We start from the raw sequence: 72,089 nt of genomic DNA, 5'->3' as shown, positions 1-72,089 counted from the left end.
AAAACTACTGTGGCTTTTCCTTACTTTTGGCCGCTGGTGGGTTGAGCTCCACCGGAGGCCCGACTCTCTTCTTCATGGCCTTTTTTCATTTTTGGCCAACGGCGAGTTGAGCTCCGCCAGCGGCCTCACATCCTCTCCTGCTGCTGCCGCCCCCCAGACGTGCCGCCCCATGCAAATGCATGGTGTGCACACCTAGTCGCACAGGGCCTGACTAAACCAGACAAGTGTTTCTTCAACTAATGTGTACTTTTCCTACCATTGTTTACAACTCTTCTTAGCACTCAAGTTATTAAGGGCCAAATGTACTAATGGAGTATTTCAATTCTGAGTCTACAAGGAAAATAATGAATGCGTATGGCCCTTAAGTATATGTAATTTTCTATGTCAAGCACGTCACTGATTCTATAATTTAAAAAATTCCTATTCATTATCTTATGTACTATATATAAAAATTTAGCTCCTAGTACACCACTCAGTAACAGTCTGAGAAGCAAAATGACATGCTTTCGTTCACATTTCACAAAGTTACTCATCTTATAGCGAGCAATTTAATGTTGGTAGTCTATAATCACGTTTCACTAAAATCTTGATACCAACTTTATGAGACTGTATACAACAGTATACCAGAGCATCATCAGATTTCATGACCTGATATTTTCAAGGGATTAAAGCCTTGATAAATAGTTGCATAGTTGCTACATAAACAATAAAAATTTTAAAAGCTGGGCATGTGCCAAAATCGGGAGATATGCTCGCATATAGGACACCCGATTTAAATAGCCGCCCACATGCACACAGAAGTCCGTGCACACACAAGTCCCGATGTGTGAATATCTCGCATCGGAAAAAAAGGGATGGAATGTGGACATGGCATGGGCAGGGCGTGGGCGTTCCAGGGCAGTGCCAAGAGATGTGCGTGTGTGCCTGGGCACACGTCTAGGTATATTTGTACACAAATGCATTTCTGCTATGGGGGAGGTGTAAGTCTTAATAAAACTATTCCTAGGCATCTATGAACCCAGATTGAGGGGTCTGGGTTAACTGATGGGAGCGCAGGCTAAAGAACAAGGGTGGTTTGGAGATTTGGCAAACTGGTGGATGAACTTGTGAAACTGGTCATGGCACCTGTTATAAAATTCCCTCATTTGCATGGTTCAAACCTGACATTTCATGGCTGTGCTCACAAATTTGTAAAATTAGGAGCACATATTCGTGCGCCAGGACTACTTTATAACTTGTGCGCATATGTGCGCACAGGATCTAAAATAGCTGTGTATCTGGCTGTGCACCCATACACGCACGTATATGTGTGCCCGCCCACCCATTTGAAAGTTACCCTCAACGGATGAAGCATTAAAGAGTTTAATCTTATTCTCTACTTTGGCTTAGTAACTCATTACATATGAAAGTACTCGAGTCTCTAAATTAATGAATCCATTATCTATAGCAACTATATTTATGAATGTTTCTGAAGCTGCAGGATTTGAAGGTCAAATCCTTTCTTTGTGCTTGGGCTGAAGGCAAGCTCTGGTTTCTTCCACTGACCAGGCATCCTGCAGTGGATCATAACATTAAGGAGACAATCTATCTAAACCATAATTAGCCCCAAGCTTGTTCTATATAAATTGTAAACAATAGATCAAGTTGACTAATTGTAATGATCCTAAATGCCAGACACTGTACCTTAGGGACTGGCGCGCCTTGTCACCATGTTAGTACTGAATGGTGCATCTGAGTGATGGCAATCACGTCAGGAGTCGACCAAGGGATGCAGTATTGTAATCTAAGCACTTGAACCCCACTCTGCACATGCTCATTTGTCACTGTCTATCCTCCAAAGGCAGAAATCAGGTAGCTCAGCTTCCCCACTCTCTTCTGTGCAACAGAGAGTGATGCAACTGCAGAATTTCTCACATTCTTCCACACAAGATACAAAAGGACAGCAGGATGTATAATGACTGAGAAGCTAGAGAATGAGTCAAACCCTTTGCAGTAAAAATAGCTGGAAAAAAAAAAGGTTTTCAGCTTGATTACAAGCAGTTTGATTGGTTAGACTGTGAGCCAATAATTATATGCAGTCTCAGATTCAGTTGTCTGCATATTCATACCCATGGCTACTATTTTTAAAAAGCAACCTTTTCTTCTCACAAAAAGTACATTTTATCAAATAATAGCAATAGTGCTTCTGCATCAGGTTCTTTATTACCAATAAATACCATGTTCCATCATGGATTATTGTTTAGTTGACTATTGAACCCTGTCATTCCATTTCAGCTACACAAGCAATGTCACAGCATGGTAAGTTTCCTAATAATTAGTAAACTGAAATGATTAAGACAAAATAGTTTTATGTGTTATGTTTTTGTAAGGATGTGAACCCTGGGCTGAGATGAGAGATGTCTCCATCCACAGGGAGGAGCCTTGTAGGCCTCACCGTCAGCAGGCATAGTGTCAGTGGTGTAGGACACAGTTGTATGATAGAGACGTTATTATGAAAGAAGGAAAGCAGAGCCCGCAGAGCGGGAAATGCAATTAGTACAGTTCTGAGCAGTGGGGTATACCCAGAGAGATACCACAGACGTGAAGATCCGGTAGTGGATCCAGTAGCTACTGTACAGTAGATGATGAATAGCTGGTCTGAGGTGCAGGAACCGAAAGTGGATCCGGTAGCTGGTGCGCCAATACCCTGCAGCACAGGGTATGCTGGTACAACTTCTACTGAAGAGACACGGTAGTGGCCCGAGGCACGGGCACCACAGGGAACCTTCAATAAAGCTGGTATCGTAAAAGTCTGTAGAAGTACTCACAAGAGGTAGTTCCAGGAGAGTGTACCGAGAAGCGGGACAGGTAGTAGTCCAAGGCAGGAAGGTCCTCCGAGGAGCGGATAGCCAGGAACGCGGAAGAGCCCCCGAGGAGCGGGTACTCAGAGCTTCACATGCCAAGACTAATGTCAGAAACAGGAAGTCCAAGAATGGAGCGGATTCAGCAACGAGGGAACTCTTTGCTAACTTGTTGAAGGCAAGGGCTGGTCAGCTTAAGAACAGCAGTGAGTTGACGTTATTGGGAGGGGACGCCCCCGAGGTTCCCGCCATGATGTGTACAAATGAGGCCCTTGCGCGTGCGCACCTAGGTGATTCCGGATAGAAGATGGCGGTCGGCAGCACCCACGCTGTCCCGGGAATGCCGGGGAGGTCGGTGGTAGTTAGCAGAGGCCACCATTCTTCCCAGAATTGATGGTGCAGGGAAAAAAAGAGGTGAGCATGAGTGATCGCAGCTGTCTGCAACCGAAAGGCATAACATTATGCTTGAGAGAATAAGGAAAACCGTGGATACCTTTACTTCTCTGGTGTCAAACTCTACTGCCTGATTCACTAAACTTTTTCTCTCATTCTGTGTCTATGGGAAAATACCTTGATGAATCAGGCCTTTAGTTTATAATGTTTATTTTTATTAAGATTAACTTCTTAATTTCATACAGGGTTGGAAAAACCTCATGCACTAAACCTGTATTTGTTTCCTTAGTAACTACAAGGATGTTACGAGGGGCGCTGGGAGAGCGGTCCCCATTAGAGAGAGTGTGCCCTTGGACCCCTGTCACGACCCCGCGCCAAGGGTAGGTGCGCATGGGTTGCGAGAGACAACCCGACCCCCAGCCGGACCTGCATGCCTCTGGAATCAACTTGTAGGGTGTTGGTGATGAACAGTCCTTCGACCGTTCCCGGCCCTTTCGGACCTGCGCTGGGATGGCAAGAGGCAGCAGGCCGGACTCAGGGTGTGGGCAGACGAAGGTTCTGAAACAGATGACGAAGACTCGGGAACCATAGATTGTAGACGTAGACTCTAAAGCAAGGTACTATAGACGTAGACTCTAAAGCAACATACTGTAGACGTAGACTCTAAAGTAAGGTACTGTAGACGTAGACTCGGAAGCTGGGGAGGTACAGACATTGGCACTGTCCCTCAGGGCGCCCTACACAGCCAGTACCACTGGTCTGGTCACGGACCACCCCGTCCCACCACCGAGGGAGCGGAACCAGCGCAGGAAAGGTAGAATGCTGCACAAAGCAGTCCAGGGTAATGTACTGCACACTGACAGTCTGAAGCAATACTGCACACTGGCAGTCTGAAGCAGGAGGCTGCACACCGGTAGTCTGAAGCAAGTTACTGCGCACCGGCAGTCTGAAGCAAGTTAAAACATCAAGGTCAGGAACAAACACCAAGGAACATCATGAAACATTAGGATGTGCAAGACACAGACACCAAGTTGAAGCAAACACGGAGGCCTGACGGAGCGCTGGAAGAAGAGACATCCAGAGAGGTGTAACTCCAAAGCAAGGCAAAGCATGAGTGCTGGAGCAAAGCTTTAATAGCCCAGGAGCAGGCAACTCCCTGGGAGGAGTCCGGATGGGCCATCCCTCGCTGGCTCTTTAAGAGTGGAGAGGAGCCGCAGGCCCACCCCTTAGGAGAAGGACATGGCCAACACCAGAGCATCCAGGCTGCAGTGGAGCAGGCCCCGAACAATACCGAAGGCCCCCCAGGCAGCAGAACAGGATCTGGACAACTGTTCACACGAGGCCCTGGCTTCAGAACGGCCTCCAGAAAAAGGTAAGATGCCTCCTGTGGCACAGCTACAGGAGGAATCGTAACAAAGGAAACATCACAGAAAATAAAATTATATAATTAATGGTTGAAAATACTGAAAAGTATTATACCTGTATTCATATATAGTGCTGTTATGCACTGTCCAAATCCAAAGCACAATTGGTAAAAAGAAACTATTAAAGTTGGGCAGATCTTTATATTTGCTATTTGTTCTTATTTATATCGCTATTTGTTTTTTTGAAGACTTGTTCTACTTATAGTGTTATTTGTTATCTGACGACTTGTTTCAATGTAATGCCATAGCCACGATTGTTCAGTTACAATGGAAACCGATATGATTTGATATTTTTTTCAAGAATGTCGGTATATAAAAAAAAAATTCTAAATAAATAAATCTTCAAACTTCACACCAACAATGAAAAGACTCTATATATTGCATAAAAAATGTCATAATTAAATTATTTGTGAAATGCCATAAAACCCACTCCAAAAGGGTAACCAGGTTAGTGAGAAGTCCCAAATGTCAACACATAGACTGATTGCTCTCTTCTTTAAAGTGTTTAATACCTGGCTATAATCATGATATACCAATCTATTCTGCAGTAGCCAATCAAAAGTTTAATCTTGGCTCACTGCTTGACTACATCATGGTTGGCTCTGCTGTCTGACACTTTCAATTAAAGTTTAACCAGACAGAATGAATACAGTTTTTTTATCTTCAATAACAGTTATATAAAAATTGTTTTATAAAAGTGTTCTAACTTTTAACTAGTTGGTAAAAAAAAAAAATCACAGTTTACTAATTCCAATGAATTATTATTTGATTGCTTTTCAGACTTCAGATTAAGATGCATCATTTCAACATGGAATTATATCAGAAACGAATTACTAGCAACATCAGCAGAATAGTAGTACTGCTATTACAATCAGTCATTTCTATACCACTACAAAATGTACACAGTGCTGTACAGCCATATAGAAAAGTTGAGTTGACACAACTTAAAGCAGAATTAGAATGTTTCTTGCTATGAGACCTGAAGCCCAGGCCTTGGGAGCAAATTTCCAACTTCGCTACCCATGCAGATGTGTCTTGAAATTTTCAAATAATACTTATATATTTTTCAACCCCGAGCATTTGAGGGAGTTCCTAGTTAGCAAAAGACAACCTCCCACAAATGAAGGTCTATTGTAATATGTAGTGCAGTTTATCGTCAAGTTACTTATTTCTTAGTTGGCTTAAGTATCCTTCTTTTTAATGTTTAAGTAAATACGCCCCCCCCCCCCCCTACATATTTCTGTTGTTAATTTCTGAGATATGATATGGATCCAGGATCATGTCAAGTGAATTCTGGAATTATGCAAAAAATGTTTGTGATGTTGCCTGAGAACTTCTTTTTTCTTACTAATATCTCATGGAATGTATTTCATACAAAGTGTATTCTTTGTTAAATTTCAGTAAACTGATAAATAAAATAATAAAATAAATAAATAAATAAATAAATAAAGCAGAATTAGAAACAATTAAAAGAGCCAAAAAGGAGTTAGCTACCCTTAGAAGAGGCTCTCCCAATATACAGCATTCAGAAAATCTGCCCCCACTCCCACAGAGGATTTGAAACCCAGGTAGTTATAAGTGAGCTTTTGTATATTGAAAAAATGTGAGTCTAAAATTTCACTTAACTTTTATAATGAACTCTTGCGAGTATTCCTGGAAGGTATCAGTAGATATTGCCAAAAACTAAGGCCAAGAAAAGTTATTCCCATTCAACTCACCAGGGTACCATATAAGCTCAACTGGCAACAATTATATAATCATCTACCTTTCCAGTGAAGTGCCCTTAAACCTAAAAGTCCATATATCCAAATTAGTGATTTCTAGTTTTCAAAGTCCATTTAAAATTACACAAAATTCTGTCTTGCTGTCCAAAAAATGAATTATAAATGTCATAGACCACTACAAGTAACAAGTGTAGTTATCTTATAAGCTCACTTGATGGAGCCCTCCATTGCTCAATGGCTCAACAGCTGGAACTTCCACACTTGCCACGCCAAAGATGGTCCCACGTAATGTTGAAAGAAACTGGAGTCATCTAATCAGGATATATCCACAAACTCAAGAAATGTAAATATTAGAACTGTAGACCCATAGATCAAGGGGGAAGTTGGCGCAACCTGCAGGGAGGAGCCTTGCAGGTCCCCATCATCGGTAAGCAGAATGGACATGAGCGGAGGCCCAGCTAGACCTTCACCACTACTAGCCCTCGTTCCCCTTAGGTTGAGCCCTTGGGTGCTGAGGCAGCTGGACTTAGGTGTGGGCCTCCAGTTAGATGAAGATCCGTCAAGATGCAGGTATGATAGGCCAGTACAGGAAAAGCACACAGAGTCAGGTTCACGTAGAGGTCTAGGCAGGCAGCGATCAGACAGAATCAAGAAGCAAGCCAAGGTTAAGCCAAAGGGTTAATCCAAGAAGAAGTCAGGAGCCAGTCCAAGGTCAAGAGTCAGGAGTCCAATTCAAGAAGCAAGAAAAGATGAGGGCGGAGAAGACAAAACACTAAAGACAGACGAAGGGGAACTTGATGGGAAGACAGGAACACTCTCAGGAAGAAGAATCAGGAACAGGTACGCAGGCAATCTACTAGTCTAGGTGAGGCAAACTATTGCCAATGCACTGGAAGAAGGTGAGGAGTGGCCTTATATAGGCCTCTGCCTATGATGTCAATGGGGAGCGCCAAGTGGGGGAGATGGCCGTGCATGCGCGCACCTAAGGAGGCAGACGAAGAGGCTGGGAGGAAGACGGCCCCGGTCCTGAAGCCCCGACAGCGTTCTGCCATACCGAGGAAAGGCAAGAACGGGGCAGTGCAGCTCCTTGCCGTGCTCAGAAGTGGCCGCCACATCAGGCCCTTGGGAGCGAGGAGAGCGCGGTGTCGGGAAACCACGTAGATGAGCCCAACTGGAAAGTAGGGGAGGTGGGAACACAGGGTTGACTCGCAGTCTGCCGAGCATAACAGTAAAGCAGTTCTACCCACAAAAGGGTAAGACTTATACCAAAAAAGAGTGAGGGCACTAAGACAACTAATAATAATTGGGTAGTGTTTGAAAGGTAAAGGTACGTGTGCTTCCCGGCGCACACACATGGACGTGCCGATTATATATTTTATAATCTGCGCGCGCAAGAGGGAATACAGTTCTGCAAATTTTGAATGGTGACCATCCTGGCCTTTCACAGTTCCCTACTGCCTTCCCTAACCTCCCTTCCCCTCTCCTCCCCAACTCCTAATTCCTACCTTTTTTCATTTTTTTTCCCCCAGCTTTCTTCAGGGCCCGACCTGAAGTAAGTTGCGCACGCCAGCAGCCAGCCGGCGCACAAAGCTCCAGGAGAGCGATTAATGCCAATGTCCCCTGCCCCACTCAGAACACGCCCCCGGGCCCGCCCCTTGGAGGAAGGCTGGCACTTATGCATGTACCAGCCTTTATGCGCGGGGCCGAGCCTTTTTGAAAATAGGCCTGGCCATGCACATAAAGGATGGATTTTACAGGAGTGGGTGATTTAAAATCCGACCAAATATCTGCAGTAGTGACTCATCATATAACTTGATCAATCTTAGTCAAAGAATGATACAGACTACTGGACAAAAATCATGAGTAACCATATAGACCACTTCTTGCAATGGTTCAAATAATTTACCAATGATTCAAATCATTTACCAATAACTTATAATGAATGTTAGTAAATGTGCTTTCTTTACTTTTTTAGTCTTTTTCTTATACACATATAAACAAACATGCAGAAAAATACTTAGCTCTGAAATGGCTTGACTAGCATCTCTGATTCAAGAAAAGCTGTCAACTGCTGCCACAATGTCTCAATGGTGGATAAGCTGTCAAATCCCACTGAAACTCTGACCTGACACTGTCAGTGTTTTGGCATGTGCTGTCTAAGTTGGGCATCTCATATGCTACAATAGAAAAATAATAAAAGAAGTCATATATCAAAAAAATATTTTCCTTATACAAAACATATTTTTCTTACCGTGAAGTACAGGACTGAGCATCTCATAATCATTTTAAAAAGTTGTGTGCAAGTCCTCCATTTATACATAGTACGGGCTCCGCTGTGTATCAATGTGGATCATTCAAATAGCTCTACTATGAGCATCACAATTCTAATGAAAAAAACTGTCTCAAATCAATGCACAAAAATCCATAACAAAAATATCCACAAAAATCTAAATAAAATACTGTCCATTTTATTTCTTTAATCTACTAGGGGACCACAGTCCCCAATCTGTAAATACAACATTGCTCAAATCTTAGCAGTTTCAAGTTATGATCTCCGTCACAAATGTTTATTCCCAGTTTATCCAATACTGTAAACCTCAAATCCTCAAATCATGTTTCTTAGATAGCCAACATGCTACAAGAAGTGTCTCAATCTGTTCACAACAAATACAACTCAAATGTTCCATAATACAAATGCTTAACTTCTGTTTCATCTTGCCTGTATATAACAGCACACAAGGGCACCAAATCAAATAAATTACTCCAGAAACACTGCATGAAGTAAGATGTATTAATTTAATATATTGATATCCATTAAGTGCCACTTCACTTCCACTAAAGGCTAGCTGACACATCGAGCAGTGTCCACATGGGAAGTATCCTTTAGATGTGTCATTCTTCTCTGTAGCAATCACTGGTAGAAAGTATGTATATCGGACCAGATAAATTCTAAGACAAATTTTTAAGATCCTTTGTTTCCATTTTGTCATCGCATATAAGAGATTCTGTTGATGTCATTACTATTCTTAAATCAATGCCTGGTGTTGTGGTCCCGGTCGCAGTGCGCGGTCCCGGTCGCAGTTGCGACCGGGTCCTTACCTCAGGGCCAAGAGCGAGGAGAGCGCGGTTCGCAGCGGCGCCAAGGCTGCGCGGGGGTGCCGACAGCAACCCGACCGTCTCCACAAGGGAGACACCGCCGAGCTCTCTGAGGAGGCTCCACCCCTCCTGGGCACGCGTGCGCGTGGGGAAGCCCGTTTTAAAGGGCTTTTCCCGCCGGACCGAGGACCGCCCCTAAAGTGACGTCATACGCCGGCTTGTATATAAGCCGGCGACTGCCTCTCCCAAATCGCCTTGCACCAAGTACCTGACTTGCTGCAGTGCCTGCTTCTGTTCCTGCTGGACCGTGTTCCTGTTTGATCCTGGGCTCTTTCCTCAATTGCTGGCTGCCGCCTCGGATCCCTGCTCCTATCTTGGACTTCGACCTCTGTTCCAGGTTTGGGTTCCCGGCTCCTGCTCCGGATTCCGTGTTCCGGACCTCGCTTGTCCTCTTGGTGCCTGACATCCACCTTGTTCCTGGCTTCCGTGCTTGCTTCCTGCCTCGACCCCGGACCGGTATCTCTCATTGCCTCTTCCATTCTCCTAAGTCCCAGTGGCCGGGACCTCACGAGCTCCTCTTGGGGGGTCCGCTGGCTTCCAGGGTGAAGTCGCCTCCAGTCTTCCCAATGATCTCTTAAGTCCCAGCAGCCGGGACCTCACAAGCTCCTCTCGGGGGGTCGGCTGGCTTCCAGGGTGAAGTCGCCTCCAGTCTTCCCAATGATCTCTTAAGTCCCAGCAGCCGGGACCTCACAAGCTCCTCTCGGGGGGTCCGCTGGCTTCCAGGGTGAAGTCGCCTCCAGTCTTCCCAAGGATCTCCTTAGTCCCAGCGGCCGGGACCTCACGAGCTCCTCTCGGGGGGTCCGCTGGCTTCCAGGGCAAAGTCACCAGTCGCGAGGCGTCTGCCACCGCCTCCCGGCCTTCTGCCTCAGTGGAGTTCTCATCCTTACCAACCTTCTACTCCGTCAGGCCGGCCCAAGGGTTCACTACTTCCGCCCCAACAGCAACAGTTTGCAAGGCCATGGACCCGGCGGACGTGGCAGGCCTTCAGGCCATCACAGGTATGGCTCAGCGATTGGTGCAGCAACAGCATTGTTTAGACGTTTTGACCGCCACTGTGGAACGTTTGGCCAATCGCCTGGACGCAGCTCCACCGGAGCCCCAGCACCTTCTGCCACCCTCACAGGTGGTGAACGTCTCTGCTCCCACCCAGCTGCCAGCGCCTTCTCGCTATTTGGGAGATGCCAAGTACTGTAGGGGTTTTCTGAATCAATGCTACATTCGGTTCTCGCTATTGCCTAACCAATTCCCTACGGATTCTGTAAAAGTGCCGTATATTTTGTCTCTATTAGATGGGAATGCATTATCCTGGGCCTCTCCCATGTGGGAGCGAAATGACCCGCTTCTTGACAATTTGTCCCAGTTTGTGACTTGCTTCAAACAAGCCTTTGATGAGTCGGCACGGCTGGCTACTGCTACAGCAGAACTTTTACAATTGAAACAGGGCTCGCGCTCTTTGGCTGATTACGCCATAGAGTTCCGCACCCTCGCCCTCGAGGTTGGCTGGTGGGAAGACAGCCTGCGTGCCCTGTTCCTGGAGGGATTAGCGGCACGAATAAAGGACGAGCTAGCCGCCCGTGATATCCCGGATGACTTGAATGCTATAATCGACTTGGCCGGTAAAATTGACCGTCGTTTGCAACAACAGGCAAAAGAAGGACGCCCTCTCCGACGAGCAGTGTCTCTGGCACCCACCTTCTCAAGGCCATTGACGTCAGGGCCTAGTCAAGGATCTGCCCGACCAGAGGCATCCGTGGAGGAACCTATGCAACTAGGACGCGCTCCTTTGTCCTCTGAGGAACGTCGACGCCAGCGCTCTTTGGGTCTTTGCCTCTACTGCGGGGCCAAAGGTCACTTCTTGGCCCAGTGCAAAGAGCGTCCGGAAAACTCCAGAACCTAGGAGGTCCAGAGAAGCCCCTTCTAGGTTGCCTTACTTCTGCTCCTCAATGTACAGTACCTATCACCCTGGAATACCCAGGCGGAGTTTTCGACACGCTCGCCTTTATTGACACTGGGGCGGGTGGGAACTTCATTGTAAAAGACTTAGTACAACAATTACAAATACCGGTGGTCCCGCGACCTACTCCTTTACGGATCACTTCCATTTGAGGACTCCTCCTCCACCGTGCCTCTCACACTCCATACTGGAGCCCTGCACTCTGAAACTATATCCTTCTTGGTGTTGGAAAAGGCCATTCACCCCGTGGTTCTGGGCTTACCGTGGCTACGGCAACATTCACCAGTAATTCATTGGGGCACTCTTCAAATTGCGGAGTGGAGTGCCTTCTGTTTCAGCAATTGCCTGCAGGTTCCCCAAGCCCCCTGCATTCCTCTTCTGCTGACGGAGTTAGCCCCGCCCGCGGCGTATGCGGACTTCGCTGATGTTTTTTCAAAGAAAAACGCAGAGCTCTTGCCACAGCACTGTCCCTATGATTGCGCCATAGACTTGGTCCCTGGATCCACACCTCCTCGGGGAAGGGTGTACCCCCTTTCCCTACCCGAGACTCGAGCCATGTCAGAGTATATCGCCGAGAATCTTGCCAAAGGGTTCATCCGACCATCAAAATCGCCAGCTGGGGCCGGCTTCTTTTTTGTAGGGAAGAAAGACGATTCCCTGAGACCCTGCATCGACTATAGAGGTCTCAACGCAATTACCAAGCGAGACCGCTACCCTCTGCCATTAATCCCCGAACTCCTGGATCGTTTGCAAGGGGCCAAAATCTTCTCTAAGCTGGACCTATGGGGTGCGTACAACCTGGTTCGTATCCGCCCTGGTGATGAGTGGAAAACAGCATTCAACACCAGGGAAGGACAGTACAAATATCTTGTCATGCCGTTCGGGTTATGTAACGCTCCAGCAGTTTTCCAATACTTGATGAACGAAGTGCTTCGAGACCTCCTGAATTCCTCGGTTATCGTGTACTTAGACGACGTACTAATCTATTCCCGAGATTTGGACTCCCATCGACAACATGTGAGACAAGTTCTTCAAATCCTCAGGGACAACCATTTGTATGCCAAGTTAGAAAAGTGCATGTTTGAGCAAGAGGCCCTTCCTTTCCTCGGATACATAGTGTCCTCGACAGGGTTCCAGATGAATCCCGGGAAAGTAGCGACTATCAAGAACTGGCCGCACCCTAAAGGGTTGAAAGCCTTGCAGCGCTTTCTCGGCTTCGCAAATGTTTATCGACACTTTATCCCGCACTTCTCCTCCAAAGTAGCGCCTCTCACCGCCCTTACCAGAAAAGGAGCTGACGCTGTGGATTGGCCACAAGCAGCCTGCCAAGCCTTTGAGAGGCTTAAGGAGGAATTTGTACAGGACATTTGCCTACGACACCCAGACCCACTCCGCCCATTCAACGTGGAAGTGGATGCATCCAACGTCGCCTTAGGAGCGGTACTCTACCTCGGGGAAACTACTACCATGCTCTTACTTCTCCAAAAAGTTTTCCCCCGCGGAATGCAATTACAACATTGGAGATAAGGAACTTCTGGCGATCAAGCTTGCATTTGAAGAGTGGAGACAATGGATGGAGGGGTCCACACACCCTATTACCGTATTTACTGATCACAAGAACCTGGAGTTCCTAGCTCAAGCACAACACTTAAACCCTAGGCAAGCGCGCTGGTTGTTGTTTTTCAGCAGGTTCGACTTTGTGCTTCGTTACAGACCCGCTTGCAAGAATGTGCGGGCGGATGCACTATCCCGAACCTCAGAACAAGAGGAGGAGGGGGACAATCTGCAGTACATCCTGGATCCCACGAAAATAATGCTATCTAGCACCTCGGTAAGCGCTGTAGGCAGAACGGTGGTTCCATGACGCACTCGAAGAAGGGTGTTAAGCTGGGCCCATGAATTTCTGACAGGAGGCCATGCTGGTCGCGAAAGAACCTTGGATCTACTGAACCGCTTTTACTGGTGGCCTACTATGAGACAAGACGTCAGTATGTACGTTAGCTCTTGTCCTGTATGTGCTCGTCAAAAGCCACGAGGAGGGAAACCTTGGGGGTTGTTACAGCCCTTGCCAATACCTACTGAGCCCTGGACACATATTGCTACCGATTTTGTGGTAGATTTACCCAGCTCTGAAGGCAACACCGTCATTTGTGTTGCGGTCCCGGTCGCTAGGCTAGCGACCGGGTCCTTACCTTTCTGCTGCCTCTCCCGGTCTCGCCGCGTTCCGTTGCTCCTGGGGCCTGCAGGGCCGCATGGCAGCGTCTCTCTCCACGTGGAGACGCTGCCGAGGGACGACTCAGACTCCTCCCACTGCCAGGCAACGCGCGCGCGCGAGCAGGGGGCTCTTAAAGGTCCAGCACCCGGAAGTGCTGAACCGCCCCGTTCCTGACGTCAGACGCTGGCCGGCTATTTAAACCAGCGTCTGACTTCCTTGCTTTGCCTTTGCAACGAGGTCACTCTACTGTGTGCTTAGTTGCTTCCCAGCGTTGCTTTCAGCCTTGGTTCCTGCTTGTTCCAGCCGTGCCTTGCTTCCAGCCCTGGTTCCTGCTTGTTCCAGCCGTGCCTTGCTTCCAGCTCCGGTTCCAGCTTGTTCCAGCCGTGCCTTGCTTCCAGCCCTGGTTCCTGCTTGTTCCAGCCGTGCCTTGCTTCCAGCTCCGGTTCCAGCTTGTCCCAGCCGTGCCTTGCTTCCAGGTCAGGTTCTGTTTGGTCCTGCTGTGCCTTGGCTCCAGCTCTGGGCTCTACTTGCTGTCTACATATCCTGACTCCAGCTCCGGTTCCTGATTCTCCTTGTCTTCAGCCAGCCACGAACCTTGGTCTTCTTCACGATTCTCCTTTGTCTTCAGCCAGCCACGAACCTTGGTCTTCTTCACGATTCTCCTTTGTCTTCAGCCAGCCACGAACCTTGGTCTTCTTCACGATTCTCCTTTGTCTTCTGCCAGCCTCGAACCTTGGTCTTCTTCACGATTCTCCTTTGTCTTCAGCCAGCCACAGACCTTGGACTCATTCACGATTCTCCTAAGTCCCAGCGACTCAGACCCCTACGGGCTCCTCCTGGGGGGGTCTTGGGTTTCCAGGGTGAAGACGCCATCAGTCCGCTCCAGCTGAGTGCCGCCTCCCGGCTTATTAACTCCTGTGGACGCTGTCCACCTCAGCCGGCCCAAGGGTCCACTATTGACTTTACTCATAACATAACAGTTTGCAAAGGCCATGGACTCGGCGGACTCCGCTCCTATGCAGGCCATCCCTGGCATGGCCCAAAGAATCCAGCAGCAACAGCAATGTCTGGAAGTCTTGGCTGCTACGGTGGATCGCCTAGCCAGTCGCTTGGACGCCAATCCTCCTCCGGTGGCACAACCCCCGCCTCCACCGGCGGTTCTAGCTCCCGTGCAGACTCAGCTTCCAGCGCCTACTCGATACTCCGGGGATGCCAGATCGTGCAGGGCGTTTTTGAATCAGTGTTTCATCCGCTTCACTTTGCTACCAGGGCAGTTCCCGTCTGATGCCGTCAAGGTAGCATATATTTTGTCTCTGCTCGATGGGAGAGCTATGCTATGGGCCTCTCCCATGTGGGAGAAACAGGACGCCATGCTGCACAATTTACAGGATTTCGTGACTCACTTCAAACAGACTTTTGACGAGCCAGCTCGTGCTACCACCGCTACCACTGAAATTCTACAGCTACGACAAGGATCCCGTTCTCTGGCGGAGTACGCTATTGAATTTCGTACTCTGGCGATGGAACTCGGCTGGCAGGATGACTGTTTGCGGGGTATTTTCTTGGAAGGCCTTGCAGGCCGTATCAAGGACGAGCTGATGGCTCGCGACCTGCCCTTCACTCTGAACGGGGTGATAGACTTGGCCGGGAGGATTGACCGGCGATTGCAGCAACGAGCTAAGGAGGGTCGAGTTCCTCGTCGGCCTGTCTCTTTGGCACCCTCCTTCTCCAGGTCTCTGACTTTATCTCACAAGACATCATCAGCCTCCCACAGCCCCTCTGAGGAACCTATGCAGCTTGGTCGGGCGCCCCTAACCGAGGAGGAGAAGACACGTCGCCGCACTCAAGGCCTGTGCTTATACTGCGGCACTAAGGGTCATTTCCTGGGTCAGTGTCCTGCGAGACCGGGAAAAGCTCAAGTCTAGGGAGAGATGAGGAGGTTCCCCTAGGCTATGTTAATGCTACTCCTCAATGTACAGTTCCTATAACGTTGCAGTATCCAGGTGGCTCCTTTCAGACTCTAGCTTTCATTGATTCCGGAGCCGGAGGGAACTTTATCTGGAGAGAACTGGTACACCAATTAGGACTACCTACTAAGCGCCGGATACCTCCATTACGGGTTACCTCTATCCAGGGAACCCCTCTACCTGGATCCATTTCTGAAACTACGATGCCTCTCACTTTACGGACGGGAGTGCTTCACACTGAGACAATCTCCTTTTTGCTACTTGATAAATCGGTGCACCCTGTGGTCCTGGGACTCCCTTGGTTGCAACAACATGCTCCGGTGATCCATTGGGACTCTCTCCAAATTGCGCAATGGAGTCCTTCCTGTTTCCAGAATTGCCTGGATCCCGTTCCTAGACCGGAGATATTACTCTCTCACTCTGCCCTGGACCTTCCTTTGCCGTACCAGAATTACGCTGACGTGTTCTCCAAACAAAAGGCTGAACTGCTTCCATGCCATCGGCCCTTCGACTGTGCCATTGATTTACTACCTGGTTCCACTCCTCCGCGGGGTAGGGTATACCCTCTTTCTCTGCCAGAAACCCATGCAATGTCAGACTACATTACGGAGAATCTTGCCAAAGGGTTCATTCATCCTTCGCACTCCCCTGCAGGAGCAGGATTCTTTTTTGTGTCCAAAAAAGATGGCTCCCTCCGGCCGTGCATAGACTATCGAGGTCTGAACTCCATCACTAAGAAAGATCGCTATCCCTTGCCTCTGATCCCAGAACTGCTCGATAGACTTCAGGGGGCCAAGATCTTTACAAAATTGGATTTACGTGGAGCATACAATTTGGTTCGTATTCGTCCCGGTGACGAGTGGAAGACAGCGTTCAACACGCGAGATGGACATTACGAATACTTAGTAATGCCTTTCGGCTTATGTAATGCCCCTGCTGTCTTCCAGAATCTGATGAATGAGGTACTCCGGGAGATGCTTCATTCCTTCGTCATAGTGTACCTTGATGACGTCCTGATCTATTCCCAAGATCTTTCTTCCCATCGCCAACACGTCAAACAAGTCTTACAGGCTCTAAGGGACAATCATCTATACGCTAAATTTGAAAAATGTCAGTTTGAGCGCGAGTCGCTTCCGTTCTTGGGATATATTGTTTCCTCGTCCGGTTTCCAGATGGACCCAGAGAAGGTGGCGGCCATTGTCAATTGGCCTCGCCCGTCTGGCCTGAAGGCGCTACAGCGATTCCTTGGATTCGCCAATTTTTACAGGCATTTTATACCACATTACTCCCAGAAGGTAGCTCCTCTCACGGCGCTTACTCGCAAAGGGGTTAACGCTCACGATTGGTCCACTACCGCCTCGGCTGCCTTTGAAGACTTAAAACAAGCATTCCTAGCCGCTTCCTGCCTACGACACCCAGATCCACAACGACCCTTCATCTTGGAGGTCGATGCCTCGAATCTGGCTGTTGGAGCGGTGCTCAGTCAACACGATACTTTGGGTAAATTGATGCCATGTTCTTACTTCTCTAAAAAGTTTTCGCCTGCTGAATGTAACTATGGCATCGGAGACAAGGAACTCCTAGCCATTAAGTTAGCCTTCGAGGAGTGGAGGCAATGGCTGGAGGGGGCTAATCATCCGGTGACAGTGTACACTGACCACAAAAATTTATTGTACTTGGCCCGAGCTCAACGACTAAACTCGCGGCAAGCAAGATGGTCACTCTTCTTCAGTCGTTTCAATTTCATCCTCAAGTTTCGACCAGCGGAGAAGAACGTTCGAGCCGATGCTCTATCTCGTACCTGTCAGCCGGAGGAAGAGGACGACTCTCCACGAACCATCCTGGATCCTGCCTGTGTTCAACTAACTACTACTTCCATTTGTTCCTCAAGTAAGACTACGGTTCCTAAAAGGCTTCGGAGGGAAGTCCTGTCTTGGGGCCACGACTCCTTGACCGGGGGGCACGCTGGTAGACTAAGAACTTTGGATCTTATAAATCGTTTCTATTGGTGGCCAGGTCTTCGATGTGATGTTTCCCTTTACGTGAGTTCTTGCCCCACTTGCGCTCTGCAGAAACCGCTTAATGGCCCCCCGAGAGGGTTACTACAACCGTTACCTATACCCACGGAACCCTGGACACATATTGCCACTGACTTTATGGTGGAACTCCCGCCTTCGCAAGGCAAGACTGTGGTATGGGTCACGGTGGACCGCTTCTCTAAAATGGCTCACTTTGTGCCTTTACCCAAATTACCTTCCGCCACTGAACTGGCTTCTCTGTTCACACACCATGTATTCCGTATTCATGGTCTGCCTCAGGACATTGTTTCAGACAGAGGTCCTCAATTCACAGCCAGGTATTGGAAAGCCTTATGCAAAAAATTTAAGATCCAGTTGAGTTTCTCTTCCGCTTTTTCACCCGCAAAGTAATGGGCAAACTGAACGCATGAATCGTTCTTTAAAGTTGTTCCTACGAGCGTTCATTAACCACAAACAAGATAATTGGGTGGAGCTTTTGCCTTGGGCTGAATTCGCCTATAATAATCAGATACATACGGCGACGGGGAAATCCCCTTTTCAAATTGTGTACGGTAAACAGCTCAAACCACCGTTACCTCTACCTGTACCAACCTCCTCACCCGCTGCTCAATTGTCCGCGGACCAATTGAGTAAATTGTGGTCCTCAACTCAACACCGTCTTCAGAAGGTCGCACGCACTGCTAAACGCTACTATGATCGACACCGAAAACATGCATTCACCTTCCTCCCAGGCGATCGAGTGTGGCTTAGTACTAAGAACATTCATTTGAGGCAACCTTCCAAGAAACTCTCTCCCAAGTTCTGTGGTCCCTTCCGCGTAGCAGAAAGAGTAGGGTTGGTCTCTTACCGTCTACGACTCCCAACCACTTTACGCATTCATGATGTCTTTCACGTCTCTCTCTTAAAACCAGTAATTCTTTCCAGATTCCACCCCAGGCCTCTGGACGACGCTTCTACCACCACGGATGGGGATCCTACGTTTCAGGTACGAGAGGTCCTGGATGCTCGTTTCGCCAACAGACGTTGGGAGTATTTGCTGGCCTGGGAAGGTTGTGGAGACGAAGACAATACGTGGGAGCCTGCCCGCAACATCTTGGACAAGACTCTCCTACAGCAATATCATCTGGACCATCCTGACAGGCCTAGTCCTCTGAAGAGGGGGCGTAAAAGGGGGGGTACTGTTGCGGTCCCGGTCGCTAGGCTAGCGACCGGGTCCTTACCTTTCTGCTGCCTCTCCCGGTCTCGCCGCGTTCCGTTGCTCCTGGGGCCTGCAGGGCCGCATGGCAGCGTCTCTCTCCACGTGGAGACGCTGCCGAGGGATGACTCAGACTCCTCCCACTGCCAGGCAACGCGCGCGCACGAGCAGGGGGCTCTTAAAGGTCCAGCACCCGGAAGTGCTGAACCGCCCCGTTCCTGACGTCAGACGCTGGCCGGCTATTTAAACCAGCGTCTGACTTCCTTGCTTTGCCTTTGCAACAAGGTCACTCTACTGTGTGCTTAGTTGCTTCCCAGCGTTGCTTTCAGCCTTGGTTCCTGCTTGTTCCAGCCGTGCCTTGCTTCCAGCCCTGGTTCCTGCTTGTTCCAGCCGTGCCTTGCTTCCAGCTCCGGTTCCAGCTTGTTCCAGCCGTGCCTTGCTTCCAGCCCTGGTTCCTGCTTGTTCCAGCCGTGCCTTGCTTCCAGCTCCGGTTCCAGCTTGTCCCAGCCGTGCCTTGCTTCCAGGTCAGGTTCTGTTTGGTCCTGCTGTGCCTTGGCTCCAGCTCTGGGCTCTACTTGCTGTCTACATATCCTGACTCCAGCTCCGGTTCCTGATTCTCCTTGTCTTCAGCCAGCCACGAACCTTGGTCTTCTTCACGATTCTCCTTTGTCTTCAGCCAGCCACGAACCTTGGTCTTCTTCACGATTCTCCTTTGTCTTCAGCCAGCCACGAACCTTGGTCTTCTTCACGATTCTCCTTTGTCTTCTGCCAGCCTCGAACCTTGGTCTTCTTCACGATTCTCCTTTGTCTTCAGCCAGCCACAGACCTTGGACTCATTCACGATTCTCCTAAGTCCCAGCGACTCAGACCCCTACGGGCTCCTCCTGGGGGGGTCTTGGGTTTCCAGGGTGAAGACGCCATCAGTCCGCTCCAGCTGAGTGCCGCCTCCCGGCTTATTAACTCCTGTGGACGCTGTCCACCTCAGCCGGCCCAAGGGTCCACTATTGACTTTACTCATAACATAACAATTTGGGTGACTGTGGACCGCTTCTCTAAAATGGCTCATTTTGTGCCACTGCCCAAACTACCCTCAGCTCCAGAACTCGCTCAACTCTTCACTTCACATATCTTCCGTATCCATGGTCTTCCCCAGGATATTGTGTCAGACCGAGGGCCCCAATTTACAGCCCGCTACTGGAAGGCTTTATGCAAACAATTTGATGTACGCCTCAGCCTATTTTCTGCCTTCCATCCACAAAGTAATGGGCAGACCGAACGTACTAATTGTTCATTAAAAACCTTTCTTCGATCGTTCGCCAATGAGAGGCAAAACAACTGGGCGAGCCTACTACCGTTAGCTGAGTTCTCCTACAATAACCATACCCATTCAGCCACGGGGAAATCTCCATTTATAATTGTGTTTGGGAAACAACTCAAACCACCGCTGCCACTGCCCGTGGCCAGCACCTCTCCAGCGGCTCAGGTATCAGCCCAAAAACTACACGAGCTCTGGCTCTCCGTCCAGGACAAACTCACCAAAGCCGCCGAGACAACCAATAAGTGGGCAGACCGCCACCGCCAATCTGCACCAGTCTTCCTCCCTGGAGATCGCGTATGGCTCAGCACCAAAAACATTCATCTCAGAGTTCCCTTTCGAAGGTTGGCTCCACGGTTTTGTGGGCCATTCCGTGTGGCTGAGAGGGTGGAAGTGGTATCATACCGTCTACATCTCCCCTCTTCCATGCGTATCCATAACGTGTTTCACGTATCGCTATTAAAACCTCTCATTCTTTCTAGATTTCACCCGCGAGTCTCCGGGGCAACTGAGCTTCCCGTACAGCCCGATCCCATCTATCAAGCTCATGAAGTTCTCGATGTCCGATTTCATCAGCGCCGATGGGAGAATCTGCTGGCCTGGGAGGGCTGTGGTCCGGAGAACAACACCTGGGAACCAGCCCGTCACATCCTGGACAAGTCACTGCTGCATCAATTCCATCTCGCTCACCCCGGTAAACCTGGGCCCTCCAAGAGGGGGCGAAAGGGGGGGGGGTACTGTTGCGGTCCCGGTCGCAAGCACTGCGACCGGGTCCTTACCTCAGGGCCGAGAGCGAGGAGAGCGCGGTTCGCAGCGGCGCCAAGGCTGGGCGGGGCTGCCAACAGCTTCCCGACCGGGAGCGCGGGGTGTTGGGCCTACTCGGGCCTGGTCGTGGCGGCGTCTCCACGAGGGAGACGCCGCCGAGCTCTCTGAGGAGGCTCCGCCCCTCCTGGGTATGCGCGGGGAAGCCCGTTTTAAAGGGCTTTTCCCGCCGGATCGAGGACCGCCCCTAAAGTGACGTCAGACGCCGGCTTGTATATAAGCCAGTGACTGCCTCTCCCAAATCGCCTTGCACCAAGTGCCTGACTTGCTGCAGTGCCTGCTTCTGTTCCTGCTGGACCATGTTCCTGTTTGAACCTTGGCTCTTTCCTCAATTGCTGGCTGCCGCCTCGGATCCCTGCTCCTGTCTTGGACTTCGACCTCTGTTCCAGGTTTGGGTTCCCGGCTCCTGCTCCAGATTCCGTGTTCCGGACCTCGCTTGTCTTCTTGGCTCCTGACCTCCACCTTGTTCCTGACTTCCGTGCTTGCTTCCTGCCTCGACCCCGGACCGGTATCTCTCATTGCCTCTTCCGTTCTCCTAAGTCCCAGCGGCCGGGACCTCACGAGCTCCTCTCGGGGGGTCCGCTGGCTTCCAGGGTGACGTCGCCTCCAGTCTTCCCAAGGATCTCCTAAGTCCCAGCGGCCGGGACCTCACGAGCTCCTCTTGGGGGGTCGCTGGCTTCCAGGGCGAAGACACCAGTTGCGAGTCATCTGCCACCGCCTCCCGGCCTTCTGCCTCAGCAGAGTTCTCATCCTTACCAACCTCCTACTCCGTCAGGCCGGCCCAAGGGTTCACTACCTCCACCCCGACAGCAACAGCCTGGTCCCTTTAATGACATTACAATGGTGAGTATAGATAATGGGGTGAATGCTCAAAACGTTCATGCAAAAATAAATATATATGTGCATCAGTAGCATCTACTCACATATTTCGTATTTTATAAAAGGTAAAAATACATACATATTTTCACTTTTGTTCGCACATATATGTGAATAGAAAAGATGCGATCTATGGGCATTCTGGGTGGGACAAACAAATAAATTCTATTTTAAAAGACACACACGTACATTTACCAACATACTCATGTATTTTTACATCTGCTAATTGTCTAGTGTAAGTGATATTAAACATGATTATTGCGTAAAACTGACTGGTTGGGAGTTCTGGGTGAACTGGTGGGGGTTAGGCTGAAAAACAAGGAAAGTCTTGATGACCTGGAGAAAGACTGGATGAACTGGTGGACTAAGTAGTAAACTGGTTAATTTCATTTATGTGCACGTTTTAAAACTGGCTGACTTACATGCATAAATCAGGACTTACATGAGAAAGTCCTACTTTACTTTCGCGTATAGATTAAAATAGAGATGTAAAGTACATGCGCTCAGTACATTGATATGCATTATTTCAATGCCTTGCATATATTTGCATGTAAGCCTATATATGCATGCATGTTGTGGGGTAGAGATACACGCATTTTATTAAACACCACATCAGCGTTCTTTCAGTGTTCAGAGATTTTTGTGATCTAATGTTTCCTTGCAACTGTAAGACATCAAAGGTTATCTGGAAAAGGAACAAGCTCTGTTGAGGTAAGTTTTGCCAAAGGAATTTTATTTTATGTCCGGTGAATGCTTTTGATATATAAATAAGTTCTGCTGCAATGTAGTGATGTACTTAATTGTACAAGTTTAGCTTCATTGAAGAAAAGTAAAATTTCAGTCACAGAGGACTACAGAATATAAAAATATAAATTAGAAAAATAAGACAAAGAGCACTAGAAGTGTACACAGGAAGTCAATTTAAAGCATTATTGATAGGAAGCTGGTTTACAGTTTAAACCACACTTACAAATTTTTTTAAAAATAGAAAACATTCTCCAGCACAAGAAAAAGGAGGATGGAGATTTTTATGACCAATGATTGATATCTTGGCTTGTTTGAAATTTCTTTGATCAAGCCGACTCTGAAGTCTTTTCCTCTGTTTTGAAAATTTGAAACATGCTTCTCAACATGAATAAAAAGACAAGCATAATGAATGGCCAATGTATGACTTCATTTCCAGTTTGGCCGTCATGAATGTGGGTTTTGGAGAAATCATAAGCTGGTAATGTATGGACGTGTACCAAAATAGTTCAAGTGATTGTGTATTTGGCTCTTTCAGGAAAGTAAGCATTGACTGTCCTCCTAAGGTAGAACACCAAGTACAGTTCAAAACATGGACTCGTGTCAGGCATAAGGAAATCAATTACAGGAGCATTTATAGATGATGAAATGAACTGTTTTTGGAAAAAGACAATATATAGATGTGTCATCGATGAAAATTGATTTTATTTGCACTACAAAATATGTTTAAAAATTATTTTGCACTTAAGGCCAATGGACATTTGAATATTTGACCCGTGATTATATATAAGGCAGATAACATCTAGCATGATGGTCAATCATATCTTCATATGAGAGCTAAGGGTTGAATTTCTTTATACAAATATAGAAGTGAGGGATACATATGGATTAACAATACATTAATGACATTCTGTTGTTATGATCAGGGGATTCTATTTTCCTTTCACAGTTCTACTATTGGTTTATTTATTTATTTTAAAAGATTTAATGAGCGCGCCCTCCAAAGTTTGGGGCGGTTTACATCAGTACAAACAAAATAGTGTTATTCATGATACATTATCTAACAAAAGTTAAATAAAATAAAATAATTAAATATGATAATTAGAATAAAGTCAAATAAAATCGTAAAATAAAATCGTAAAATAAAAGGACAGTGTCAGTCTAGTACAGTATCATATATCACATGATAAACCTTATCAACAGACATCATAATTAAACAAAAGATAAAATCATAGAAGATTTTTGAAAGCTTGTTTAAATAGATGGTGTTTTATAGCTTTCTTAAATTGTTGTTTGTCGCTTAAAATTCTGAACTTGGTATAGAGCTCCATGTAATGGGGCCAGTGATGGAAAATGCTCGTTTTCTTGTCATATTAAGTCTTGTGGCGTTAGGAGAAGGAACTTGAAGAAGAAGTTAGTTTTGTGAACGGAGAGTGCGCGAGGGAATATAAAGATGAAGAGTTTCAGATAGCCACGGGTTATTGTTGTTGTTATGAATAAGATTATGTATAATAGTTAAAATTTTATATTGGATCCACCAGAAAACAGGTTGTTGTGTTCCGTGCCCGCGGCCGTCCGCGGGCACGGCCCCCTACCTTGTCTGCCTGACCGGACCACCAGCGGCAGTGTCGGGGCAGACTGCCCTGCATTCGGACCCGGTGCCCCAGCGCGTCGGCGCGGGCCTCCAGGCTAGCCGCCAAGTCTGGAGCCATCCCTGCTCCTCCCTCGCGGCAGCTGCTGCTTTCCTCCGCGGTCCGGGACCCAAGTTGGCTGCTGCCATCTTAGGCGTGAGGCCGCGCCTCCTCACCAGATTTAAAGGGACTTCGTCCCTTTAATTGCTCACAGCTGATTCCTATCCACAGGACCAGAGGAAGTATAAAAGGAGACTTCCTCTGACCATTCCTTGACTTGGCAACTTCGCTGTTCGTCAGGTCTGCTTGCTTCGGTGAGTTCCAGTGTCTTGATTCCTTGTTCCTGCTTCGTCTTGGTATTCCTGGTTCCTGACTTCGGATCGGCTAGCGGTGATTCCTGGTATTGACTTCGGATTGGCTAGCAGTGATTCCTGGTATGGACTTCAGACTGGCAAGCGGTGATTCTCTGGTGTGTAACTTCGGACTGGCAAGTGGTGATCCCTCGGCGTGTGACCTCGGACTGGTAAGCGGCGACTCTCTGGCACTTGACCTTGGACTTCTCCCTGACCATCGTCTCCAAGGGCCCACCTAAGTCCCAGCGGCCCGGGTCCCTACGGGCTCCTCCCGGGGGGACCGCGGACTTCCAGGGGTGAAGCTCCAGTCAGCCCTTGACCGTAAGTCTGTTCGTTGACCTCCCAAAGGTCCACCTAAGTCCCAGAGGTCCGGGTCCCTACGGGCTCCTCCTGGGGGGACAGCGGACTTCCAGTGGTGAAGACACACCTCCATTCCTCGACGTCACGACTCTTCGCCTGCCTTCACAGTTGCGCCTGTCTACAGTGCCGAGAGGTCAACTGGTCACATCTTCTGTTCCTGCCTCGCCACCCGACGGGAGAACCTATGGATCTTCCTCCACGGTATAGCATCCTCCCGTCGGCCCAAGAGTTCACAAACCTGAGCATAACAGATTGCCAAGTCCATGGACCCAGCGGAGGTATCTGCCCGCCAGGCCATTCCTGGAATGGCCCGGCGCCTCAAGGACCAGCAACAGACCCTCGATGCCCTGGTCTCTGCAGTCCAGGGTCTGACCCAACGCCTCGAGGCATTAGGGCCCATGAACCCTATGCTGCCGTCTCCGCCTGGGGCTCAAGGAAGCCTCCCTACTCAGCCACACACCATCCAGGCCTCCAGCGGCGACCTGAGGCAAGTAACTCCCACTCAATTCCCGGCACCCTCTCGATACGCCGGAGATGCGAAGTTGTGTCGAGGATTCCTCAGCCAGTGCCAGGTCCGTTTTTCCTTGCTGCCTGCGCAGTTTCCCAGCGACCTGGTCAAAACCAGCTACATTATGTCCCTGCTCGACGGGAAGCCTCTGATCTGGGCCTCTCATCTGTGGGAGAGAAGGGATCCTGTCTTCGAAAACTTGAGTCAGTTTCTATCTGCTTTCCGGCAGATTTTTGATGAACCCGTCCGCAAACCCACTGCGGTCTCAGAATTGCTCCGATTGCGACAGGGTACTCGGACAGTGGCCGAGTACGCAACGGAATTCCGCACCTTGGCCGCAGAGCTGAATTGGAGAGAAGATTGCCTGCATGGAATCTTCTGGGAAGGGTTAGCCTCGTGCCTTCAGAATGAGCTAGCGGCGAAGGAACTCCCAGACGACCTCAATGGCATGATAGAATTGGCCAATCGAGTGGATCGTCGGATGAAGTTTCGCCTTCCGGTAGTTAAGGCAGCGAGAAGGCCCTCACCTCCTTCCAAGAGTGCATCTGAAGCCCTTTGGGCATCCACCAAGGAGCCCATGGAGTTGGGTCGTGGGAGAGTGTCTCCTCAAGAGCGTTGGCGGCGCACGAAGGAAGGACTCTGCTTTTATTATGGCGCAGCAGGCCATCGAATAGCCGCCTGCCCAGCACGACCGGAAAACTCTCGGGCCTAGGACCTGAAGGAGGTCTCTTCCTGGGCCGCACTTCACCCGCACCTTCATTAACCCTGCCAGTGGCGTTAACCTCGGCGGATGGGGAGTTCCACATGCTAGCCCTAGTGGACTCCAGCGCCGGCGGCAATTTTATAATGAAAGGCCTGGTGGAACACAAAGATTCCACAAGTTCGTCTCCCAGTTCCCATGGTCATCTCTTCGATCCAAGGGAAGCCCCTTCCAGAACAGGTGACACACACCATGATTCCCGTCCAGCTGAGGGCTGGGGTCCTCCACCAAGAGCAGAAGCCATTCTACGTTCTGGAGTATTCCATTCATCCGGTCGTCCTAGGTCTTCCCTGGCTCCAGGAGCACGAGCCTCAGTTTGACTGGAAGACCTTACATCTGTCTTGCTGGGGGCTGTATTGCCAAAGCAATTGCCTCCAATCTGTGACTCCAGCTTCCTGCCCTATCGCCTCCACCAGCCTTCCAGGCCTGCCAGCTCCCTACGCCTCGTATGCAGATGTTTTTTCGAAACAACGGGCCGAGATACTTCCACCTCATCGATCATTTGATTGTGCTATCAATCTCCTCCCAGGTACTGAGCCTCCCCAAGGAAGCACCTATGCCCTCTCGCCGGCCGAGACGCTGGCCATGAAAGAGTACATTGAGGAAAACTTGGAGAGAGGTTTTATCTGAAAATCAAAGTCTCCAGCAGGGGCTGGGTTCTTCTTTGTCGCTAAGGACGGTACATATATCACTATGACCATGTAACCCTTCAACTCAAGTCACTACATTGGTTTCCTGTCTGCTTCTACATACAGTTCAAGCTTCTCCTACTTGATTATAAATGTTTTCGCTCTGCAGCTCCTCATTACGTATCTTCTTTTCCATCTCTCTCTATTCCATTCCTCATGAACCTTTTTCATCAAGCAAGTTACTCTAATCTGTGCCCTTGATCTCTACCATCAACTCCCAACTCTGCGCTTCCCACCTTGTTGCACGATATGATTGAAATAGATTTCCCAAGTTGGTGTGTCATGCTCCCTTTCTGGCTGTATTCAAATCCAGTTTAAAAATTCACCTTTAAGAAGCTGCTTTTAAATCCTAATTACTTCCCTACATTAAAGACACTTCCCATAGACACTTGTTTGTAATGAACTGTATATTTGTGTTTATTATACTGTAAGTTTCACAAAGAGACTGTCTCTTAGATGTGTAGCTGTACAGCACTGCTTATGTCTAGTTGAGATTTAGAAATGTCAAATAATCATAATAGTAGTAGTAGAAGTATCTGCCTATGGCAGGGAAAAGGATCCAAAGTGAGAAATTCAGATGACATTCCATCAGGAGTTTAAACTAGAGGATGGGGTGGCAGATGAAAGTCTATGGATTTGGAATCTTGCCCCGACTAACACATAAAAAGGTTAGCAAAAATAACAAAAGAAATCAGCTCAACAGTCCACTCTTCAGCAAAAGAGCAGAAAAGAAGAGCAAGAGGAACAGAAAGATGAAGGGGAACAGCTAGAAAGCTAAGTGCAAATGACCATAGTCTGGACAATAAAATTCCAGATCTGCATGCCATAAATGGTGGAGGTAGACTTGAATATTGTTGCTATTGTACCGATGTGATTTAGTGAGTCTCATGAATGGACACGGCCATTCATGAGACAGAGATGACAGAAAAGGGAGAGAATTAGCTCTTTATGTCAAAAATAATATCCATTAACAACACTAATCTACCTATTATACTTAGTGAAACCCTTATTGAAAACTGAATAATGACCAATCTACATGGAATCTATGTGTATCTTCAATCATGATTCCCCATTATTATTTATTTTTACACTTTTACAATAATCATACAGAAAAGGTTTTCCTGGTTTACATGTCAATTTCAATATAACATTTGTTATTCTTCTTTTATATTAATAATAGTAAATAAATAAATATAATCCTGTCTGTCCCAATTTCTCCTAATTACTTTTAAGGCAGGAATATAAGTCTCCAAAATTAATGGGAACATAATAACTAAAATAATTTATGGAAAAAGAAAAGGAAGATAACCTAAATTTTAATTATTCCTGAGCAGGTTGAGTATCGGTCCTCCCAATTCCCTGATTATCTAATAGGAATCTTAATTGAGATGGTTCAAAGAAGAGATATCTTGTATTATTCAGATATACCAAACACTTACAAGGATATCTAACAGACATCTTAGCCCCCAATTGCCTAACCTCTTGAATCATATCTAGAAACTTTCTCCTACGAATTTGAGCAACCCGGGTTAAATCCGGGAATACCCAAAGCTTTTGCCCCACAAACAATTTATTCCTATTCCGGAAAAACAAATTTAACACTGAGTCTCTATCTGTTGATGTTACAAAAGTCACCAAAAGTGTTCCTCGATATTCTATTTGTTCCTCTTCCGTAGTTTCAAGAAATTCAGTTAAAATAACTTCTACTACCACATCAGGCTCCCTAGTTATCCCTTGTTCTTTCAATGTTGTAGATACAAAGTAGATTTTAGATATTGCTGGAATATTTTCCTTTGAAAGTTGAAAAACTTCAATTAAATAGTTCTTAAACTGCTCCTGAAGGGAAATCAATTTTACCTTCGGAAAATTTAATACTCGTAAATTATGATATCTATCAAGATTTTCTAAATTTTCAATCTTCATAACAATATTATCATCTTAAATTAACTTTGTTTGAGTTTCCTGAATGAGTGGAATCTTTTCTTCCAATCCCTTTATTTTTGACTCTTGTACATCTAACTTAGGCTCAATTGCTTGAATTTTAATCTGTGAGTTGTTAACAGACTCAGTTAAGGAGGCTATCATATTCTGAATTTTCAAAGAGGCTTCCCAAAGTTTTCCAAGAGTGACTTCAGAAGGATTAACCAGTTTTTCCTTGAGAGAGTCTCACTCCTCCTTCCTGACAAATTACTACAATCCTACTGGATTCATTTGTCAGTTCCTCTCCTCCCTCCAAGTTGACAATGGAGGCATTCATCCCTCCTGCTGCGCCTCTACCTATGACATCCTCTGATGGTATCTCAGGTCCAGCTTCTGCAACTGGCATAGTATCCAAATTTCTTTGATGTGCTGACCAGTCCAGTAACCGGGTATGAATGTTTAGTGGAGGAGAAGGAGTCTCAGGAGCCTCAGGGCTTAAAGATGTTTGAATGTCTAAGAAAGCCTGGGTGTGCTCCTCACCCATCTTCACAGAAGATGCTCCTGGGGTAGATACATGGGTTGGAGCAAAAAACCCCTCAATAGTTGCTTGTAAGGGCATAGGCATGACAGCTGCAGAAGTAGGTAATCACACTCTACCCTTTCCCTTCATATGAGGCATGTAAGTTGAAAAGTCAATTTAACAATGAGGAGCTTAATAGCTCAACTTCCTTCGTTTCTTTAAGGAGACTTATATACAAATGGAGGCGGTGTGAAGGAGCGGCAAAAGAATAAAACTGTGATTTACTTACTTTATGTGGAGGAGATCTTCTTGGGAGTTAAGTATCGATAATTAATTGTATCACCAAATTCAAAAGAAAGCCGCGTGCCCCTTAGGCACGCGCGGCTTGGGCGGCACGCTGGTGGCAGCTGCACACCACAAAAATTTGGGTTTTTATGAGGGCCTTCCTTGGACCCTCCTTGATAATGTCAGTCCCGGAAATCGATTGTAGCAGTGCTGTCGGGGCAAATCCCTTACCCCCGGATTTTGCTATAGGCAGACAAGATAGGAAAAGAGTTCCAGGTAAATGCAATACTCCCTTCTCCTCCACCTCAAGTATTGCTGCAAAGCTCTGGGTTTTTATGAGGGCCCTCCTTGGACCCTCCTTAAAGACGTCAGTCCCGGAAGTCGATTGTAGCGGTGCCATCGGGCCAAATCCCTTATCCCCGGATTTCGCTATAGGCAGGCAAGATAGGAAAGAGTTCCAGGTAAATGCAATACTCCCTTCTCCTCCACCTCCATGATTCCCCATTATAATCATTGATCTCTTGAAGTCTTTTTTTTTAATTTTCATTTGCAATTAAAACTCAATCTCAAAATAAATGTCCAACTTATTTTACTCTTGTATTCCCGACACTGTCCAGAGTTTCAGTAACTGTAAATGTCTCTGCTTCAGAGGAGGCTTAGTTGCATAACCACTCCAGTCCAGCATAGCTGCATAGTGAACGAGATAGTAGTCATTTTTACAGCTGTGGGGTAGATATTCAAAATCAGGCCAGTTATATATGTTAGTCGGAAAGACATATCTGGCTAACTTAGAATAGATATTCAACAGCATGACCATGTTGCTGAATATCCCCATAGCAAGCACTACTTAGGCAGATAAGTCAGATCCATCTAAGTTTAGACCTGCTATTGAGCAGGTCTAACTTACCCGAATACGTATTCGCCTAAGGAGGAGATCGCTACTTAGTCGGTTAACTTATCTGGCTAAGTAGTGCTGCCCGATTTGCTCAGTGCCCACCCACAATTTATCAAGCTATTCTGATAGCTGGATATGTAACTTATCCGGCTATGTAATGGCCGCTGAACATAATTGGATATTCGGCTGCCACTACATAGTGTTATAATTAGTGAAGTTTGGGTGGACCCTTGGACACTGTGGCAGCTGACCATGCCCATGGGGGGAAGTCCCGTGAGGGGCCACAAGTCAGGTTCAGCTTAAGACACACAAACACAGAGAACGATCTTTTATAAGACAATGTGGTGAAGCCACCAGAGGTGGCAGTAGTGAGCAGCAGAAGTAGCCCGGCTGGGCTAGTATTCCTCAGGCAGTGGAACAGCGACTCCTCCGTTAGCAGTGTTGTAGTGGAAAGAACTGAGAATAATGAGTACAGTGGAATATGCACAAAGCCCCAGTATGGAGAACCCCAGGATAGGAAGAGCAGGCCCTCGAGGAGCAAGTACCTGATCTCTGAGAACTGAGAGGCTTGAAGGTAATGTACTCACATAGCGGTTCCACGTAGGAGATGGCACTAGGGCTGGAATGGAGGCAGGCCCTCGAGGAGCGAGTACCTGGTTCCATGGAACAGCTCTGAGGTGAAGATGGTAGTACTCACTGGTGTTGAAGATAGCGAATCCTTCCAGGCAGAAGAGAAGGTAGGAGCAGGCAGCGAGTCAGGGAACATGGGACCTCAAGGATCGAGTACCAGTTTCCTGATAGCGACCTGAAAATAAAGTGAGGCCCCCGAGGAACGGATACCCCGTTAGCGTAAGAGTCCAATGAAAGATTGGAGAGGCAGAGTAGCTGCGTACGGAGAGCGAATCCCATCCGTAAGATTCCCCTTGCTAACTCAAAGGCTAGCAAACATCGTAGACTTTAAATATCCGGGCAGCGTGACGTCATCACAGGGAGTCGCCCCTGAGGTTCGCGCCAAGTAGGAAATAAGAGTGAGGGCCATGCGGCGCTCGCGCCCTAAGGGAGCAATGGAGCATGGAGGGAGGCAACGCCCAAGTCGGTCCGTGGACGCCAGAGAGGACGGCAGGCAGATGCCGCAGCAGCCAGGCATCCATCCATAGTGAGAGGAGGTGCAAAGAAAGAAAGGTAGGCGGAGTGAAGCCGTCGGGAAGGGATGGTTGCAACAGTACCCCCCTTCAAAGGGCGATCTCCTCTGCGGGTACTAGGTTTTGGTTTCCAAGGATGCGAGAGATGAAACTGGTGGAGCATCTCTTTGTCAAGGATATTAGCCAGAGGCTCCCAAGAATTTTTTTGGGGCCAAAACCTTCCCATGAGAGAAGGTATTCCCAGGTTTTGCCTCATTTGCGGACATCAAGAATGGCTTCGACCTTGTATTCTAGGTCATCTTCTGCATTGATAGGAGATGGCTCCTGAGATTTGGAAGAGAATTCACTGATGATGAGTGGTTTCAGAAGTGAAACATGAAAAGCGTTATGGATGTTCAATCCAGGTAGTAATTTCAGAATGTAGGTAACATTGCCAAGACGCTGGAGGATTGGAAATGGTCCAATGTAGCAAGGATCAAATCGAGAGGAGGGTAACTTCAGTCTAAGGTGCTTAGTGGTTAGCCAGACTTTGTCACCAGGTTGAAAGACAGGCACTTTGGAATGATGAGCGTCATAAAACCTTTTAGCTCGATCACTCGCTTTGAGTAGCATTGCTTTCGTCTGAGTCCATAATTAATAGATTTCTTCAGCAGTGGATTGAGCTGCTGGGGACGTCACTGAGAGCTTCAGTGGAAGTGGCGGTGATGGGGAACGTCCATATACCACTTCAAATGGTGTTGATCCAGTTGATGTTGATGGATGAGAATTAATGGCAAATTCAGCCCATGGTAACAGTTCGGCCCAGTTATTCTGATGGCAACTCACATAGGCCCGAATGAACTGTTTCAGGGTCCTATTCTTCCATTCTGTTTGGCCATTAGATTGAGGATGATAGGCAGATGTATAATCTAGAGAGATGTCGAAGAGTTTGCACAGGACCTTCCAGAATCTTGCCGTGAACTGTGATCCTCGATCCGAGACTATGTGCTTCGGTAGGCCGTGAAGGCAAAAGATATGGACTATGAAGAGCCAGTCAAACAGCTCTGAGATTAAGGGCAGGGGGTCATGGTCTTTAATCGTAATCTCGTTCAGACCTCGATAGTCGATACAAGGACATAAGGTTCCGTCCTTCTTCCCCACAAAGAAGAATCCTACGCCGGCTGGCGACTTTGAAGGTCTAATGAAACCTTTTTGTAAATTCTCATCGATGTACTCGGACATAGCCTTATTCTCTATTGCAGGGAGTGGATAGACACATTCTTTAGGAGGTTCAGTGTTTGGTTTCAGCCAAATGGCACAGTCATAAGATCTGTGTTGAGGGAGGATGTCAGCAACTTCTTCGGAAAACACATCACTGAATGATGCGTATTGAAGCAGCAGTCCTGCCATCACTGGTGTTGTAGGCATGCAGAGAACAGGAGAAACTTCCTTGACGCAATTGCCATGACAACCTGGGCCCCAGCAGGAGAGCTCCAAGGAGGACTAGTCGAATGGAGGCTGATGCAACTGCAACCAGGGTAACCCCAAAATGATAGGGTGCATGGCCTTCTCTAAGACAAAGAAGAGAATTGTCTCCATATGGAGGGCTCTAGTGTGAAGAGTCACTGGTTCAGTGTGACAAGTCACATCACCGGGCAAAGACTCACCATGGATAGATGACAAGAGTAGTGGAGCTTCTAAAGTAACGAGGGGAATCCTCAAATGTTCCACTAGGCATCGAAGTATAATGTTGCCTGGTGTCCCCGAATCCACAAGGGCAAGAGTTTGGATTGTAGATGGTCCGCAAGTCAGGGAGACTGGTAGAGAGAGCGGAGGAGAAGGCGGGGTAAGGCCTAAGAACAGTCCTCCTGCAGGACTTAGGCCCATCTGTTTCCCTGACAAAATAGGGTATGTTGGGACATCGTGGCCAGCTTGTCCACAGAAAACAAAGAGGTAGGCGATCTATGATAGCCGTCAGGAAACAAAAACACAATAGATGCCTCAGTCTTATTTCAGTGTTTATTAGAACAGAGATGTGCTCAGTAATTACCCGACTCAGGCCGAGTTTCGCAGCTCGTTGGCCGCTGCCTCAGGGGCTTGAACACTTCAAATTCTCAATCGAAATCCACACAGTGAATTTAATCAAACGTTCAGCCAATGTATGATCAATGCTTCGGGTGATGTACCGCACTCAGTTACACATTGATGGCACTAGGGCTGGAATGGAGGCAGGCCCTCGAGGAGCGAGTACCTGGTTCCATGGAACAGCTCTGAGGTGAAGATGGTAGTACTCACTGGTGTTGAAGATAGCGAATCCTTCCAGGCAGAAGAAAAAGTAGGAGCAGGCAGCGAGTCAGGGAACATGGACCCTCAAGGAGCGAGTACCGGTTTCCTGATAGCGACCTGAAAAGCAAGTGAGGTCCCCGAGGAGCGGGTACCCCTTTAGCGTAAGAGTCCAATGGAAGATTGGAGAGGCAGAGTAGCTGGGTACGGAGAGCGAATCCCATCCGAAAGATTCCCCTTGCTAACTCAAAGGCTAGCAAACATCATAGGCTTTAAATATCCAAGCAGCATGACGTCATCACAGGGGGATGCCCCTGAGGTTCGCGCCAAGTAGGAAATAAGAGTGAGGGCCACGCGGCGTGCGTGCCCTAAGGTACCAGTGGAGCATAGCGGGAAGCAGCACCCAAGCTGGTCCGGGGATGCTGGAGAGGACGGCAGGCAGACGCCGCAGCAGCCAGGCATCCATCCATAGTGAGAGGAGGTGCAACGAAAGAAAGGTAGGCAGAATGAAGCCGTCGGGAAGGGACAGTTGCAACACATAGGTGGATAAGTCCTCCTTATCTCGCTAGCTTGTGTTTGAATATTGACCTCTGTATTTTTATTTATTTATTTATTTATTTATTTGCGTTTTTTCTATACCGGCATTCATGGTTAGAAACCACATCATGCCGGTTTACATGTAACAAGGGGTGAGAACAAAGAACAGAACGTAAACAAGTGCAAGGAGATCAAAAGTTACATTACAACAAGGGTCTTATTTATCTATGAAAGTAACTAATGAACTTCGAGAAGGAAAGTAGGATCTTCATTAACAAGACAATCACTAAATGACATAATACCACTTTATTACCTCATTCATTTCATTAGGTTCAAATGTATGTAATATAAAAATCATTCCCAGTTCCCCTTGGAGGAACTGGGTATTTGTTAAAAAACTGTACATGTTAATTCCTCAATTCTACACTAGTAATGGGTGTAATTTTGCACCATCGAGGCTTGTGCTTTTCTCATTCACAAACATGCTCTTATAGCCCATTTACTATGTCCAATGAAAATGTTTAAACGCATAAACCATATGAACTGATGTGCTGTTCACTGCTGTTTTTCATTTAATCTGATATTTAGTAATTGATATGTCCATATACTTAGGTCATAGATTATCAGGCATTTAAACTGGAGGATGGGGATGGCAGAAGGTGGCCAATCAAATATAAATGTCACCCACAAGCAATACAAGAAGTAGGAGGAGAAAATAACAAAATCAATCAGCTCAATATTTCACACTTAAGCAAACGAGAAGAAAAGGTGACTAGGAAGAACAGCAAGCTGAGGGAGAAACGCTAGAAAGCTATGACCACAAATTCTCATAATCTTGACAATAAAATCCCAAATCTGCAAGCCCTAATGGTGGAGGTGGAGTTGGACAATATTGTTATTACAGATACATAGTTTCCTGAGTCTCATGATTAGACTACAGACATCCTGACCTATAACTTGTTAAGGAAGGACAGACAGGATTAAAAAAAAAAAAAAGGCAGAAATAGCTCTTTATGTTAAAAAACATTTCCAAGCAACTGAAATGCAAGGGGTGTGAGGTAGGAAGAGAGTATTATGGGCTGTCCTAGAAAAAAAGAGGATGGTACCTTCATTTAAAATGGCATGGTTACAGGCCTCTGACTCAAACAGAAGAACTGGACAGCAATCTGATCAAAGACATCAAAAAAGTGAAAAAGAGAAAAGTGTTGCTTGTTGGAGATTTTACTCTGACCAAACAACAAATCCAGAACAGACAAAATCTACAATCCCAAAATCACAATTCTTTAAAGAAAAAATTTAAAAGTACCAAAAATAAATTAAGCCCAAGGTTACATTTATTCAATTGATGAGAACCATTTTTTTACAATACCAAGAAAAATTCTCAACGTCAAGATAAATTTCACTTATAAATTATAAAGTATAATTACCCCACACGTCCACACTCCTCAAAACACTCTCACAATACCCACAACCATTCACTCATCACTAAAGACTCACACATAGGTGCAAGAACATCACATTAAAAACTGCTTAAACAAATTTCAAAGTCCACTCCAAGGGAAGTGAAATTTATGTTGACATTGAGGGGCAGACTTTAAAACATACGCGCGCGATGTACATTTGTGCGCACAACCAGGCACGCACAAATGTACGACTGATTTTATAACATGCGCGCGCAGCCATGCGCATGTTATAAAATCGGGGTCGGCGCGCGCAAGGGGGTGCACAATTGTGCACCTTGCGTGCACCAAGCCGCGCTGCCTGCCTTCCTCCGTTCCCTACCCCCCACCCCACCTTCCCTTCCCCTAACTCTCCCACCCCCAGCCCTAAGCTAAATCCCCCTAAAAATGTTATCTTACCCAGTTATGCCTGCCTTGGGCAGGCGTAAGTTGCGCGTGCCGGCCAATGGCCGGCCTGCGATCCTATGCACAGCGGTAAATGGCCGCAGTGCCTGGAGGCTCCGGTCCTGCACCGCCCCCAGACCGCCCATGCCCCGCCCCTTTTTTCAAGCCCCAGGACTTACATGCCCCGGGATTTATGCACGCTGCCGGGTCTTTTGAAAATAGGCCCAGCGCACGTAACCCCCCCTACGTGCGTAAATCCTCTTGGATTTACACGCATAGGGCTTTGAAAATCTGCCCCTGAGAATTTTATCTGTTCTAGATTTGTTGTTTGGTCTTCTATAAATAGGACAACAGGGGCGGTCTGGGTGTTTTGTCAATGGAGATTTTAATCTGCCTGGTATGGATTGGAGTATCCCTGCTGCAGAATCTGCAAAAAGTAGAGATAGTGACTCTGCTCAGAAATATAATGATAGAACCCACGAGGGAGGGAGTGAAACTCAACCTAGTGTTCACCTAGTGATTTTTATTTCAAATTTATATTTTTAAATTATTTTTAGTTTCAAATTTTTAGTTTATATTTCTATATTTTATTATGTATGTTCACTTTGTAATCTGTTGAGTTCTTCGGATCATGCAGATTATAAATCCAAAATAAATAAAATAAATGGGGATAATGTCTCTAAATTCTGGGTAGGTACTCAATTGATCACCAGTGATCATCAGACAGTATGGTTTGATACAGCAGCCCGGATGAAGAGAAAACACACAACGATCCAAGTTTTGGATTGCTAACATACAGACTTTGGTAAAATTGTGGAACAACAGTAGGCCAAATTAAAGGAAGCTAATATAAAGGCAAAAAATCTTAATATAGAAACAGTGAACAAAAAGCTGCTTTATTGCAGGTGCCTTGCAGAGATCAGGTACTCGCTCCTCGAGGGCCTGCTCTCCCTGCCTCGGTGCCTGTACCATCTCCTTCAACATGGTGGAATTGCATACCTACAGCAACCATCTAGTGAGTAATCTAACTCTCAGTCTATCTCATCCACAGTACTGCCTTGATGGGAAACCTACACCGGAATTCCCCTATACCAATGTGGTGAGAAGGGTCCTCTCTGCCGAGGGTCCTGAGACTGCTACATCCAGACAACTTCACTACTGCCACCTCTGGTGGTATACTTTAAGCTGTATAAATAAAGAACTAACTTTATGTTTGTGTGTCCTGCGTTTAGCCCAGTACTGTGGCACCTCTGGGGCTCCTCCCCGTGGGCATGGTCATCTGCCACAGTACCCAAGAATCCACCCAAACACCGCTTAACCTTAACAATGGATTTACCCAAGGGAAGTCTTGCCTCATAAATCTGCTACTTTTTTTGAAGGGATGGATAAGCATGTGAATAAAGGTGAACTGGTAAATGATGTGTATTTAAATTTTCACAAGGTTTTTGATAATGTCCTTCATGAGAGGCTTCTAAGAAAACTAAAAAGTCATGGGATCAGAGGAGATGTCCCTTTATGGGTTATAAACTGGTTAAAAGACAGGAAACAGAAAGTAGGATTAAATCGTCAGTTTTCACAGTGGAAAAATGTAAAACTGATCTAGAAAGAGGTACGATGAGTGAGGTGATCAAATTTTCAGATGACACAAAATTATTCCTAGTAGTTAAATCACAAGTGCTGCGTCAGAGGTGTACCCTTGGGCTGAGGTGGGGTTGACGCAACCTTCAGGCCTACGGGTCCCCACCGTCTGCAGGTGGAGTGGGCTGATGCTAGAGGCCAATGGAGCTTCACCTATACCAGCCCTCATTCCCCTCGGGTTGAGCCTTTGGGTGCCGAGGCCGGCAGGGCCTTAGGTGGGTCTCAAGTTTAGCTTGAGATGAAAGGCGATTCAGCCCAAAGACAGCAGCCGGTAGATGGCATAGTCCTATCCTGGACTGGATTCGGTACTGGAACTCAGGCGCCAAAGGAACTGTGAGGAACTGGAGAAGCTTGAGCAAAGGAAGGCCTAAGCCTTGCAAGTCCACGTCCAGAAGATAGGCGAGAGGAGGCGCCACTGACAGGCTAGGATCAGAGCCGGCGGTGAGTGGAAATTGTAGAAAGCAACGTGGAACTCTGGACTTAGGAAAGTCTGTAGTGTAGTTGTTCAAATCAAGGGTCAGGGTACAGAGAAGGCAGGCATAGTCAGGGCATGGAGAAGGCAGGTGTAGTCAATCAAGGCAGTGGTTAGGGCATGGAGAAGGCAGGTGTTGTCAGGCATAGCGGAGGTCCAGGACTGGAGAGAAGCTGAAGAGTAGTCAGGCGTAGCGGAGGTCTGAGGCTGGAGAGGAGCTGAAGAGTAATCAGGCATAGCGGAGGTCCGGGGCTGGAGAGAAGCTGAAGAGTAGTCAGGCATAGCGGAGGTCCGGGGTTTGAAAGAAGCTGAAGAATAGTCAGGTGTAGTGGTAGTCAAATCCAAAGAGTCAGTCCAACACATAGACGAAACAGGAACAAGGAGAACAGGAACCGGGAACCACAGGATAACAGGAACACAATGAAGAGGCGATTCTAGGATCAGCAACGAGTACTCGGAGTACGAGGAGACCTGTTGCAAAGGCAACATTATGGAGCGAGGCCTGAGCTTTTATATGCTGAAGAGTTTGATGTCAGCATCTGGGTCCGCGGACAGGTTCCCACCGTGGGCCCTTTAAAAGAATCAATGATGCGCGTGCGCCTAGGAAGGAGTGCGGCGCTGATGACGGCGTCTCTCTGCGGGCCACGTGGAGAGGCCCGACTAACAGGGACATCTTGGCTGGCATCACTGGGTAGCGTGGCAGGGCCGGAGGCACTGGAGGGATCCCGAGGTCAGAACTGGTGGTCCACCGCCGCCAGTGAAGAGGAGCCAGGAGCTGGAGACTGTCTGAAAAGGTAAGAGAGCCGCACCGCGGAGTTGCCACGGGCGGCACGCGTAACACTAAGTGGATTGTGATAAATTGCAGGAGGACCTTGCAAGACTGGAAGATATAGCAGATGAAATATAATGTGGTCAAATGCAAGGTATTGTAAATAGGGTAAAATAACCCATGCTGTAGCTACACAATGTTAGGTTCCATTTTAGGAGTTACCACCCAGGAAAAAGATCTGGACATCATAGTTGATATTATATTGAAATTGTTGGCTCAGTGTGCTGTGGCAGTCAAAAAAGAAAACAGAATGTTAGGAATTATTAGGAAGGGAATGGCAAATAAAACAGAGGATGTCATAATGCCTATCGCTAAATGGTTAGACCGCACCTTGAATATTGTGTGCCGTTTGGGTCACCGCATCTCAACAAAGATATAGTTACACTGGAGAAAGTACAGAGAAGGATGAGAAAAATGATAAAAGGGATGGAACAGCTCCCTTATGAGAAAAGGCTAAAGAGGCTAGGGCTGTTCTCCTTAGAGAAGAGACGGCTGAGGGGGGATATGACAGAGGTCTTGAATGGATAAATGTGAAATGGTTATTTACTCTTTCGGAAGTCAAGGACTAGGGGGCACTCCATGAAATTAGCAAGTAGCACATTTAAAACAAATAGGAGAAAATTCTTTTTCACTCAACACACAATTAAGCTCTGGAATTTGTTGCCAGAGGATGTGGTTAAGGCAACTAGTGTAGCTGGGTTTTAAAAGGTTTTGGAGAAGTTCATAAACTGCTATTAATCAATAGGGAATAGCCACTGCTTGTTGCATTAGTAGCATCGGATCTATTTAATGTTTGGGTACTTGCCTGGTACTTATGACTTGGACTGGCCACTGATGAAGACAGGATACTGGTCTTGATGGACCCTTAGTCTGACCCAGTTTGGCATATCTTATGTTTTTTTGTGCTGACGAATCCACTGAAGGACATGTTCAATAGATTCCTGGAAATGGGAGTAGTGCCACAAGACTAGAGAAGAGTGGTTGTGGTCCCTCTTCACAAAGGTGGTAGCAGAGAGGATGCTGGAAACTACAGGCTGGTTAGCCACCAGCAGGAGGCCCGCGGCGCGGCCCTCTCATCTTCCCAGATGGATCTCAACGCTCTCCTCTCCATCGTTGGCTGCAGTTGGCTGCCGGCTCTGACCTCGGGCCCCTACCAGTGTCCCTGGTCCCGCCGTCCTGCCTGGAACCTCCAGCCAAGATTCCTCCTCTGGACAGGCCTCTCCGCCTGCTCCGTAGAGAGACACTGCCAAGCGCGCTGCGTCCCCTCCTAGGCGCATGCGCATCATTGATCCTTTTAAAGGGCCCGCGGCGGGAACCTGGCCGCGGACCCAGATGCTGACGTCACCACTCTCAGCGTACTTAAACCCAGGCAGCGTTCCTAAGCGTTGCCTTTGCAACAGGTCTCCTCGGTTCCCTGTTGATTGAGTACTCCTTGCCTTCAGAGATTCGTCTCAGCCTTGTGTTCCTGTCTCTTCGTTCCTACCCTGCTCTTTGCCTCGGATTGACTTCACAGATTTGACTTTGCTACACCTGACCACATCTGCCTTCTCCAAGCCTGACCACGTCTGCCTTCTTCAAGCCTGACCTCTGCTATGCCTGACCTCGCCTGCCTTCTCCAAGCCTGACCATTGCTACGCCTGACCACACCTGCCTTCTCCGTGCCTTGACCATTGCTAAGCCTGACCACGCCTGCCTTCTCCGTGCCTTGACCTTTGCTATGCCTGACCATGCCTGCCTTCCCCGTGCCTTGACCATTGCTACGCCTGACCACACCTGCCTTCTGTGCGCCCTGACCATTGCTACGGATAACCTCACTATAGACTCTTTCCTGTCCAGAGTTCCACGTTACTTGCTATAGTCTCCTCAGACCGCCAGCTTCCATCCGAGTCTCTCAGTGACTTCTCTACCTCTATCCTCTGGACATGGACCTACAAGGCTTCGGCCTTCCTTTGCTCAAGCACCCTCAGTCTCTCCTTGTTCCTTGGTGCTTGGGTTCCAGTTCCATAACCCGTCTTGGATAGACTTGTGCCACCTGCTGGCTGCTGTCTCTGGGCTGAACCATCTACCTTCAATCATCTATCTTGAGGCCCGCCTAAGTCCTGCTGGCTCCTGCACCCAAAAGCTCAACCCGAGGGGAACGAGGGCTGGTATAGGTGAAGCTCCAGTGGCCTCTAGCTTCAGCCCACTCCACCTGCTGACGGTGGGGACCCGTAGGTCCTTACCTACAGGATGCGTCAACCCCACCTCAGCAAGCCTTACCTTGATGGTGGGAAAATTTAATGGAGACTCTGCTGAAGGATATGATAGTGAACTATCTAAAATCTGGTGGGTTGCTAGACCCAAGGCAACATTTTTTCACCAGATTGATTTTTTGATTGGGTGACTAGAGAATTAGATCAAGGAAGAACACGGAATGTGATTTTCTTGGATTTCAACAAAACTTTTGATATAGTCTCATATAGGAGGCTGATTAATAAAATGAGAAGCTTGGGAATAATTTCCAAAGTAGTAGAGTAAATTACAAATTGGTTGTCTTACAGTAGACAGCATGTAATGATAAATGGAACCTACTTAACAGTGTTAAGAGCAATATCTCCAGGATAGATTTTTTGACCGGTTTTGTTCCATATCTTTGCCAGCGACATTGTGGAAGGTTTAGAGCTCAATTTCCATACAAAGAGAAAGAAGAGCAGATCTGGACAGTGAAACAGAGCTGAAGAGTACAAGGAGAGAAAGGGGCAGAGCTCAATTTTTATACAGAGAGAGAGAAGAGCTGTAGAATTGGAGAGAGGGGAGGAGCTAGAAATAACAGAGGAGAGGGACATCTTTCCTCTTTTTATAGTTATATTCTCCCTCATGCTATTTCAAATCATATTAGAAAACCTACTACTCCACTCCAAAAAATTATTTTAATAATATTTTAATAATATTAACTGAGGAAAATATTGTAAAAATGGAAGGCAGAGGTTTCATACACAACCAATTCTGGTATCATCCGGTTACCGTGGCTCTAAATCTCTAATCATCAATGACCAACCAGCCACCTTATTATATCATACAGTTAATATTTTATATTTTTATATTATTTGGAAAATTATTTTTTTAAAGAGAATTTTTTAAATCAAAATTGCATGTCAAAATCTCATTCTAAACACCCTCAATCAGCACCCATACAACAAATGTGAAAAATACTTAAGTTCATCGAATATTTGCACTGTCCCGCTCCAAATGTAAACTGCAGGAAAGTCCCACTCACAAATAGCGATCCCAGTGTGGCCACGTTTCAAAAGTTAATCCTTCATCAGAGGAAAATCTTTTCTTCTCTATTAAGCATGTGTAGGAAAACATCTTTCTTAATGCACAAACCATATACCTGAGAACCAACCAAAAACAATCACAAAAGACACATTAGCAGTTAGTATAGCTGTGTTTAAAAAAGGATTGGATAAGTTCTTGGAGGAGAAGTCCATTACCTGCTATTAAGTTCACTTACGGGTAGATTTTCAAACAGCGCGATTTGGCGTACTTTTGTTGGCGCATCAGGCGTCAACAAAAGTACGTTGGATTTTAGTAGATACGCGCGTAGCCGCGCGTATCCGCTAAAATCCTGGATCGGCGCGCGCAAGGCTACCGATTCCGTATAGCCGGCGCGCGCCGAGCCGCGCAGCCTACCTCCTTTCCCTCCGAGGCCGCTACGAAATCGGAGCGGCCTCGGAGGGAACTTTCTTTTGCCCTCCCCTTCCCCTCCCTTCCCCTACCTAACCCACCCCCCAGGCCCTGTCTAAACCCCCCCTTACCTTTGTCGGGGGATTTACGCCTCCCGGAGGGAGACGTAAATCCCCGCGCGCCAGCGGGCCGCTAGCGCGCCGGGACGCGACCTGGGGGCGGGTCCGGAGGGCGCGGCCACGCCCCCGGACCGCAACCACGCCCCCGGACCCGCCCCCGAAACGCTACGTCCCGCCCCGAAAACGCCGCACGGATCGGGCCCGCTCCCCCGACACGCCCCCCTCGGAAAACCCCGGGACTTACGCGAGTCCCGGGGCTCTGCGCGCGCCGGTAGGCCTATGTAAAATAGGCGCACCAGCGAGCAGGACTCTTAAAATCCGCCCCTTAGAGAATAGCCACTGCCATTAGCAATGGTTACATGGAATAGACTTAGTTTTTGGGTACTTGCCAGGTTCTTATGGCCTGGATTGGCCACTGTAGGAAACAGGATGCTGGGCTTGATGGACCCTTGGTCTGACCCAGTATGGCATTTTCTTATGTTCTTATGTTCTTATGTAGCAAAACTCTCAAGTAGGGTATACATTATTCCAAGCCATTTCTACCTTTTCTTACATTCCTTGACTTTAAATATTTCCTCTGCCAACATAACTTCCATTTATGGGGGTTATTTACTAAAGTTTTTTCCCATTCAGTGACTATGGGGAAAATGTTTAATGAATCAGGCCCATATTTGAAAAAAAGTCCAGATATGAAATCCATTGGCATTGATTCACCACTGAAATACTCCAGCATGGAACACTGCACAGGTCTTTATTCTACTTATTGGTGCTCTCTAGTCATGGATAGTTATTTGAAAAGGATACAAAAAAATTAATCGCAGATGGCAGATAAAGACATAATGGTCCACTCAGTCTACCCAGTAAGTTCCTTACGGTAGTAACTGCTACTCTGTGGTGGTTTCCCCCATACCTTCTGTTAAGGTAACTGCTGCTTCATGCAGCTTACCCTGATGCTTTCTGTTCAGGGTAGTAACTGCTGCTCCATGTGGGTTACCCCATGCATAAAGTTAACATAGGCTACCCCATTTCTTCATTTCCACCCTCTAGTATCTAGGGATCTGCAGTATTTATCCCAAGGCCCTGCAATGAATGGCATTGGTGTAAGCCCTTAGTGCTAAGGTGTAATTGATGCAGCCTTCTAGGCGAACCTATGATGCCTATGCTGACAGCTAGTAAATGTACCCAGGAGCAGGACAGACTGGAACTTCATGTATACTGGCTGCCTCCCCCACAGGTTGAGCCCTTGGCTATTGGCAGCCAGCATTGCTTAGGTGGATCCCTAGGGCAATAGGATGAGCAACAGTCATGGAACCTGCTGGGTCAGGACAGGGAGCAGACAGGAAATATGGGAAACAGACTAAGGGTTTAAGGCTAAAGTCAGGTCTAGGTGGCAGGCAAGCATAGTCAGGTCCAAGTCTGAAGCAGAGGTCAGAACCAAGACATCAGAACAAAGAAAGGATGAAGACAGGTGAGTAGACACTGGACGAGGTGGGCTGAACAGGACAAGGCTGGATGAGGCAGGCTGGAACAGAACGCAAGTTCAGGATCGCTGGAGCAACATGCACTGCACTAGACAGGCACCAGCTGGAAGCATGGTTGGGCTTTAAATCCCCAGCCAACATGGACATTATCTCTCGGCACTTCTCTACCTTTCCCACCATAGGGCCTTTATCTGTGGGCGTGCACCTAAGGGAATGCAGACGTAGGAGCAATGGTGTTTTGCCAGTGGCGTCGAAGCCGCTTCACGAGCTGGAGCCAGCTTCAATCGGCCAAACAACAGTACCTTTGAATTCCATTACTGTTTTCATCTTTATCACCTCTTCTAGGAGGGCATTCCAGCCATCCACTACCCTCTCTGTAAAGAAATATTTCCTGAAGTTGGTTCTGAGTCCCCCCTGCTCCCCCTGGAGTTTCATATTGCGATCCCTAGGTTTAAAGTTTCCTTTCCAACGCAAACCATTTGATGCTTGTCTATCATTAATACCTTTAAGGTATTTGAAGGTCTGATTCATATCTCCCCTGCACCTCCTCTCCTTCAGGGTATACATGCTCCTCCCCGCCCCTTTTTCGAAGCCCTGGGACATATGCGCGTGGCCGGGCCTTTCTAAAATAGGCCTGGCATGTGTAGGCTTTTAAAATCTGGGCCTTAGTATTTTGGGATGTAACTCATCTGGCTCCATGGCCTTGTCCACTTTCAGTTTTCCTAGTTCTTCCCATATTTTCTCTCCCGTAAATTGAATTGATTCTACCTGACTCCCATCCATGCTCTTGTCAATTATTAACGGTCTTCCTCCAGGGTCTTCTTTAGTGAACTCCAAAATGAAGTATTTGCTTAATATTTCTGCTATTTCTACATCTTTCTCCAAACATTGATGTTTCCTTCTTTCAATTTTACAATACCAACTCTGGCCTTCCTCCTTTCTCTGATATATCTGAAAAATGTTTTATCACTCACTATACCTCTTTGGCAATCCTTTTTTCACTTGACGTTTTCCTTTCCTAATTTCTTTCCTCTGTCTTCTTCAGCTTCATCAGATATTCTTTCCTGTGTTCCTCTTTTAAAGATCTTTTGCACTTCTTGAATGCTGTTCTTTTTGCCTTTATTTTTTCAGGTACCTCTTTTAAGAACCTTTCTTACATAAAGATTTGTTGCCTTTGTAAATACTCCTTATAATTTTGTCCACTATTGTTCCATTTCAATCATATTCTCCCAATCTTCTATCTCCTCCTCAAGGTTTGCCCCATTGTAGCATAGTCCATGTTTCTGAAATCTAAAACTTGGATCTTTGAGTGACTTCACTCCATTCTGGCTGCTATATTGAATTATACCATCTGATTATCACTGGTGCTCAGGGGATCTCCTCCCTGGACATTAGAGACATTATCTCCATTTATCTGTGGTCGCATATCACTCTCTCCCTGATGGTTTTCATCATTATTTGATTAGAGTTCCTTGAAGGGCATCCACTATCTCACTACTTCTTGCCGATTCTATAGTAGAGATACTCCAATCTACATCTGACAGATTAAAATCTCCACTGAGCAACACCTCTCCCTTCTGTTTGAGTTGCACCATCATCATCATCTGTTTGAGTTGCACCATCATCTTTTTTAGGATAGCCCATTGTACTTCTTTCATACCCCACGCCCTTTGCATTTCAGTTGCTTGGATATTGTTTTTGACATAAAGCGAGGTCCCTTAGTGTGTGTATTATGAGAATCCCCTTTTACTCACTTTTCCATGTTGCTCCCTGACTGAAAATCTCTCACATGGCTGCATATTCCTCCACGGAACTCATGGCTCCAACACGAATTATGCATTCTTGCACTGCCATGCTTCTGCAAGTCTCTTTCTGTACACACATTGCTTCATTTCACTGAATTTCTCTGAACAACTTCTAAAGAAATGCTTGTAACATTCTCTGGCATACTACCACAAGGACTCAAAAATTCATAGGTTTAACATATTCTGGGACATTTTATGTGGCATAGGTGCTAGATATTGAACTTGCTGGTTCTGTGGAACAGTCAGAAAACTATGCAACAGTTCGGCTTGCTGGTCTTGGTGAGTCTGGAAACATTCTTCATGTGTTCTCTCAAGATACAATGACAGTTCTAGATTATACTAAAGCAGACCTTCACAAACCTACCCTAGTGACATCACAGTCAGTTAGGTTTTCAGAATATCCACAATATAGATGAGATAAATTTGCATACATTGGAGACAAAGTATATGCAAATTAAGCTCATCTATTTTCTTTGTGGATCTCCTGAAAACGTGACTGGCTGTGGATTAACAAGTACAGGTTTAGGAATCCTATCACTAAAGGGTTGACAGTCTTGCAGTAACTTCACTGGGCTTTCCCTTTCAGGTAGGCTCAAGAAATGCAGCAAAAGATGACTGATTTCAGTGATTTGGGGAGAGAGGGAACCTTTCTTCCACCTCTGGTTTATGGAAACTGCACTTCTTCCTCCTCTTTCTGCAGTTTGCTATAATTACTAGTGGGATAAGCAGTAAGTTTCCATTAAAAAAGACTTGTATGTGAAAAAGCCAATTATTAAAATTTGGAGAAGAGTGTTGCATTTTTTTCAGTGAGAGGGGGAGGAGGTAGCTTTATATGTTACAATAAAAGAAGTGGTTTTGTTATGTCAGGTTTTTCTATTTATCCACACCTCAAAAAAGTTCCAAAATTGCAAAATCACTCCCATAGGAGCTAATAGTAGCTACACTGGCCTAGACTTATGCTAGTCTAGAGCAGATGTAAATGTATTCATCTCTATAGAGCTCCAACAATTGAATAGGCATGTAAGCATTTGGTGAATAAGTATGGAAAAGTCTGTGAGAGGAATGGATGGTGTTAAATGGACATCTATAGAGGCCCCTTCTCCACTTGGATACCCAGCATATCTTTTTTCAGGCTCTGATAAATATTTTTATTTTTACTAACTATATCATGAATATCTACTTGTACAACAAAAACCAAATATTTCCCAGTATGTGATATCTAAAGATCAAAATGGTTTAGGGTGAATCAAGTCCAGTGCGAATGAAAATACAAACAGTTCTTTTTAACGGATCAGAAATTTTTCACCCTGAATGATCATGACTGTAACATTTCAAAGGTTACACTTCATCATCACCAGCTCTCTATTATGCAAAGATCACTGCAAAAGCGGAGGACAAGAAGCCATCATATAGCCTTGTACTAGCAAACTTCAGACTTCCGACTGCTCACAGGAGATATACATGACAGATCTATTGTTCAGTATTAGCAGGATATTGTCCTCATGCATCAACACATGCAAACTACTCAGGAAAGCTTTGAATATTTAAGGCAAGACACTAGTAGCTCATCTCAGTGGGAACCACCGAAGAAGGGAACCCGATTAAATTTAATGTCATTGTTGCTTTCTTTTTTCAATGCTAAGAATGATATAGGTAGCCATAGCTACTACACTGTGCAGACACCATGACCGCAATATCCTTCCTCAGAAGTTGGCATCAAAGGCTAAATTATTCACTCCGAGAATGCGATTCATTACGGGTTGCACTTCTTACAAGAACTGTAAAATTATCAATGTGGTAAATATTCATAAAAAGCTCAGGAACTAACTAAAACTGAAATCTTTGTGCACACCCTCTATGATTAAAAATAAATGTGGCTGACCTTCCCTGACTCACTCAGAGTTAAGAGAAGAATCTGCCTCTTGCTCTCTCCTAAGAGCTATGGTGTCTATAAACAAATGCCCTCAGCATCCATTAGTTACTGTACGTCTGAAGCGCAGAGCCAAAAACTTCAAAAAGTCTTCCTGAAAAAAAAAAAGCATTAACACTACTATTTCTAGAAAAAAGAAACTGAATTGTCTGAAATAATATCCAGAGATGTGCAGAGAACAATACACAAAAATCTGAAATGTCATGGAGGCAATTTTAAAATCTCTCACATTAGGCAGTACATTTTACCCAAGGTCTTTACACTAATTTTCAAAGTGAAAGTATGTGTATACTATCCCTATGAAAATTATCTCAGAAAAATTACCCACACACATTTACACCTGCAAATTTGTGAAGGGAATTTTTTCCCAAGAAAATGTGGGTGCATACTTTTGAAACTTCAAATGTTATATGTGTAAATGCAAACCTTTCCCCAGCCCACAGGAACACCCCCCCCCCCCCCCCCATGGCTCTAGAAGCTCTAGGTGCATGCTTTTACTTACATAGACGGCGGGAAATTTCCACAAAGCCCATGTCTTTGGGTAAAGCACTGTTTTATCTGTAGAAATGGCTTGGAAAATTACCTTTTCTCAGTATAGCATGTTTTTGAACAAGAGAATATTGTTACTCAGTCACAAATTAATTGAATGAATAACATTTAATACTAGAAGAAACAAACAACTAATAGCCCAGTGAATATGGTGAAAAATATTATTACAGCTAACACTTTCTCTGGGTGGTAGCACTACTGCACACTTGCTAGGCCTTCCCAGCCGGCTGAGTCCAGTCCATCAAAGTTATATTATGTATTATCTCCTGCAAAAAGGTAAAGTACACAAACTGTCACTATGGACTCTTTCTATCTGGCTTTCTCTCTTCTCACCCACTGCACCCTCCTTATAAGTATGGAGAACAGCTACATGGGCCATACTCTACTGCTTCCAGCTACTGCACAGCCTTGTAGTCTATCAATCCCTAGGGTGTCAATGCAATCATCATGCATTATTTTTATAAATCTACAATCTTGAGCAGAAAGAGGTATTGCTCATGACTGCAGGCTGTATCTGCCTTTTGAACCATATACTACCTGTAAATATGTATAATATATATTTAGAAACTTTATAATAGATACCATATGCAATAGCCTTACACGTGTATTCCTTGACAGGCCACTAATAGATATTCTATGATTCTGCTCCAAGAATCTTCTAGCAGAGGAAGGTTCAAGATAAGGTCCATGAGGTGTGAGTGACCAGTGAACTGTGAAGGCTCTGTTCCCTTAGGAGGATGGATTTCGATTGTGTTATAAATAGTTCTTCTCACGAGGCTCAAGAGGGAGATGATTGGAGAGACTGCATGAGTTGGAGGGGTTCTGACCAAGGATTCCAAGAAAACAGGGTGCTGAAGTCTAGGAGTTTGGAAGTTAATGAAATCTAAGAAGTGGTTCCTGCCAGGATCTGACTGAGAGCCACCCAGAAAGATGAGGATTTTGAGAGCTAAAGTGATTCTGTCCTGTCTGGGGAAACCCACAATTGGAGAAGGGTGTGAAGATACAACTGGAATGAGTTGTGTTCCTTCAGAGAATCTGGAGGGGAAACAAGGACCTTGCTGTGAATTTGCACTGAAAGATCTTAGCCCAAAATCCTTGGGTTTAGCAGAGTGAACTGATGTAAATAAGAGTTTTGAGTACTTGCACTGTTTTGGGAGATTGTAAGTCATTTTTTTTTCTTAGTCTGTATGCTGATTTTTGTTTCTGCCTGTCAGCTGAATTGTGATTATTTTTGGATTTTACAATTTATTTTCCTTTGCTTTAGAACTATACTTGTGTCGACCTGCAATGTTTTATTGAGCAAGTACAAGTCTCTCCTTAGGCCTCCCAGCTTTTGCTGGTCCCCACCCATATGAACTCTGGTCTTATTTGTTCTGGGACTGCAGCAAGTTCTTTTCCCTTCACTGCAGCCTCTGAAGGTGACCCTTGAAGAAAGGGGGGGGGGGGGGAGTTTACATATGCCTTTCTTACAAAGATTGCTCACCTTGTCACCAGTGAGAGAGTGAGGTGTCCAACTCACCAGCTCTTTACACTGCAGCCTCTGATGTGGTGCCCAGGACCATCTGTTCTGCTTGGGTAAAGGTTATCTGGCTGGTAAGCCCCTCTGCCCTCTTTCTGGTCTGTTTCTCCTTGACTTTGCAGCTAACATCTCATCACTTGTGACTGAGGTCACGAAGACACCTGTTATTGTGGAAGACAGCATTCCGTTTTTCCTTCAATAAGCATGTTGAATTAGCCCTACTATTTGGGTGATGTCACCAACCGCGCACTCTAGTGTGCATTCTTCTCCACGATTCAAAGTTTTTGTGTGCTGCACCTGCGTGGCACTTCCCATGCACAGCATGTCATCACTCTCTTCAGTTACTTTTTTTTCCATGCTCAGGCATGGATGTTGTTTTCTCCTTTCTCTCTTCAGAATTTTTTTGGATCGCGCTAGCGACTCCCAGACAGCATTTTTCAGTGCTAAAATGTATTTTAAAAAACTAGTTTTAAATATTGCCGGTGCAGACACATAATGTCCATCACTGACAATCACAATTATTGTTATATTTGCCTGGGCCTGGACTATAACCAATCGTCATGCAGGGACTGTGGATGCTTGTCTCCCAGAGCCCAGAGACCAAGGGCCGCAAAATTTGCCAGCCTCTGGGAGCAAGAAAACATTCACTGGCTTCGGGAACTTATATGCCCACTCTGGGATGTTCAATTCAATTGTCCCCAGGCCTCTGAGTTAAAACTTATAAGGTGTCTAGACATTCCTCTTCTGTAGAACCGAGGTCCAAGAAACATCGCTCTAATTCAGAACATCAAAAGGTAAAATCCGGGCAAGCCCTGCAGGGACTCAACACAGCTGTGCTGTGTGCACCACAGGATAATCGACGCAGGATTCAAGAGGGGCATCGATTACATGAGCTGCATCAGGATCGACCCAGGACGCATCAACGCCATCAATTCCTTAGAAAACGAAGCACTCTACCTAGGCACATACTGCATTGCATTCTGCCAAACACCATGCATTGGTGCAGACACACCACCAACCTCACAACACATCGACACATTTGCACCATTCACACGTCACCTCTGCAATGCATGAAGGGCATCCATCGACGCATGCATCATCCAAACAAAGGAATTCTCAAAATACCTGATCATCAGGCCCGTTTACAGAAGAGAATGTATGGGAAGAGCTAGGAAAAATAAAAGGGGACAAAGCCATGGGACCTGATGAGGTCCATCCCAGGAAACTGAGGGAGCTCAGAGATGTACTGGCGAGTCCACTGAGTGACCTGTTCAACAGATCCCTAGAAATGGGAGTGGTACCGAGTGATTGGAGAAGAGCGGGGGTGGTCCCGCTTCACAAGAGTGGGAGCAGAGAGGAGGCCTGAAACTACAGGCCGGTTAGCCTCATCTCGGTGGTGGGAAAGGTAATGGAGTCGCTGCTGAAAGAAAGAATAGTGAACTATCTACAGTCGGAAGAACTGCTGGACCAGAGGCAGCATGGATTCACCAGGGGAAGGTCCTGTCAGACAATCTGATTGCCTTTTTCAATTGGGTGACTAAGGAACTGGATAGAGGAAGAGCGCTCGATGTCATCCACTTGGATTTCAGCAAAGCATTTGGTTCGGTCCCGCACAGGAGGCTTGTGAATAAAATGAGAAGCTTGGGAATGGGTGCCAAGATGGTGGCCTGGATTGCAAACTGGTTGACGGACAGAAGACAATGTGTGACGGTAAATGAAACTTACTCTGAAAAGAGAGCGGTGTTAAGCGGAGTGCTGCAAGGATCGGTGTTGGGACTGGTCCTGTTCAATATCTTTGTAAGCGACATTGCGGACGGGATAGAAGGTAAGGTTTGTCTTTTTGCGAATGATACTAAGATCTGCAACAGAGTGGACATGCTGAAAGGAGTGGAGAGAATGAAACGTGACTTAAGGAAGCTGGAAGAGTGGTCGAAGATATGGCAGCTGAGATTCAATGCCAAGAAGTGCAGAGTCATGCATATGGGGAGTGGAAATCCGAAAGAATTGTATTTGATGGGAGGTGAAGGACTGATGTGCACGGAGCAGGAGAGAGACCTTGGGGTGACAGTGTCTAACGATCTGAAGTCAGCAAAACAATGTGACAAGGCAATAGCTAAAGACAGAAGAATGCTGGGCAGCATATAGAGAGGAATATCTAGTAAGAGAAAGGAAGTGATGATTCCCTTGTACAGGGCCTTGGTGAGGCCCCACCTGGAGTACTATGTTCAGTTCTGGAGACCGTATCTCCAAAGGGACAGAGATAGGATGGAGGCAGTCCAGAGAAGGGCAACCAAAAAGGTGGATGGTCTTCATAAAATTACTTATGAGAAGAGATTAAAGAACCTAAATATGTACACCCTGGAGGAGAGGAGGAGCAGAGGAGATATGATACAGACTTTCAGATATCTGAAAGGTTTTAATGATTCACGGTCAACATCAAACCTTTTACAATGGAAAAAAATCTATAGAACTAGGGGTCATGATTTGAAGCTCCAGGGAGGAAGACTCAGAACCAATATCAGGAAGTATTTCTTCATGAAGAGGGTGGTGGATGCCTGGAATGCCCTTCCGGAGGAAGTGGTGAAGACTAAAACGGTGAAAGATTTCAAAGCGGCGTGGGATAAACACTGTGGATCCATAAAGGCTAGAGGATGGGAATGAAGAGTGGAGCCATGGGGGTGGCTTGCTGGAATGTTTACTACCTGGTGATTACTACCCTTACTCAAAAAATCCCTTGCATGGTTATTGCAACCCCAACATTGCTCTCTGTTTCAACATAAAGGGAAATGTGGAAAAGAGGATTTGCATTCAGATAACAACCAAAAAGGACTGAACTACACAATCTGGGTAAATAAATAAACGTGGGGGTAGCTTGCTTATTACGGCGGTTACTACCCTAAACCAATTAAGCCTGATACATCACTCGAATGCATACACAGCGTTGCTATCTGCTTCCATGGCAGGGGGTAATGTGGAAAAGAGGATTAGAAATCAGACAACAACCAACAAGGACTAAACTTCATAATCTGGGTAAACAAATAAGCTTGGGGGTAGCTTGCATATTATGGCGGTTACTACCCTAAACCAATTAAACCTGATACATCACTTTGAATACATATACAGTGCTGCTCTCTGCTTCTATGGCAGAGGGAAAAAAGTTGAAAACAGGATTTACATTCAGGCAACAACCAACAAGGACTGAACTTCACAATCTGGGTAAACAATCATGAGGGTAGCTGCTTATTACGGCGGTTATACCCTAAAACACGTTTGGCGTCACGGCATGTGACGTCATGCCTTGAGCGGCCCAATTGCATGAACGGGGGCCGCTTTCGCCCGTGCAGGCATCCATCTTCGCGGGCAGCTGGAGACAGGGAGCCGCGGTCGTCCTCGCCGATGTCCGTCTCCGGAGGGGGGCTGCAAAAAAAGTAAGTCGCTTCGTCGCTTTACACTGCCAATCCTCTCTCCCCTCCTCCCGGAGCAAGGCTGCTTTTCGCGCCTTGCCTCGGGAGGAGGGGAGAGGGGATTGGCAGTCCCGAGCGTAGGATTGCCCGTCCTCTCTCCCCTCTCTCTCTTGCAACTTTTTTTTTTTTTATTTTTTTCGCTTTTGTTGCTTCGGGAGGAGGGGAGAGAGGGCTGACAATCCCGAGCGTCGGAGAACCGTCCACTTCCTGGTACCTGTCATTTCAAATGTCATTTGAAATGACATTTGAAATGACAGATACCAGCGTGTCCGTGAAGCGTTAGGCCCACGCACCCAGGTTACTGTATAGGCGCTGTATAGCGCTCTATACAGTAAAACGGGTTGCGCGGGCCTAACGCTTCACGGACGCTTCTTAGACGCAGCTTGCATTTGCAAGCTATTTACATACAGGATCGCGCAGTAGGTGAGCTGCACTGTGCGTGCGGCAACCGCGGGTGTGCCGGGCACTAACGCAGCTCTTCCTACCGCTCGTTACTGGATTGACCTGTTTGAAAGCATATACAGCATTGCTATCTGCTTCAACGGTAGGGGGAAGTAAGGAAAACAGATTTGCATTCAGACATCATCCAACAAGGCATCGATCTGTGCAGTCTGGGTGAATAAGCATCGGGGTAGCTTGCTTGATGCGGTAGTTACAACCCTTAAACATAAGCCTTATGCTCACCTTTGATGCAACTCCAACATTACTCTCTGCATCAGTGACAGGAGATGGCAGGAAATTTGAATCAAACAGTTACATAAGAACATAAGAAATTGCCATGCTGGGTCAGACCAAGGGTCCATCAAGCCCAGCATCCTGTTTCCAACAGAGGCCAAACCAGGCCACAAGAACCTGGCAATTACCCAAACACTAAGAAGATCCCATGCCACTGATGCAATTAATAGCAGTGGCTATTCCCTAAGTAAATTTCATTAACAGCCGTTAATGGACTTCTCCTCCAAGACAAAACTTACCAACAAGAGCCCTAAAGTTGGTGGTTGGTGAAACAGATACACATGGGAAAATAAGAGTCGAAGTATGGGAAAATAAGAGTCAAAGTTGGTGGTTGGTGAAACAGATAAGTATGGGAAAATAAGAGTCGAAGCTTGCTGGGCAGATTGGATGGGCCGATTGGTCTTTTTCTGCCATCATTTCTATGTTTCTATGTTTCAAATCTACCATAAAAACAGAAGATCACTATCCAGATCTCAACACACTAGGGATCCCATATAGGATATCCTATCTCATCCTCCTTGGGTAACCCCTCCGAACCCAGTTTCTATTAGCTCGGGTTCCTCACAAAGTAACTGTTCAGAGTGCTCAGTATCATCCTCCCATTCTCACCAGGACAAAAATCTCCAGGAAGAGCTTTTTCCGAGACTGGTTCCCCCTCTAGAGGAACAAGGTTCTTGGGCGCCTCAACCTTCTTCAGAAATGCTAACCGCAGGAATACACCGTCGAAAGGCATCCTCCCATTCTCCACAAATAAAACCACAATGGCCAAAACATAATGAAGATGTGAACACGTCTCGTTCATGAGAGGCCATTAACCAGATTTCTTCAATTATAACAAATCTGTTCTCATCCTTACATCCACACCTCCTCATTTTTTCAGATCCGGCAGGGGATGCTCCACCACACAGCTCCCTTAAGTCCTTTTCCTCTTTTACTCCAGATGAAACCCGGGGCAAGGAACATTCACCTCACTCGAAACCTCTGGATTACCCAGGTGACCATTCCCCGGAAAGCTCAACTGGTATACCGTCTGATCCATTGTAAGAACTTCCTGACCACTCCTTTCTGCCTGAAGACCTCACTTATTCTCGTCTTGTCGAGAAATTGGGAAACCTCCTTGGCGTAGAGATCCGAAAACTACCAGACCTTAGGAAAGAAGTATTCAGAATTCTGAAAATACTGGCTCCCAGAGCTGAAAACTTCAGTGGGGTTTCCCCTGCTGCGATCTCGTCTGGAGGAGAGCCGTTTTCGCCAGGGGTGGATGTTTCCCTCAGCCCCCCCGACACTGAACCGACGGCAGCTAGGAGTGTGTCGACCTCAAATGCCCTGCAGACGTCACTGAAAGGTGATGTCAGCGACTTAGAGCTGCAGGAGGAAGAGCTTTTGGCGTCTGCACAGCCGGGGACAGGAAAAGATTCATCGGTGGAGGTTTCTTTGATTCCTGCTGGATTTCCTATGCTGCTTTCCTTTGACTGTGTCCCCTCTACATCAGGTGAGCATATTGACCTCCTATTAAGCCTGCAGTCATCACTTTGGATATTTTGTGGGCATTAACAGCTGGGCTCTCAGTTGCAGTAAAATCCTGCAATAGTAAATTGGATCTACTTACTGCCTCCCTGAATTCCAAAATTAAAGCTCAGGAGGATTCTCTCCATATTTTGAAGACTTCTGTAGCTAAAGTGGAAACAGATATTCAACAAATCCAAAATTTTAATGCAGCTACAGTTAAAGATAGAGCACCTTTATACAGGAGACTTGAATTACTGGAAAATTGGATTCGACATTTGAATTTTAGACTAACTTCCCTAGGGTTATGGGAGAACTCCCATTAATCACCTTTAAGAGATACCTTCGGGAAGTACTTCTTATACCAGAGACAGAGATTCCTCCGATTAATAAAGCATATTTTCTACCCGCTACTTCAGCAGAAAGACGCACACTAATGGATCCTGGAGGACTTTCTTAGATATGCAAAATTTAACCACTCTCTTGGAATCCTCGGGTATTGAGATTATTGATCGCACTACTTTACTTGTATCACTTATAGTTGAACAGGACATTAGTAAATTAATGTCCTGCTATTTCCGTCATTTTAATTCTCCTTTTCATGGCTCTAATGTGCGAATGTTTCCTTATATTTCTAAAATCACACAAGAAAGGCAAAAGGGCTTTTTGATAATGAGACAAGAAACTATCTCCCTAGGAGCCACTTTCCTATTAGGATACTCTTGAAAATGCATTGTTAAAAAAGATAGTGATTGCTATATCTTCTTTGCCCTGGAGTAGCTGGGATCCTTTCTTGATTCATTTTCTACCTAGTTTTCTAAATCCATAAAGTTCCAGTATCTTTGAATATTAGGCAGCTCTATAAGTTCAGGATTAAGCTTTTTCCTTGTTTATTTCCTTGCCAACCCCCACCCCCCACCCCCGGGTAGACTGAATTATGATTTTTGTAATAATCTAATGATATCTTTACTATTTTTTTTGTATCCTAATATTGTTTCACACTGGCTTATACATGTTTCCTATGTATATTAATACTTTGTATGTATTGGTAAAGTTATAAATTTAAAAAAAAAAGAATTCTGAAACCATCGGCTCTTCCGTCACACAAACTGTTGGACTCCATTCTCTCAAAAACTTGGGAATCACCTCAATCAATTCCTCTTGTTTCTAGAAAACTGGATTTGAAATTCAGGTTACAGAGGTCTATGGCCTTCGAGTGATTCAGCTTCCCCACGTGCCAGTAGTGGTAGAGTTGGCAATGAAACGAATAAAGAAGTCAAGCTACATTCATCAACTCCCCCAATAAAAGACCACAGAATTGTTGATGAATACGCCAAAAAGTCATTTCAAAGTGTAATACTGACTTCTCATATTCAACAGCATCAATTTTATATGGTCCAGTACCTCTATGAGTCCCTACAGCTATTACAACCTTTTCTCCATATGGAGTCAGGACAACCAATTACACCTCAACCATTCTACGACATGGAAGAAGGTCTGAGAGATTTACTCAGAGTGGTGTATGAATCCTTTGAGTCATCTTCCACAACTTCAACCACAGCCATTGTGGCTCGATGTATGGTGTGGCTCTGTTCTACCTCCATCAGAGAAGATATCCATGAAAAACTGGCTAATCTTCCTTGCACAGAAGACAATTTAGGGAAAAATTCAAAGATACAGTAGGTCAATTAAAAGCAAAACATAATAGTTCAGTCCCTCTCGAGATGCTTAGATCCTCAATCTTCAATAAGATGTTGCTACCAATGGAAACCATTTTACTACCAATGAAATTCATATAAGACTTTCCTACCATATAGAGCACAGCAATTTCAATCATACCAATTACCAAGCTCACAGCCCCAATCAGCTCAAGCCAGACCTCTCCAAAGGGACAGAAAACAGCAAAAACCATCCCAGACCTCTCTTCAAAAGCCTCCACCATTTTTTGAAGATGTCTCAGCCACAGCCGGGTCTCCCAGTCACGGGAAGAATTCAGAGTTATCATTTAGAGTGGAGCAGAATTACTATGGATCAATGGGTCCTTCGAATCATCCACGAGGGTTACCATCTAAATTTCCTATCCAATCCTCCCCTTCCTCGCCCCACTACCACAATGAAGGAGGTTCCAATATACATCTTCCAGAGCAGGAGATATAGATTTTGCTTCAAGAACAAGCAATCCGATTGGTTCCAAAGAACAAAATCAATTCGGGCTATTATTCCCAATACTTCCTCATTATGAAATGATCAGGAGGTCTCGGCCCCATTCTAGACTTACGCTCCCTAAACAAGTTCCTTCGGAAAGAGAAATTCAAGATGATATCCTTCAAGTTAGTTCTACCTTTCATACAGGAAAACGAATGAATGTGTTCTCTGGATCTCAAAAATGCATACACTCACATTCCAATACATCCCTCCTGATGGCAGTTCCTGTGCTTTCAGGTGAACTCCATACACTACCAATACAAGGTTCTGACCTTTGGTCTTTCCTTTGCTCCCAGAATCTTTACCAAATGCCTGACTGGCAGTAGCCCTTTTGAGACATCAAGGGATTCAATTATTTCCTTACCTGGATGACTGGTTAACAGTTTCTCCCGACCCGAACTCCTTGTCTCAGCAAATAGAGATGACAATCTTGTGTCTAGAATCTCTGAGTTTTCTTATCAATTATGAGAAATCACTACTGAAACCAACTCATATTCTTCAATTCATAGGAGCCAGGATAAACACTGGTGCATCTCGTGCTTTCCTCCCCTAGGAGAGGATCGATCGGATTCATCACCAAGGTACAGACTTACTTCTAAGTCAAGAGTTATTACCCGTGCGATGATATCACCGGCAAGGATGGCCGAGACTTGAGCTCCACGGTCCCCCGCTGGACTCTCCCCGATAGCCCCATGCTACAGCGGCGATTTCTTTGGCTTTCAGCTCGGGAGAGCTTCTGATGCTGCCAGGCCCACAATGCAGCTATTTTGGTGCTCGAGGGTGGCGGATGGTGGCGGCTGCGGCCGGGAAGAGCGAGCAGCACGGCGAACCCAAGATGGCAGCTGGCCCGCCGCAATGACCCCCCTTACCACAAGCTTAAGTGGGCGATTCTGCGGTGTTCCACCTTCGGAGGCCCCCTAGCAACTCAGTGCCGGCTCCGGAGCACCAGACGGGCGGCGAGAAGCACGGGACACGAGCGAAGCTGCACGGAGTGCAGCTTCGCTCGTGTCCCGTGTCTTCTGTGCATGGCCAAAATGGCGGCCGCCTCCGTGAGTTTCAGCCACTGAACTGACGTATGGGCCTGTATTTGGGGAACCTTGGCAGGAGAACACCGTTACAAACTTGGGAGTCCTTGAGCAATACCTCTCCTTTCCCTGTTATCTGCATGGGAGAGGGACAGACTGGGCCTTGTGAGCGCCTTGTAGCTATGCCCCGGGAGGTTCAGGATTCGGGCCCTGGACATCGGGCCTGCAGACACCAACATGACTATGTTGCCAGCTCAGGACCTGCGCCCTCTGACTCGGCTCGCCCAGTTGGTGACTCCGTCCCGAGAACCATCTGGCGGTTGGGCCTGGCGTCCCGTGTTCTGGCCCCCACTGTCCTGAGGGCCCCGGTCATTCCCACAAAGAATGGGCGATGCGACAGAGAAGCGCGCGCAAAAAGTGTTGTCTGCCGTCCCCACTCCACCACATCTAAGATGGCAGAGGTCCCTGCGGGTGCAAAGGTCTTGGACTCTCTCTCAGCAGACGCCCTGCTCCAGATCTCTCAGAGTGTCACGGCGGCCTTGGATCTGCACCTCACCAAAATAAAAGCTTCTATGGACGACATCAAATCAGCTCTGGAAGGGCAAACTAAAAGGCTGGACGAAGCGGAACATGTTCTATCGGATCATGGTGACCGGCTTGGGGAGTCGGAGCATCACATGGAAGCATTACAGGCCACTCAGTGGGAGCTGCTGGCAAAGATTGAGGACTTAGAAGACAGGAGCCGGCGGAATAATATCCGTATCATTGGCTTGCCTGAGTCCATTAAGGAGGGTGAGCTGCCTGCTCTGGTTGAGACCTGGCTACCGGCACAGATGGGTCTCCCCTATCCCGCTGATTTGTGAACGAGTCCACCGTGTCAAAGTGCTGCAGGAGGGGGCTGCGAGGCCCAGGCCAGTGTTAGCAAGAATATTGATCTGGGCTTACAAAACTAGAGTAATGCGGGCATTTAAACAGCAGGCTGCAATGGAATACCAAGGTCACAAGATTCTTCTATTCAATGACTTCTTGGCTAACACGATAGCACAGTGGAAGACTATGTCACCGGCATGCACGGAGTTACACAAGCGAGGCATTAAATTTGGACTGCTTTATCCAGCTAAGCTACATGTCTTCCACGATAATAAAGTTCTCTTCTTCACCTCTAAAGAAGATGCGGAGATTTTCATAGCCACATTGCCACGCGCTGGCGGAGAGTGAAGGGCAGTTTCACGCTGCCTATGCCTGCCTCGTCGTCGCTACTGGAATGTTCTCAATTGCCAGTTTGAGTTTCTACAGTTTTGTTGACTTCCCCTGTCCGCTGGGCCGTAGACTTTACTTCATACCTACGAGTTTGTAGAATGCTATGCCCGGGACTGTGATCCTTGTTCTGCGAATTGGGATTGAGGCCATAGTTTTTGAGCCTCTCAGGATCTAGGGTCTAGCTGGTTTCATGTGGATATGCTATTTTGAAAGGCTGCATTACAAAGGTATTGCTATCTTTGTGTGGGGTTGGGGAGGGGGGGGGCTGGGAGGGGGGGCTAGAGGGGAGCTTCTCTCCACCTCATAATACATGGTGGGGGGGAGAGTGGCTCTGAGCCTCTTGGAGCGAGTGAGAGTGGTGTGGGCAGTGTGTGAGTGTGTATGGGAATGACTGGGGTGTGTGAATGGGGGTTTCTGTGCTCAGGGGTTTTGGGATACAAAGGGGGGGGGGGGTAAAGCGGGGAAAGCAGTTGCTGAGACCAGGGATTTTGGTGTACTTTGCTTATGGGATCAGATGCTTGCAGCTTAGGCTGGGAAGCTGCAAGGCTGAATACTGTGTGGGTTCCAAGCCCTCCCTGTGCGTCGGGCTACTATTACTGTGTGCTGACAGATGGAATGGCAAAGGTTAAAGTAACTACACTGAACATAGATGGAATCTACTCCCCACTTAAGAGGAAAAAATTATTAGGTCAATTTAACCATATGCACTCCCAGGTGGTTTTTGTCCAGGAAACCCACTTGTGTGATACTGAACATCAGAAACTCAAAAAAGGGTGGGTCGGCCAATGTCTGTACTCCTCTTATACAGCTCACAAACAGGGTGTGGCTTTACTTTTTCACAAAGATTTGCCATTCCACATTACCAGAACTTGTCATGACAAGGAAGGTCGCTATGTTGTTGCAGCCAGGGTCCTTTACCAGCAGAAGGTTGTGTTCTGCAATGTGTATGCTCCCAACACCTACTCACAAGAATTTTTTTCTTATTTGGTGGGCTTGCTGGCAGACTTTTCAGGTCATGTCTTGGTGGTGGGAGGCGATTTCAATGCGGTGGCCAATAAACAGGTGGATTGCAAACCGCCCAAGCCCACCGCCATCAATGACAGGCATCAGGGGGTAAACTTTTTATGCTCCGAGTTGCAGCTCCTGGATGTGTGGTGTGTCCTGCATCCGGGGGATCTGGATTATACTTTTTTCTCCAACCCCCACCAGACCTATTCACACCTAGACTATTTATTGATCTCGGACAGGTCCAGGGTGGAGGAGTCGAATATTGGGGTTATCTCTTTATCAGATCATGCCCCCGTCTCGGTCCTTCTGACCTGTGCGCAAGGCCCGAGGCTCCCGTTTTCATGGCGCATGCGACCGGATCTCTATTTAAGCCAGGATTTCTATCACCATTTGCAGAGCTGCTGGAAGGAATACGTGACGCTTAATACTACCCCGGACATTTCGGCGGCTATGCTGTGGGAGGCCAAGACGGTTATGTGGGGGGAAATTATCGCCTCTGTAGCTAAGATTAATAGGCAGCGCAATGCTGAAATCCTGCGCCTCACAAAGGTGCTCAAGGAGGCACAGCAGCGGCACGTGGTTGATATGACCCCGGAAGCTAAGGGCCAGGCTGACCAAGTGCGGGAAGTCCTCAACAACCTTCTCCACCAACGGGCATCTAAATCCCTTCGGTACTACCAGTATCATTTGTATAAGTACTGGAACCGCGCCAGTAAATTATTGGCTAACTTAGTGTGACCTCGGGACCACGGGAGGGCAGTTGTAGGTATTCGGGATCAGCATGGAAACCATCGGACTGCCCAAGGTGACATATCTGACCAATTTTTTGAATGTTATCAGCAGCTATACGGGGAGAAATCACAGGATCGGGTGGTCACTGAGACCTTATTTCGGCACACCTCCTGGTTGCGAGTATCCCCGGAGCAGTTGACTGTTCTTAATGCCCCTATTAGTAAACAGGAAGTACATGCGGCTATACAGAAAATTAAATTGAGGAAGGCCGAGGGGCAGGACGGCTTGGGCTCCGAATTTTATAAAATTCTGAAATTTTCTTTACTGTCACCTCTCCGACAATTCTATAATGAAATAATGGACCTTGGCTCGCTGGCTGCTGCCTTAAATCACTCGGTCATAATGGTCCTCCCGAAGCTGGGCAAAAATCCGCTGGAAGTTGGTTCGTACCGGCCAATTTCTCTTCTTAATGTTGACATTAAGCTTTTGGCGGCTATTTTGGCTGCGCGACTGAGTGGCCTTCTTCCCCTTCTCATTCATGGGGACCAAACGAGGTTTGTTCAGAGTCGTCAGGGAATACGAAATGTGCAGCGCTTGATTGTGTCTCTCAATTATTCCTCAGGGGAGGAGGCGGTGATACTCAGTCTAGACGCAGAAAAGGCGTTCGACTCCCTGTCGTGTGAGTACTTATTTTGGGCGCTGCGACAGTATGGAATCTCGGGGGCGTTTTTGCAGTGGCTTGGGTTGCTGTATAGTAACCCTAGTGTCAGTGTCCTGGTGAATGGAGACCCGACTCCCTCATTCGCTCTGCACTGCGGGGTCCGATAGGGCTGCCCTCTCTCCCCATTGCTCTTTATCATGGCTCTTGAACACTTAGCTATCTGCCTGCGGAGGGATCGCCAGGTGTGGGGTTTTAGTGTCCACAATCATCCCCTTAAGTTAGCAATGTTTGCTGATGACCTATTGCTTTTTGTGGGTCGTCCCCGTACTAGCATACCTACAATCATCAATCTGTTTGGCCAAGTCGGAAGCGCTGGCTTTGGAGCCTCAGCTGCAACACACGTGGGACGGCCACTTTCCTCACAAGTGGGCTGCCAAGTTGAAATACCTGGGAATATGGGTCCCTCGGAATCTGGCATGCTTATATGATCTCAATGTGCGCACTATTTTAGACAAGGTACAGACGCAATTGGAAGTCTGGGGTTCTCTACTGCTGTCCCTGTTTGGGCGATGTGCGCTGATCAAATGGTAATTGCTCCCAAAATAATTTATGTTTTGCATATGACCCCTTGCTGGCTGAAGGCTGGGGATCTCAGAAGACTGTGTGCCATGATTCAAAAATTCTTATGGAGGGGGAGGAAAGCATGCCTCAGCTACGCAACACTGGCTTGTCCTAGGGAATAGGGGGGATATGGCTTGCCAGATTTTTGGCTCTATAATGCCGCCTGCCAGTTGCGCTTCGTGGGGGAGTGGCTCACTGACACTTATCACTATTGTGAGCTGGGCTCGCTACGTTGTATGACTGCCCCCTGGTCCCCTGTGTTACACTTGGGCTGTGTTCAGGTGTAGTGAACACCACCCAAAAGGGTGGCTCCAGGTGGAGAGAGACAGGGATGGCTGGAAACAGTGTCTGGGTCCCGGCTGGGTCAGGGCAGGCGGCAAGAAGCAGTGTAAAAGTCCAGGCTGGGTCAGGGCAGGCGGCAGATAACAGTGTCAGAGTCCAGGCTGGGTCAGGGCAGGCGGCAGGTAGCAGTGTCTGAGTCCAGGCTGGGTCAGGGCAGGCGGCAGGTAGCAGTGTCTGAGTCCAGGCTGGGTCAGGGCAGGCGGCAGGTAGCAGTGTCTGGGTCCAGGCTGGGTCAGGGCAGCTAGAAGAAAGACAAAGAGCCCGAAGGCCACACACACACGTACGGCAGAGCAGAGAGCCCGAAGGCCACACACACACACATACGGCAGAGCAGAGAGCCCGAAGGCCACACACACACACACACACACACACACACACACGCACGCACGGCAGGGCAGAGGGCCCGTAGGCCACACACGGACACAGGGCAGAGGGCCTGAAGGCCACACACGGACACACAGTAGAGCAGAGGGCCCGTAGGCCACACACGGGCACAGGGCAGAGAGCCCGAAGGCCTCACACACACACACGGCAGGGCAGAGGGCCCGTAGGCCACACACGGACACACAGCAGAGCAGAGGGCCCATAGGCCACACACGGACACAGGGCAGAGAGCCCGAAGGCCTCACACACACACACACGGCAGGGCAGAGGGCCCGTAGGCCACACACACACACACGCACTGCAGGGCAGAAGGCCCGTAGGCCACACACGGACACAGGGCAGAGGGCCTGAAGGCCACACACGGACACACAGCAGAGCAGAGGGCCCAAAGGACCGCACGCACAGTAAGCAAGGCAGGGCAGGGCAGAAGGTCCGAAGACCATACACAGCACAAGGTAAGGCAAAGCAGGGTAGAAGGCCCAAAGGCACACACAGCGCAAGACAAGGCAAAGCAAGGTAGAAGGCCCGAAGGCACACACAGCGCAAGGCAAGGCAAGGCAAGGCAAAGCAAGGTAGAAGGCCCGAAGGCCGTGCAAGGCAAGGCTAGGCAAAGCAAGGTCCAAGGACCACACGCACAGCAAGCAAGGAAGGCTAGAGCAGGGAGCCCAGGCGAGCTCGATGCCGAAGCACCGAGGGAACTGTCAGGCAGGGTTATAAGGGAAAGCCCAGAACATAGAGTGGACAAGGGAGATGGACTGGGCCTGTCAGGAGAGCCAGCTCTAGAGGGACCCCTGGTGGTGAGGCGGTTGCACAGCAGCCATAGCCGTAACAGTACCCCCCCCCCCCCTCAAGGCCTCCCCCTCCTCCTGGGTCCCATCTTTGCAGGAGGTACTCAATAATAACGTGAGACCCCTCCGGGGGTGATGTGGCAGGTTCAACTCCTTCCCTAGGCAGTAAGGCAGTCCATAACCCCTCCTGGGGTAATAAGGCAGACACAGCCCCAACCTGGGGCAGCAAAATAGTCCATAACCCCTCCTGGGACAAGGCGGCAGGGTTAGACCTCTTCTGGGGCAAGGTGGCAGGTTCAATTCCTTCCTGAGGCAACAAAGCAGTCCATAACCCCTCCTGGGGCAAGGCGGCAGGGTTAGACCCCTCTTGAGGCGACAGGGCAGGTACTAATCCCTCCAGGGATGACAGCAGGGTCGGTCCGGACCCCTCCAGAGGCGGCAGCAGGACAGGTACGGACCCCTCCAGGGGCGGCGACAGCAGGACCGGTACGGGCCCCTCCAGGGGCGGCAGCAGGACCGGTTCAGCAGACTCAGATGGCTGAGTCAGAAAGTCTGTCAGTAGGACCGGTTCGGACCCCTCCGGGGACGACAGCAGGACCGGTTCGGACCCCTCCAAGGACGACAGCAGGACCGGTTCGGGCCCCTCCGAGGACAACAGCAGAACCGGTTTGGGCCCCTCCGAGGACGGCAGCAGGGCCGGTTCGGGCCCCTCTGAGGACGGCAGCAGGGCCGGTTCGGGCCCCTCCGAAGACGGCAGCAGGGCCGGTTCGAGCCCCTCCGGGGACGGCAGCAGGGCCGGTTCAGCAGGCTCAGATGGCTGAGTCAGAAAGTCTGTCAGTAGGACCGGTTCAGACCCCTCCGGGGATGGCAGCAGTACCGGTTCGGACCCCTCCGGGGACGGCAGCAGGAGGCTCCTCTTGAGGTATTTTGACATTCAGAGGTGGTAGAGCACTGAAGTCAGTTGTGCGTTGTTCACCAGTCATGGGAGTAGTTATGTTGGTGTGAAAAGAGGATAAAGACTGGGCTGTAGATGACAAATTCTTAAACCCCCGATCATGGTTCCTTGATTCTGCAGCAGAGACTTGCAGCTTAGAAAAAACACAGGCTGCTTTGGGCTGTCTTGGGAAGGTGCTCGTTAGTGTCCACTTGGCAGCTGTGGGAAGCAGAGCCCTGCTAGAGTTAATTACTTCCCTCTGCTTCTGTTTCTGGTGCTCTAGCGTGGAAGTTATAGAATGCTTCTTAACCCGGTGAGTTCTAAGATTTTCAGAATTAATACTTGTTTCCTGGTAGCAAGTTTTTTCCAAAGTGTCCAGAGATGAAGTGCTAGAATGCTTAGTCCATAAACTGTTACATGAAATAATGTTGATAACTGGGCCAGAAGCTGAACGCACGGTAGTTGAGCTGACTGTTCTCCCTAATGAAGCAGCTGGTCCTATAGCTGAGCAACAGGGGCACGGTTTGCCTGGTGGTAATAGGCTGGGAATACATGAACATTTCCACCATCCTGGCTTTGGAGTAGAACAGTTCAAACACTCTTGATAGACAGAGACATTTCTCTTATTGCAGTTACTGCATGACCAGTGTTCCTGACCAGCAAGTTGACAGGCTAGACTGTAGTGCGGTTTAAATAAAAAGATAGTGCACGCTTACAGTCCAGGGTATGTAAGGCTCGTTCTCCTTGGTGAGCATGAGGCCTTGGGAAGAATTTGGGTAAAACTATGGATTGGTTTAAGTGGAATTCCGTAACTACCTTGGGAAGGAATTTTGGATGTGTACGGAGAACCACTCTGTCATGTAGGAACTTTGTATAAGGTTCATATGTGACAAGTGCTTGTAGCTCACTAACCCTCCTAGCTGAGGTAATGGCTATGAGGAAGATAGTCTTCCATGTGAGAAATTTAAGATCACAGGAATCTATGGGTTCGAAAGGAGAACGCATGAGTCCTGTTAAGACCAGATTCAGGTCCCATTGTGTGACTGGTGGTCGAATTGGTGGCTTAAGTTGAGTTAAACCTCTCATAAACCTACTGATGAGAGGTTGTGTGGATATAGGTGCATCTGCCATTTTATTATGGTAAGCCGAGATCGCACTTAAATGCACTCTTACAGATGAAGTCTGTAGCCCAGAGTCTGACAAGTGACATAAATAGTCTAGTAGAGAGGAGGTGGAGCAGGAAAAGGGGTCAATATTGCTTTGCCTGCACCACAAAGTAAACCTTTTCCATTTTGAAGAGTAATTTTTCCGAGTTGAAGGTTTACGTGAAGCTATACGCACTTGAGATACTTTTGTTGAAAGGTTTAGTGGTTTTAAAATTAAGCTTTCAACATCCATGCTGTCAGGGATAGGGATTGAAGGTTGGGATGTCGCAACCGACCCTGATCCTGAGTTATGAGAGTGGGAGCTACTCCCAGGCGAATTGGCTCGCTGATCGAGAGGTCTAGAAGTGTGGGAAACCAGACTTGTCGAGGCCAGTATGGGGCTATGAGTATCATGGACCCTTTGTCCTGTTGTAGCTTCACCAGAGTTTTGGTTATAAGCGGTATCGGAGGATACGCGTATAGTAGGCCTGAGTTCCAAGGGTGAGCAAAGGCGTCCTTGGCTGGCTGATTGTTCCGTTTGTGTAGCGAACAGAAAGTGTCCACTTTGTGATTCAGAGGTGATGCAAAGAGGTCTATCGTCGGTTGTCCCCAACTGCGGAATATGCGGGCCACTACTGAGGGATCCAGGGACCATTCATGTGGTTGGAATTGACGACTGAGTCGATCTGCTCCTGTGTTGTGTATACCTGGCAAATAAGTTGCCTGGAGAAATATTGAGTGTGTTAGGGCCCAGCCCCAAATCTGTGCAGCTTCTTGACAAAGGAGAGACAAGCCCGTACCTCCCTGTTTATTGATGTACCACATGGCTACTGTGTTGTCCGTTTGGATCAAAATAGTCTTGTTGGAAAGGCAGTCTTTGAAGGCATGCAGCGCATAGCGTATAGCTCGAAGCTCCAGGAAATTGATTTGAAAGGTTGCTTCGAGTTTTGTCCAAGTACCCTGGGTGCGGAGATTGTCTATGTGAGCTCCCCAACCCAAGGTGGATGCATCTGTAGTTAAAGTTATTTGTGGAAATGGTTGCTGGAAGGTTTGACCCTTGCACAAATTGTCCTTGTTTATCCACCAAAAAGAGATGAGCGTAGCTTGGGTGTGATTTGAATTAGAGAATGAAGTGGTTGAATGGCTTGGATCCATTGAGATTTTAAAGTCCATTGAGTGATTAGCACCTTACTTACTATTTTACGATGACAAGGTAGTTCTCCTGACTCACCCAAAATTTCTTCCCAAGGTGGAGTCAGATTTTCATATTAATCAAGACATTACGCTTCCAATATTCTTTCCCAGGCCTCATGTCAACAAGACAGAATCTATGCTACATACATTAGATTGCAAGAGAACATTGGCTTACTATAAACGGAGAACTCAGCCTCACTGCAAGTCTTCTCAATTATTCATATCTTTCAACCCAAATTCACTAGGAGTTGCAGTTTCCAAAAGAACCATATCAAACTGGATCACAAACTGTATTCAGTTCTGTCATAATTCAGCAGAAATTCCTATATCAGGTTCAGTTTCTGCACATCAACTGCGAGCTAAAGCTTCTTCTATAGTGCATCTGCAAAATGTTCCCATACAGGACATATATAGAGCTGCCACTTGGTCCTCAGTTCATACTTTTACTGCACACTATTGCTTAGACTGTTTAGCAACTGTGGATAGCGGACTGGAACAAGCAGTATTATCCAGTGTGCTAGATTAGAAAACCATGTCCATGGTGGAGTAAAAAAAAAAAGTAAGGTATCGTACAATGGGTAGCAATAAACTAACACCTCACCTCAATTCCAATCCTTGGGTTTTTTTTTGATATGCTTGGGTCTCCCAGGGCTAATTCAGCCTGCTTATCGACAGAAAAAAAGCAAGTTTGCTTACCGGAGACGGTTTTTTCCATAGATAGCAGGATGAATTAGCCATGTTTCCCACCCTCCTTCCTGGACATATTTTTTTCTACTTCTATATACTAAGGCCACACTGCCTTCTAGCTTTTTTAGTAACTGAAGAGAGTGATGACGCGCTGTGTTCGGGAAGTGCCGCACAGGTGCAGCACACAAAAACTTTGAATCTTGGAGAAGAATGTCCACTAGAATGCACCCTTGATGACGTCACCCAAATAGCATGGCTAATTCATCCTGCTATCTATGGAAAACACCATGAACGGTAAGCAAACTTGCTTTTCTGGCAAGTTTTGTCCAGGTCTGCTTCTTTCTGTAGAATCCCACTTTCCTCGACTCCTTCCCATATAGGATGCTCTGGACCTTCATGACCTCCCTGACAAGACTGTCCACCTCCTATGGTTGGAAGTTAGGCTTCCTAAGTAGAGGTCCCTTTCTTCCAGGCACAGTGCAGTAAGGAATAAAGCTTGTGAGACCTGCCCTTATACACCCACATTCATACATAAAGGTGACATTAGACACATAATGGATCAGATTTTACACGCATAAATTGTACGCATGTACTCTTATAAAATAACATTATTTAGCATGGAACTTATATACACATAAATTTATATTATGTATGTGCCTACAGTGCCTTTTTAAAAGTGGTATATGCATATTATTTTCTTAAAAGTGTGCGTAGAATTGGTCAATATGCTAAATATTGGGTGTAAGGAATCCAAGGCATGTGTGGGATGATTAACTAATTATCTGAAGGCTTCTCTTATATTTTATTGGCCTTAGCTCTTCACCTCCATAGTTCGTGTTTAATTAAAGAGGGTGAGGCCCTTCAATCACCACAAAAAAACTCTTCTTTCTTATTGTATGCGCCAAATGTATTAGAAGACATCTGGGTGTTTATTTCTAGAGCAGCGATGGCGAATTCCAGTCTTCGAGTGCCACAAACAGACCAGGTTTTCAGGATATCCAAAATGAATATACAAGAGATAGATTTGCATACAATGGAGACAGCACATGCAAATCTTTCTCATGCATATTCATTGTAGATATCCTGAAAACAGGGGCAGTTCTATAATGAGGCAGGGTGAGGTGGCCACTTCAGGTGGCAGAATTTTGAGGCAGCAAAAAATGCCTCAGAACACCACTGTGGTGTCCACCTCACCCTACCTGCCCCTGCTGTGGCTGCCGGTGGCAGAAAAGATGAGAGTCACTGCTGCAGGCCGCCACCACCAGAGGCCAGGCCGGTGGCATGGAGAAGGGAGGAAGGCCGCCACCACCGGAGACCAGGCCAGCAGTATGGAGTAGTGCGAGGGACGCTGCCACAAGAGGTGTGGAGGAAGGAGGAGGGACGACGACGACGACGACACCATAGGCCAGGCCAGCGGCAACTGAAGGGATGAGGAACAGGGGTACCATCTCATCCCTCGCCTCAGGTGGCAGATTGCCTTGAGCCGCCCCTGCCTGAAAACCTGGCCTGTTTGTAGCACTCAAGGACTGGAATTCACCATCACTGTTTTCTGTATCTACCCTACATACTCTATGTAGTGTAACTTATAATTGGATGGGAAGCAACTGAGGAAACTGAAAGTGCTGACCTTGATTCGGGTGATTTCACTCAAACTCTGAAGGGTTGCTTTGTATGGGTCCTTTTCTATTATAAGGGCTGCAGGTGGGTGAGGGGATGAGATAATGGTAATATCTAGGAGTCCCTGTTAGTTCATGTCTGGGAACTTTTATGAGAAAACCTTCAAATACTCATTTTGCCTATATATCTTGTATAAAACAGGAGTTCAGGGGATCCTCTGTTCCGACAGACTGACCTCTATTGGCATGTGGAGCTTCCAGAGATGCTACTGTTGACAAGCCGATGAAGAGATTTGCAGCTGAAAGCTGAGATCCTTGTGGTGGTTAGCTGGCCTCTACTTGGGAGGAGAGTCAGAGTAAGCAGAGAGGACTGGGCCTGTACTTACATCAGCTTCCTGTTGAACTCTAGGTTGGCCTTCATCACCATAGGATAAGACTGAAATTATGCCCTATTACTTTCATTAACATAACCAGTTTTGGGAGATAGAAGTGAATGATTACAACTTGATGCAGACAGCTTCTGTCGATAAGAGTTCCTACCTGAATATTCTATGACACCTCTTCTCTGCTGGAAAGTTTCCTGTTGGTAAAAGGGACACTGTTAGCTCCTTGTTTCCCTATTGTGTGATGTTTGTATTGGTAAAGTAAACAAGATGTATCCTTTTATAGGCTAAGCCATTTTTTGTGACTTGGCCACACTCACATCTTTGGCACTTTGTGGAGGCAAGACCTAAGTGATGACTTAAAGCTGTGTAGTATTCTGCCCATTAAAGCAAGGACATTCAGGGGAGCTACATCTAGAATGCTGACCCAAATAAACTGGAGCTAAACTGAGGAAGCTATAAGGATAGATGAGTGGAGGATAGGAAAGGGCTGCATGCTTAGCTATATGCAATCAAGTGTGTGAGAGTGAGTGCATTAGACTGTCCTGAAAGAGGCTAGACTCAAGGATGACATAGAACATAGCATGCGTAAGGAGACACACACAAAAGGTTACTTATTTAAAACAGTTATAAAAATATAAAAGCTTTAAAAACTTGTTACAAATTTGTATAACAGTATACCAAGAAACTACCACATCACAATGGATGAGAAATGGAAGACCTTCATATGACCAAACACTAGCGAAATGAGGGGAGCATTGCAACAGTACTTAAAGTCGCTCCAAAGCTGTGAATACTTGGTCTAATATGTTTAAATCATTGGTCTTCAAAATGCAATTTTTAGGTTAAAATTTTAAATCCACATAAAATGGGTGCAATACTTCAGCTTAATCAATAACCACAAAGATACTTATCTTTGAGTGAATTCTTTAGGATTCTGTGGAATGTTATTTAAAAAAAACAAAAAACAGTCCAGCATTCTCAGCCTTTTTTTTTTTTTTAAATAAAAACCTCTAATTAA

This window comes from Rhinatrema bivittatum, chromosome 1, assembly GCF_901001135.1.
Source record: "Rhinatrema bivittatum chromosome 1, aRhiBiv1.1, whole genome shotgun sequence".
NCBI classification, from domain to species: Eukaryota; Metazoa; Chordata; class Amphibia; order Gymnophiona; family Rhinatrematidae; genus Rhinatrema; species Rhinatrema bivittatum.
The sequence above is the reverse complement of the archived record's forward strand: the minus strand, read 5'-3'. Positions refer to the sequence as shown.